The sequence below is a fragment of the Pongo pygmaeus genome, chromosome 17 (assembly GCF_028885625.2).
Source record: "Pongo pygmaeus isolate AG05252 chromosome 17, NHGRI_mPonPyg2-v2.0_pri, whole genome shotgun sequence".
In the NCBI taxonomy this organism is placed as follows: Eukaryota; Metazoa; Chordata; class Mammalia; order Primates; family Hominidae; genus Pongo; species Pongo pygmaeus.
This window is the reverse complement of record NC_072390.2, coordinates 31,826,169-31,897,717: the sequence shown is the minus strand read 5'-3', so window position 1 is coordinate 31,897,717 and position 71,549 is coordinate 31,826,169. Positions and strand designations below refer to the sequence as shown.

The 71,549-nt window shown below is 42.9% G+C and overlaps 2 protein-coding genes, 1 long non-coding RNA gene and 2 pseudogenes across 4 annotated transcripts; 3 read left to right on the top strand and 2 right to left on the bottom strand.

The window, feature by feature from the left end:
* The first annotated feature begins 21,370 nt into the window (after window positions 1-21,370).
* On the top strand, window positions 21,371-21,947 carry LOC134738446 (biorientation of chromosomes in cell division protein 1-like; annotated as a pseudogene).
* A 2,126-nt stretch (window positions 21,948-24,073) lies between these two features.
* LOC129018857 (uncharacterized) lies at window positions 24,074-59,852 on the bottom strand. Of its 2 annotated transcripts, none has more exons than XR_008495442.2 (4): window positions 57,898-59,852; window positions 57,034-57,174; window positions 27,644-27,767; window positions 24,074-24,736 (listed from the first exon to the last, which is right to left on the bottom strand). It is a non-coding gene; the product is annotated as an uncharacterized LOC129018857 (long non-coding RNA). The 2 variants fall into 2 exon arrangements; XR_010124148.1 differs by having other exon boundaries at window positions 24,074-24,732.
* On the bottom strand, window positions 34,906-34,996 carry LOC129019219 (small nucleolar RNA U13; annotated as a pseudogene).
* LOC134738429 (uncharacterized) lies at window positions 57,714-65,619 on the top strand. The gene is made up of 3 exons (XM_063653451.1): window positions 57,714-57,786; window positions 59,846-60,074; window positions 60,186-65,619. Exons 1-3 carry the CDS (start codon window positions 57,729-57,731, stop codon window positions 60,511-60,513), a joined length of 615 nt encoding a protein of 204 aa, XP_063509521.1. The 5' UTR covers window positions 57,714-57,728; the 3' UTR covers window positions 60,514-65,619.
* On the top strand, window positions 61,836-68,389 carry TGIF1 (TGFB induced factor homeobox 1). The gene is given in 4 exon segments (XM_054460869.2): window positions 61,836-62,213; window positions 62,216-62,377; window positions 66,340-66,566; window positions 67,345-68,389. Coding segments are annotated over 4 exon segments (1,200 nt in total). The 5' UTR covers window positions 61,836-61,978; the 3' UTR covers window positions 67,921-68,389.
* The last annotated feature ends 3,160 nt before the right edge of the window (window positions 68,390-71,549 follow it).

Here is a 71,549-nt window from a genome sequence, read left to right as displayed (position 1 = left end):
TGATTAAAACAGACTATGTCTTAAGAGCTTAAAACCTTGCTTTTGTGTTGTATAAATCTTTTACTTCCTCTATGCACTCCATTCTTTATTATAAGTGATGATTTTAGAAAATTTCACAGTATTTCTTTTCTTTTTTAAAAAATACTTTTATGTGTAATATAGCCACCATTTATTGAGGTCCTGTTGTGTTATATACACTTTATATATACTATCTCTAATCTTCTACAGATGAGAACAGAGGTTTTGTTTTTCGTTTGTTTGTTTGTTTTTTGACAGAGTTTCACTCTTATTGCCCAGGCTGGAGTGCAATGGCGCAATCTCGGCTCACTGCAATCTCCACCTCCTGGATTCAAGCCATTCTCCTACCTCAGGCTCCCGAGTAGCTGGGATTATAGGCATGCACCACCACACCCGGCTAATTTTGTATTTTTAGTAGAGATGGGGTTTCTCCATGTTCATCAGGCTGGCCTCTAACTCCAGACCTCAGGTGATCCACCTGCATCCGCCTCCCAAAGTGCTAGGATTACAGGCGTGAGCCACTGCGCCCGGCTGAGAACAGAGGTCCAAGGAGTTATGTTGATTCCTCAAGATCAAGTGGCAGAATTTAAATGAAATGAAAGCAGTTTCGCAGAGATATCTGCACTCCCGTGTTTATTGCAGCATAAGTCACAGTAGCCAAGGTACAGAAACAACCTATACAAATGTGGATGAATAAATGGATGAAGAAATTGTGGTATATATGTGTACTGGAGTTTAAGAAGGAAAGAAATCCCGTCGTTTGTGACAATCTGGAGGATATTATGCTAAGTAGAGTAGGCCAGACACAGAAACGTCCCATGATCTCCCTTATATGAGGAATCTAACAGAGTCAAGCTCATAGGAGCCGGGGAGTAGAACAGTGGTTGCCAGGGGCTGAGGGGTGGGAAAAATGGGAGATATTGGGCAAGAGGTGTGAAGTTTCAGTTAGAAAATGAGTAAGTTCTGAAGATCTAATGTACAGTCTGCTGACTATGGTTGACAATACTGTATTATCTACTTGAAATTTGCAAAGACGGTGGATCTTATATGTTCTCATCACACCACACAAATGGTAGCTATGTGAGGCAAGATCGTATTGTTAATCAGCTTGATTATGGCAATCATTTCATGATGTATTTCATGATGTATATCAAAACATCGCATTATACCTTAAACACATACAACTTTTCTTTGTCAGTTACAGCTCAACAAAGCTGAGGGGCAAAACCAACTGGCAGAGCCAGGTTGGGAGCTGTAATCTCCAGTCTTTCTCCAACTCTGGTTTCTCCCTCAAAGCTTTTCTTTGCATGTTCTCATCTCTGGCTCCCTAGGGTAGCTGCCTCCTACTCTCATGGTTCCTCTTTGTGACCCAGTTTACCTTCTCCCACTGGCCAACACCACAGTATCTGGCCTGTCTTGGGTCAGGTGTCCATCCTTGGTCCAATCAGCTGTGAGTGGTGTGGGAGGGCTTATTAGAGGCAGAAGTCTCCTTAGAAGAGGATGTGAATGCTCATTCTCTCTCCTGCTGCCATGTGAAGAAGGGCATGTTTGTTTCCCCTTCCACCATGATTGTTTCTGTTCCAGCCCAGCTCCTGGACTGGCCCCATGTTCTGGCCCTAAGGGTTTCAATCCAAGCATCATTCACTGTCGCACATGTTTGGCAGCAGGACCCAGCTCACTGTCTCAGGTAAGCCCAAGGCTCCCCGTTTGGTCACTCTGTTCCTGCCTTCCTCTGAGGAGCTCCAAGCTAACAAGGCCACCCTAGTGTGTCTCATGAGAGACTTCTACCTGGGCACCATGACAGTGGTCTGGAAGGCAGACGGCATCATCATCACCCAAGATGTGGAGACCACTAAGCCTTCCAAACAGAGCAAGAAACAGGCCAGCAGCTACCTGAGCCTGATGCCTGAACATTGGAGATCCCGCAGCAGCTACAGCTGCTGGGCCATGCATAAAGGGAGCACCCTGGAGAAGGCAATGGCCCATACAGAATGTTGTTAGGTCCCTGGCCCTCACCCCACCCATGGAGGCCTGGAGCTGCAGGATCCCAGGGGACGGGTTTCTCCTCTCCTCCCATCCCAAGTCATCCAGCCCTTCTCCCTGCACCCAATAAACCCTCAGTAAGTATCCTCATTGTCAAACAGAAAAACAAAAACAAAAACAAAAAAAGAAGAAGATGTGAATATTAGTGAAGACCACTGGCCTTCAACACAGATACACCTGAATGCATGATTTCATTAACTTGTTAATATGACTTTATTGGATTTTGTGTCATAGCTGGCAGAGGACTTGCCAAGAGTCATCTCATGCAGATGACAAAGCTAGCCAATATCTGAATGAGATCAGTATTGAAAAGTGACAGGCCAGGCTTGGCAGCACACACCTGCAGTCCCAGCTACTCAGGAAGCTAGACGGGTGGATTGCTTGAGCCCAGGAGTTGGAGTCCAGCCTGGGCAACATAGTGAGACCTGACTCTATTTTTTTATTTTTACTTTTAATTTTGGGGGTAAATGTAGGTATATATATTTAATGGAGTACATGAAATGTTTTGATACAGGCAGGCAAAGACTTCAACTCTTAAAAAAATGACAATCTAAATGTCAAAACACAGAGTGGTTAAGCAATTATAGTATATGTTGTGATATTAAATAATCTTCAAGAGTTATATTTTCTTTTCTTTTTTTCTTTCTTTCTTTTTTTTTTTTTTTGAGACAGAGTTTTACTCTTGTTGCCCAGGCTGAAGTGCAATGGCGCCATCTCGGTTCACCACAACCTCTGCCTCCCAGGTTCAAGCAATTCTTCTGCCTCAGCCTCCCGAGTAGCTGGGATTACAGGCATGTGCTACCACGCCCAGCTAATTTTGTATTTTTAGTAGAGATAGGGTTTCTCCATGTTAGTCAGGCTGGTCTCGAACTCCCGACCTCAGGTGATCCGCCCGACTCGGCCTCCCAAAGTGCTGGGATTACAGGCGTGAGCCACTACGCCCAGCCAAGAGTTATATTTTCAAAAGATTTTGATTACATGGAGAAATTCCCAAAATATACTGAGTGAAAAAAAAAGAAAAAAAGAAAAGCACAATAAAATTCTAAATGCATCATATGTAAATGAACATAATGTGCCTTTTTAATGATTAGAAGGTAATATGAAGTTAAAAAGCGGATAAAGGTCAGGGCACAGTGGCTCACACATGTAATCCCAGCACTGTGGGAAGCCAAGGCAGGAGGACGGCTTGAGCCCAGAAGTTCAAGACCAGCCTGGGCAACATGGTGAAACCTCATGTCTACCAAGTAATACAAAATTAGCTGGGTGTGTGGCACGTGTCTATAGTCCCAGCTGCTCAGGAGGCTGAGGTAGGAGGATGGCTAGAACCTGGGAGACTGAGGCTGCAGTAAGCCAAAATTGTGCCACTGCACTCCAACCTGGGTAACAGGGCGAGAGCTTATCTAAAAAGAAAAAAAAAAAAAGAAAAAAGGAAAAAAGGGAAATCGAGATAATCAAAAGAATTCTAGAAACAGGAAAGAAAGGCAAGAAAACATAGGCTTCTTGGCATCGGTGTCAAGAACCAGAGGTAAAGAGATTCCAGAGCAGACAGACAAATGATAGATTTTTATATTTTGGTAAAAATATTTGGTAGCAGAGTTAGCTGCCTTTGTTGGGTTTATGATTCTTAAGCTTACTAAGTATGTTGGCATAGGGAGGGTGATGCTTTCCCAAGTATCTCTGACTTTTGGAGAACTTTCCTCTCTCGGCTGGAATACTAGGCTGATCGTCTGGCTTACAAAGTAGCCCCCTGTTTAGATAAAGTGAAATGTTGATCTCAGTTACCTCATTCACCTCCAAGTTCACCATGGAAGCTCTGAAACTTCAGAGCAGAGAAAGCAAACCCTAAACTGTGCTCACCTTGCTCTAGCAAAAAGAAACCAAACAGGTTCAACCTGTAACTGCCTATAGACCTTTCCCATTTCCTCACCCCAGAGAGTTTTGAGATCATTCCACAAAGATACCAGCTTTTCATATTTGGGCCTAAACGAAATGCTCAGGTCCCAGGACCTCCTACGCTTATAAATTGGCTCCAAGACACAACGCCTCTACTGTTTGCTTCTGACTGTCACACCCACATACATTTTGAGGTTGTGGAGGTAGATTTTTGTGGATAAGGAAGGAATACATTCCATAAACACAAACTGGAAAACCATTGATTAGATGGAACAGGGAAGAAAGTCTAGGAAAGAAGGCAGGCCACAAGCTGGATATGAGTCAACAAAGCAACAGAAACGGGCACACACACAGTGTTTGAGGATGTTCAATGAAAGCATTGTCTGTAAGACAATTCTGTTTCTTTCTCTGGCCCTCTCTAGTGAAGACACAAGTCGAGTATTGTTGCAGACAGAACCACAATGATAGCAGAGAGTCGGGAAAACAAACTGTGAGGACAGAGTGAATAAAAACTAAGATGGTTATACAAGTGCAATAGTAATCAATAAATATATGAGTGCTTGCATTTAAAGAAATAGCAAGGTAGTGAGAAGGGAATAATTGTGGGGATTAGTTCCCACCATTTACTGGCAGAAGCATAAGGTCCAATGATCAAATTCAAAGGTTTAAGTCAAGCATTCTGAGCTTAAGGGGAAGGGAAAAGTCTCCCCCAGTCTGGGATAAGCTCTACCTTCAAGCTGTTCGGATGAAATAGTGGTTAACATTTGTTGCATTATGCCATTGTCATGCACCCTCCCAAAGCCTTAGATGTATTAGCTTATTGACTCCTCACAGAAACACTATGAAACAGGTGTGATTGGATGCACATTTGACAAATTATGAGACTGAGATAAATAAAGTTTAAGTAGCTTAACCAAGGTCTTGCTGCTAGTGTCAGGACAAGATTTTTAATTGAGGAACCCAGCTGTTACCCAGGAGGCTGGCGCTCCAGTTTTCTTTCTTTCTTTTCTATATATATATATACTTTTTTTTTTTTTTTTTTTTTTTTTTTTTTGACAGGGTCTTGCTCTGTCACCCAGGCTGGACTGCACTGGTGAGATCTTAGCACACTGCAGCCTCTAGCTCCTGGGTTCAAGCAATTCTCATGCCTCAGCCTCCTGAGTAGCTGGGATTACATGTGTGTGCCACCATGCCCAGCTAGTTTTTCCTATTTTTTAATAGAGACGGATTTCACTGTGTTACCCAGGCTGATCCTGAACTCCTGGCCTCAAGTGATCCACCCACCTCGGCCTCCCAAAGTGCTGGATTGCAGGCATGAGCCACCGAGCCCAGTTGGAGCTCCAGTTTTCATACAATGCACACACTTGAAAGCTTGCTATTTGGCCTCCCCTTTTAGTTTATTATTGTGATAGTTAATTTCACATGTCTTAAAATTACTTAATTGTGCCAGGGGTGCTCAGATTAAATATTGTTCTGGGGGGCTGGGCATGGTGCCTCACACCTGTAATCCTAGCACTTTAGGAGGCCCAGTTGGACAGGTCCCCTGAGGTCAGGAGTTCGAGACCAGCCTGGCCAACATGGTGAAACTCTGTCTCTACAAAATACAAAAATTAGCCAGACATGGTTGTGGGTGCCTGTAATCCCAGCTACTTGGGAGGCTGAGTGAGGCAGGAGAATCGCTTGAACCCAGGAGGCGGAGGTTGTAGTGAGCTGAGATCGCACATTGCACTCCAGCATGGGCGACAAGAACAAAATTCCATCTCAAAAAAAAAAAAACATAAATAAATAAATATTGTTCTGGGTGTGCCTGTGAGGGTGTTTCTGTCTGAGATCAACATCGGGATCAGTGGACTTGGTAAAGTAGATTGCTCTCTCCAATGTGGGTGGGCACCATCCAATTCATTTCCTGCCTGAAAAGAACAAAAGGTGGAGGAAGGAAGAATTTGCCCCCTTTTGCTTCCAGCCTGGCTACTTGAGTTGGGGGAGGTCTTCTCCTGCCCTTGGACTGGGATTTACAACGTGGGCTTCCCTGGATCTCAGGCCTTCAGACTAGGACTGGACTTTCCTGGGTCTCCAGCTTACAGATGGCAAGATCTTGGGACTTCTCAGCCTCCTAATCATGTGAGCCAATTCCCTATAATAAATCTCTGTATCCTATCTATATCTATAGCTGCATCTTTATCTGTATCTACCTCCTATTGGTTCTGTTTCTCTGGAGAATCCTGACTAATACAATTATAGTACCCCAATCTGCTCAGGAGTCTGACATAACGTTGGGGAACTGGGCAGAGATATTATGAGTGACTCTGCCCTCAAAAAGTCCCCCTTTCTTCTTTCCAGCTTCTAACCAGCTTCAAGAAACATCCTGGAATCCATAAAAAATACTTTTCACGATGTCTGCTCATCACAAGAACGTCTTAGAATAAACCAAGATTTAGTACTTATAACAGTGTATATTTGTACACAGTTGTATAAGTCCTTACTTTTTTTTTAACAAATGTTCTCACTTATTTCTTACAAAACCCCAAAAGCACTTTGAGGCCGGTATTATTCTCCTCATTCTATAGATGAGATAACTAAAGTTCTGAGAGCTTAGGTGACTTGTCTAAGGTCACTTAGCCAACACATAACACAGCCAGCACTAGAATCCAAATTCAGTGAGTGGTCTTATGTGATGGAACCTCTGGAGGCCAGAAAAAGTCCCTATTCTTTGGGATCTCTCATGTCACTAATATGGTAATACATAATCCATAAAAGATCTTAAATAGATATTGTTGAAAGATTTCAGTAACAGAGACTGGGCACAGTGGCTCACGCCTGTAATCCCAGCACTTTGGGAGGCTGAGGCAGGTGTATCAACTGACGTCAGAAGTTTGAGATCAGCCTGGCCAACATGGTGAAACCCCATCTCTACTAAAAATAGAAAAATTAGCCAGGCACAATGGCAGGTGCCTGTAATCCCAGCTACTCTGGAGGCTAAGGCAGGAGAATCACTTGAACCTGGGAGGCTGAGGTTGCAGTGAGTTGAGATCACACCATTGCAGTGCAGCCTGGGTGACAAGAGTGAAACTCTGTCTCAAAAAAAGAAAAAATATTTCAGTAGCAGAAAGAATTTTAAAGTGCTAATTAAAAACTGGAGTGGTGCCTGCATTCTGAAGTAGAAGCTTAGAAGATATTTTTATTTTGTTCTAGAAGGGACCTTTTCTGAGCCCTTTCAGTTCATCTTTCTCAAGGATAGCTAGCAGTTGAATAATCTGAATGCACATATTTCAGACTGAGATGGTAGGTGTTGTTTAATAATATAATGCTGTCATTAATATAACTTTCAATAATGTAAAGGTACAGAATGTTGTGATTTGAATGTGCCCCTCAAACTTCACATGTTGGAAATTTAATGCCCCAATTCACATGCTGATTGGAGGTGAGTCCTTTTGGAGGCAATTAGGATTAGAGGAGGTCATCAGGGTGGGGGACCCACAACAGGACTGGTGGCTACACAAGAAGAGGAAGAGAAGCCTCAGGTGACACTCACCCTCTTGCTCTCTCACCATGTGATGCTCTCTTTCATGTTATCATGTAGCAAGAAGGCCCTTAACCAGAGGCTGGTGCAATGCTCTTGGACTCTCCAGCCTCTAGAACTATAAGAAATAAGTTTCTTTTCTTTATAAATTACCAGTCTTAGGTATTCAGTTAAAGCAACAAAAAATGGACTAAGGCGGGGAGTGTCTTTGTCTTGAGCAGAGATTTTCTTTATAATTTCTACAAGATTTTTGCTTCTTGTACCTGAAAGTGGTAGAAGTGAGGGAGATGAAAAGGAGGAACTGAGCCTGAACAACAAAGTGGTAGGCTGAGGATGGAAAACAGATGGCCCAAGGGGATTTCAACTGAAGGAGTGTGGCCAACGGGTGGCACTAGCAGTGATAATAGATATCCAGACTTAAGGTTCCCTTTTCTGCAGAACAGTTCCCTTGTGTTCATCTCTACCAATGTTAAGTCTTAAACATGGCAGCCTTGCCTTCCATCCTTTGAAAAATAAGGCACAGGGCTCTGCACCTAGTGTAGGAGGGGAAGAGGTTACGGAGAAGGGTAGCAGGCTGAAAAATAGTTATGAAACAGCCAGAGGTGAATGGCAGAGAAGCCTCGAGGTGTGGGGAGTATAAGATCTGAGACAAGATAACCAGAATGAAAGTGTGAAAAGGATGGCCAGGCATGGTGACTCATGCCTGTAATCCCAGCATCTTGGGAGGCCAAGGCAGGTGGATCACCTGAGATCAGGAGTTCAAGACCAGCCTGGCCAACATGGCAAAACCTCATCTCTACTAAAAAGACAAAAATTTGCCAGGCGTGGTAGTGGGCGCCTGTAATCCCAGCTACTCTGGAGGCTGAGGCAGGAGAATCACTTGAACCTGGAAGGCGGAGTTTGCACTGAGCTGAGATCATGCCACTGCACTCCAGCCCGGGCAACAGAGTGAGACTCTGTCTCAAAAAGAAAAAAAAAAGAAAATGTGAAAAAGAGAAGCAACCCTCACCCACCTTGAAGGAGACTCAGAAACGGCTGTGGAGGAAATTGGACTTGCTGCAGATAAGTAGGGTGGGAGTTTCAGCTGCTTTGTATAGGCTTTAAATAGACATGTTCCCTTGGCCACATACACACACCTAAGTTCATACATACACCCACAAGCATGTTGAAAGCTGGAGGATCCAGGGAACATTCAGGTTACTTTTGTTAAATACTTGAACTACCATATATCCTGAATCTTAGAAGAGAAATGTATATAACCAGAAAATGATATTACCTTATACTCAGACTGTCTTTGTGAGTGATGGGGGACGGTGATCGATAGTAAGTGAAGGGAAATGAAACCATACAAGTAACAGAACTGCAACTAGAGGGAAAATTATTTATTCAAGCCATATGTAAATATGTGCCTTTTTGAAAGTACAACTTTGTCACTCCTAATGGTTTTAGACATCTGAGAGGGGCCCTGTGCTATAGCCCAGAGAGATCACTGTTTCGACAAGGGGAATTCAGATTCTATTGACATTCATTTTTATAAGGAATACAGTAGATATCTGAGTAACAAAAAACAGCCTGTAATTATTTACATATATGAAATAATCCTCTTTGTATATTTGAAATAATCTGCTATCTATTAACAGAAAGAAAATATTAGTATACACTAGGTACATCCAGTCATAATGGGCAGTTCGACATTTCTGGAAGAGCCACCTGCAATAAAACAATAGTATTGTAAATATTTGCAAGACAATAATTAAACTCAGCATTGAGGTGAACTCCACACTGATTTTAGTTATTGTTTTTCTTCAGATTCTACAAAGAGTGAAGTACTCCAAAGAAATCTTTACATTCTAAAAAGATCTAGTTTTTATCATGATGCATTGTTTAATACTTTAAAACTACTTGTCTGTGAGACTATGCTTTTTAGGAATGAATGTGATTCTGTTACTTCTAATGTGACGACAGTAACTCCTGGGTACATTTCAATCTTTGCAATATTTTAACTCAAAATAAAAATCCTCCACTAGTGTGAAATATTTCAATGACATGATTCCAATACAGATTCAAGATGAAAATGTCAGGTTTCCTTCAAAAGGAATTTTACTCTCCTTTTAGGAAATTGTGTAGGTATTTATATAAGTTAATTTTGAGAATTTTTAGCTAATCATACATTTATTCATCAGTAAGTGATTGAAATCGAGTCCTTTTAGACAAAGAAACCCAATTAAGATGGTGTGGTGGTTGAACTGTGTCCCCTCAAAAAACATATGTTGAAATCCTAATCTCCAGAACCTCAGAATGTGACCTTATTTGGAAATAGGATCATTGACGATCTAATTAGTTAACATGAGCTCATACTGGAACAGGGAGGCCTCCTAATCCACTATGACTGGTACAGGATGACCATGTGAAGACAGACACACACAGGAAGAATGTCATGTGACCACAGAGGTAGTGATTAGAGTTATGCAGCTACAAGCCAAGCACTGCTTGTGACACCAGAAGCTAAGAGAAAGGCACGTACAGATTCTCCCTAGAGCTTTTGAGAGAGCATGGCCCTACCAACGCATTAATTTCAGACTTCCAGCCTCCAGAAGTATGAGATGATAAATTTCTGTGTTCTGAAGCCACCCAGCTGTGATATTTTGCTATCACAACCCTGGGGAATAAAAACAGATGGGAACAGATGTACCCACCTGTCTTTGTGTCTATGAAGTAGTACAAAGGGCATAGGCTTTGGGGTCCAGCAGAAATGGAAATTAACCCCAATCCAGTCAATTCTTTCCTATGTGACTTTACACAGGGTAATTAGGGTAGCTTATTTCCTCAGCAACATGATAGAAATAAGATCTTCATTAGATACAGGCATGGTGGTGCATGCCTGTAATCCCAGCTATTCAGGAGGCTGAGGCAGGAGGATAATTTGAACCCAGGAGTTAGAGACCAAGCTGAGCAACATAGCAAGACTCCATCTCAAAAAAAAAAGATTGTTGAAGGCATCAACTGGTGATTGGTGAATATATGAAAGTTATAGGGCACATAGTTTCTCAAAAAATACTAATTTACAACCTGTATATATGAGCTCATTTAAGTGGTCCGTTAATATTATTTTATGTGGTCATGGAAATTAAAAGCTTTTTTTTCTTTTCAATAATTAAAAAATAGTATCTATAAATCTGAACTTCTAGTGACCTGGATGTTCAGTAACATTTTTGTCAGTAATGATAAAAAAAGAATTATTCATAGTTAATGGGAAATAGACAACCATTTTATTTATGTGCTCTACAGTTCTGTTCAGTCAAAGAAACTCTAGTTCCCTGGTTTAAAGAACACTCTGGAAAGGAAGTATCCCACACAAGAGATGTGGTGGATGAAAACTCCCTATAAAAAGTTTATCCCTTTAATTATATGCTAAAAATATATATTTTTAGAAATAATAAAATGATAGTCTTTCCATGAGTACTGTAATGTGAATTATCCAACCTAATGACTCAGTTTAAAAGTCTGAATTATGTATTAGTCTCACTAGAAAGGGATAAAACTTGTCATTCAATATGGGGGAATGACATACTATTTATGTGATCATCCTTCTGAGAGCCCATTAAAATGATAGTAAAGAAATTAGGCTGGGCATGGTGGCTCATGCCTGTAATCCCAGCACTTTGGGAGGCCGAGGCGGGTGGATCACGAGGTTAGGAGATCGAGACCATCCTGGCTAACACGGTGAAACCCCGTCTCTACTAAAAATACAAAATAAAATTAGCCAGGCGTGGTGGTGGGTGCCTGTAGTCCCAGTTACTCGGGAGGCTGAGGCAGGAGAATGGCGTGAACCCAGGAGGCGGAGCTTGCAATGAGCCAAGATCGCGGCACTGCACTCCAGCCTAGGCAACAGAGCGAGACTCCATCTCAAAAAAAAAAAAAAAAAAGAAAAAAGAAATTAAAAGCGGCAGAATCTAAGGGTAAAGGGCAATTAAAAGAAAAGGAAGATCTAATGATGATCACCGATCATCATCGGTGATCTAAATCTTTCAATAAACTTCTAGAAGACAGAGAAGGAAGTGATAACTAGAGAAACGCAGTGGAGGTAAAGGAACTCAAAATATGCCACTCAGGCTGGGCATAGTGGCTCACACCTGTAATCCCAGCACTCTGGGATGCCGAGGCAGGCAGATCACCTGAGGTTGGGAGTTCAAGACCAGCCTGACCAACATGGACAAAACCCCGTCTCTACTGAAAATACAAAATTAGCCGGGCATGGTGGCACATGCCTGTAATCCCAGTTACTCTGGAGGCTGAGGCAGGAGAATCGCTTGAACCCGGGAGGCAGAGGTTGCAGTGAGCTGAGATCACACCACTGCACTCCAGCCTGGGCGACAGAGTGAGACTCCATCTCAAAAAATAAATAAATAAATAAATAAATAAATATGCCACTCTGGCAAATAGACTATTTTGAGTTAAGGGTCTTGAAAAAAACAGCAAGAACAAGATCACTCTGAGGTTCCTACTGCTTATTAAAAGCAGATGATTAAATTCCTGTGTGACAAATGTCCTCCCTGTACCAGAAGGAAAATATCACTCTTATCATCATCAAGGACAAGAAGTTGAGGCCAAGGAAAATCTGTACCAACAAACCATGTTAGACTAATCCTTATCCTCCTAGCCACTTCTCTGTCCAATGAACCACCCTAGCTCAAGCTCCTTTGCCTTGTCACATTTTCACAATTTACTTTGCGTTGTCTACTTCAGTATCTCTGTGTTTATCTCTAACTGCCTCATTGAATCTCCATTCCTTTTTGAAGGCTCCCATGCCGTGTAAAACTTGCATTAAATAAATATGCATGTTTTTCTTCCATTGCTACAGCTTATGTCAATTTAAGTATCACGCTCAGCCAAAAAACCCTAAAAGGGTAGAGATAAAAATTTTGCTTCCTCTATAAAGGGAATTCCAGCCAGAAGGATGCATGGAGAGATCACATCTGAGAAGGAAGCCAATCTGCCTGCAGGACCCAATGTGCAAGGGCTCAGAAAATTCACTTCCCGCATTATCTTTTCTTTGCAAATTAATTGGCAATGTGCCTCAACAATACAAAAGAGTAAAGCAAGGAAAAGACACCAGGATCCAGGAAACAGTGGTTTCAAATGAGGTAAGTAATTAAGGGAAGTCCCTGGGTGATAGCTGTGCAGCAGATCAAGGCAGCAAGTAACAAAGGCCTTAGGAGGAAGTTATCTTGAGGAAAAAAAAGAGTTGAGTATTTTTCAAAATCTTATACTAACTTTGAGATTTTGTAATAATAGAAAGATACCAACAATACAAAAATAAAAAGAAAGATAGGAGAACAAGTAGAAAGCCACCTTATTAGGACAATTTGACTGCAAGCAGCAGGAAAACCAAACCCAAAACGCTTAAAAATAAGACATTTACTATCTGACATAACAAGAGCTTCATAGGCAGGGAAGCGTCAGTTGACTGGTTAATTCAGTATCTGATTCTTCAAGTGCATAGGTTCTTTACGTTTCTCTTTTGTTTTTTCTTTTTCTTTTTACAGTCCAGAGATCTTTTATTTTTTTAACACCTATGATGCCTTTAATTCATAGGGAACAGGTTCCAGCAGCTCAGGCTGCTTCCCATTGGTTCTCACACAGTGTGCTTCTCTGGGTGGAGCAGGCTGGGGCTTCAGTTGAACCCAGGTACCTTTCTCTTTGGCTTCTTTCTTTTTCTGATCATTTTCTTTCACGCATTTCAGGAAGCTATCTCAGCTCGTAGAGTGCTTAATGTGCGAAATATGCACATTAATTCTCTTGGCAAGAATCTTGCCCTTGTTTGTTAACAATGCCAACAGAATGCTGGGGAACATTGTAGACTCTTCCAGTTTTGCCAAGGTAACACTTGTGGGGCATTCCTTTTTGGACAGTACCCATTCCCTTGACGTCTACAATATCACCTTTCTTATAGATTTGCACATACGTGGCCAAAGGAACAACTCCATGTTTTCTAAAAGGCCCAGAGAACATATATCGGGTGCCTCTCCTCTTTCCTTTTGTGTTTGTCATTTTGGCAAATTACTAGAAGATGGCGGTTCCGGCCAAAAGGCTACATCTTTCTTTCTGCCATCTTCACTCATCCAAAGGCAGGTTCCCCTCATGGTAACAAGATGTACACGCTCTTTCAGGGTTCATATCCAAAATGGCAGAATCCCAAGGAAAATACTCTATCTCCCTTAGAGAAAGGAAAACTTTCCAGAAGCCCCTAGTAGGCATTTTCTCCTGTCTCATTGGCTAAAATTGTATCCTGTACACATCTGAACAACTACTGGAAAAGAAAATGGAACCACTGCAGCAGGGATTGTTAATTGCCCCTCAATATCCATCTCCCCCTCCTTCCTTTCTATGATAGAACTTCTCTGAATTGTATCTCCACACGTAATCACCAAGCTAGAAGCAACTTTTCCCATCCTCCCTTGCACCTAGGTGTGGCCATGTTACGACATTCTGGCCAATAGGATATGAGTGGAAATGATGTGGGCAATTTGTAAATTTTTCTTTAAAAGAAGTTGTGTGCTCTCCACTGGCTCAATTCCTCCATTCTGGCTAGTATGAAGATTTGGTGGTAGTAGGTCAGCTTCAAACATGAAGATGAGGGCAACTCCCAAGGGGATGACAGAGCCATGGGTAGAAGGAGCCTGGGGACCCAGGACATTTTCTTGATGCTCAGCCTCTCTATCCTCTTACACTGTCAGCTAGCTAGGAATTCTATCTGACAGAGAGGTCCACTCTATTTATTTTGGTGACTATTAAAGTAGTGGCAGGGTTCGGGCACGGGCTCATGCCTGTAATCCCAGCACTTTGGGAGGCTGAAGCAGGCAGATCACTTGAGGTCAGGAGTTCGAGACCAGCCTGGTCAACATGGTGAAACCCCATCTCTACCAAAAATACAAAAATTAGGCAGGTGTGGTGACAGGCGCCTGTAATCCCAGCTCTCAAGAGGCTGAGACATGAGAATCGCTTGAACCTGAGAGATGAAGGTTGCAGTGAGCTGAGATTGTGCCATTGCACTCCATCTTAGGTGACACAGTGAGATTCTGTCTCATAAATAAATAAATAAATAAATAAAGTAGTGGCGGGTGCTGTGGCTCATGTCTGTAATCCCATCACTTTGGGAGGCCAAGGCAGGTGGATCACCTGAGGTTGGGAGTTCAAGACCAGCCTGGCCAACATGGTGAAATCCTGTCTCTACTAAAAATACAAAAATTAGCCAGGTGTGGTGGCAGGCGCCTGTAATCCCAGCTACTTGGGAGGCTGAGGCATGAGAATTGCTTGAATCCAGGAGGAGGAGGTTGCAGTGAGCCAAGATTGTGCCACTGCACTCCAACCTAGGCAACAGAGTGAAACTTTGTCTCAAAAAACAAAACGAAACAAAACAAAACAACAAAAAAACCCAGAAACTTCCTAAAGTAGCCAAAGCAATACCCCAATTACTGCAGTGGCCGTGCTTCCCTTAGACCAATTGTTCTCAAAGTATGATTCCCATTCTGAGAGCACCAGCATCACCCAGGAACTTGTTGGAAATGTACATTCTTGGGTCTTGCCCCAGACCTACTGAATTGGAATGTCTGTGAATGGATCCCAGCAACTTGTTTTTTGTTTTGTTTTGTTTTTTGTTTTGTTTGAGACAAAGTGAGACCCTGTCTCAAAATAAATAAATAAAAGAAAAGAAAAAAGAAACTTAAAAAGAGAAGTGATGAAAGAAAATGGGAAGAGATGAAGTCAATAGGCGACATCATGAGAAATGAAGGTGCTAATTTAAAATCATAAATGCAAGGAAAGAGGAATTCAAAATAAGAATATAATTCTATTGTTAGAAGGGGCTGGGTAAAGGTGACTAAATCTTCATTTTGCATAAAAAGAAAGTCAATAGATAGTTCCCGAAAATACTATATTAAGGCCAGACAAGGTGGTGCATGCCTCTACTCCCAAGGCTGTGGGAAGCTTGAGGCAAAAGGATTGTTTGAGGCCTGGAGGCAATATAATGAGATCACTATTTCTACAAAAAAAAAATAATAATAATTAATTAATTAATTGCGATGGAGTTTTACTCTGTCGCCCAGGCTGGAGTGTAGTGGCACAGTATCAGCTCACGGCAACCTCCCCCTCCCGGGTTCAAGCAATTCTACTGCCTCAGCCTCCCAAGTAGCTGGGACTACAGGCATGTGTCACCAGGCCTGACTAATTTTTTTGTATTTTTTTCAGTAGAGATGGGGTTTCACCATGTTGGCCAAGTTGGTCTCGAACTCCTGACCTCAGGTGATCCGCCCACCTCAGCCTCCCAAAGTGCTGGGATTACAGGCGTGAGCCACCATGCCCAGCCAAAAAAATTATTATTATTTTCTAAATTAACCAGGCGTGATGATGGACGCTTGTAACCTCTCATCAGGCTGAGGTGGGAAGATGGATTGAGCTCAAGAATCTCAAAGTCACAGTGAGCTCTGATTGTGCACTCTAGCCTGCGTGACAGAATAAGATCCTGTCTCTAAAAACAAAACAAAACAAACAAAACTATAAAATACTGTATCAAGAAACAACTGCCAGGCACGGTGACTCACGCCTGTAATCCCAGCATTCTGGGAGGCCAAGGCAGGTGGATCACTCGAGCTCAGGAGTTTGAGACCAGCCTGGGCAACATGATGATACCTGATCTCTATAAAAAAAATACAAAAATTAGCCGGCCATGGAGGCACGCAGCTGTAGTCCCAGCTACTCAGGAGGCTGAAGTGGGAAGATTGTTTCAGCCAGAGAGGCCGAGGCTGCAGTGAGCCAAGATGGTGCCACTTCACTCCAGACTGGGTGATAGAGCAAGACCCTGTCTCACAAAAACAAAAACCAAAGTAAAATAATACCTGCGTTAGCATATTACTTAAGGATATGACGCAATCACCATAAGAATAAAAACGGAGACGATTCAACTAGTTAAAAAGAATTTTCCCTTTTGGGATGGGGACTGTGAGAGGAGAGCTGTTGATTTTCATTATAAATCCTTCTGTACTGTTTAATTTTTTTTAACCTAGGGCATGTATGCTTATAATGAACCATTGAAAAATTATGCTTTCAGAGGGGCTATACACAAGGTGGGACAGAGTCCTCCCGCTCTGAGAGTCTCTTTGTGAAGGTCTGCTTTGTCCAGGAGGGGGTCACCAGAATGTTTGCAGAGCCTCCGCCAGCCCTGTCTCATGAGGCAGCTTTACAAATGGTCGGATGGGACAGGGTTTCTGACAAAAGGCCCTCTCCTCATTGGCATAATCCTCTAGACAGCTGTACCGGGTGAATGGGAACAGCTCAGAGCAGTCTGTTGGAAGGCTTGCTGCTGTCACCTCTTGTAGAATTTCCTCTCGACCACCCTGCTCTCTCATTCAGATGTCCAACACACAGCCTTAATGGGTAATGGATGTTTTCACCCGGAGAATCCTCCTCATTAGCCTCTCAGTTCTGACCAGGAGGCTGAATGTTCACATCATGGAAAGTCATAATATTTCAACAATCATTGGCCCCAAAGCACTTGTTCAAACAGTAATAGTAGCTAGTATGTTGTAAGAAGATCAATTAAACCATGTCTATGTCTTTACATTTAGCTGGTATGTTTCCTCCTACCATACTGTCCTGTTTGTGATTTACTCTGTACCCAAAAGCTGATGTCAGACTCTCTGCTTTCAACACCAAGTAATTATGGGTGGAAATGGGGGAGGTTGAAGTGGTCTGGGAGTGGAGTGACATGTAAGGTAATAGTTTTCAGATCATTTCCGGTGGCGCTTTGGTGTGCTACAAAGATACTTTCATGGAAATGTCCAGGGATTGGTCCGGACCCCGGCTCCTACCTCACTTGAATCAGAGCAGCTCACTTTTTTTTTTTTTTTTGAGACAGAGTCTCACTCTGTTGCCCAGGCTGGAGTGCAGTGGTACGATCTCAGCTCCCTGCAACCTCCACCTCCTAGGTTCAAGCAACTCTCGTGTGTCAGCCTCCTGAGTAGCTGGGATTACAGGTGTCCGCCACCATGCCCAGCTAATTTTTTTTTCTGTATTTTTAGTAGAGATGGGGTTTCACCATGTTGGCCAGGCTGGTCTGGAACTCCTGACCTCAAGTGATCTACCCATCTTGGCCTCCCAAAGTGCTGGGATTACAAGTGTGAGCCTCCATGCCTGGCCGGCCCACTTAATCTGAAATGCAGTCTTTCACTTCATACAACACACAGGAGATAGGATGCAGCAAGTTAGAAAAATTACTCATACCACTTCCCAGATGTGCAAAGAATTTAGAGGGCATTTTCCCTATGCTTGCTCATTTAGAAGCACACCTGCTCCTCTTCACCTCCCAGGTAGCAGGGGAAAGGCTAGATTTAATCTCGTTACAATATTTCCATTTCTTCCCATTTATACAGGCTTGTTTCAGTGTAAACATTTGGTCCATTCGAAGTTCAACTTCCCACTAGGGTTAATGAAAATCTTTACCTGGTTGAATAAATGTTTTCAGGTAAAATACTCTCTCTCTCAAATTTAGTCTCCTCTTCCTCTTCCTTGACCTGGTAGAAAGGGCGGGACTTACTATATCCTTGTGATGCCTGTAGGATAAAAGGGTTCCTGAGTGGTATGTTGTCTCAGGCCTCCTCTGGTCTCAGAGGCAATGCCCCATGCCTGCCTGGTTACTGTTTGCTCTGCTGCTGTTGGGGGTGAAATTTGCTGCTGGGATCATTCGTGGCTTGGTCAGTGCCCAGTGGGCTGTCTCCAGTAAAGCCACTCCCTCTGAGCCTATGCCACAACCCCCACCAAAACTCTCCCCTATTGGAGCCACACAAGCTCCTGCTGTCAAGCCCTCTTGCTCTTGCCCTCTGGGGACCCACAAGTCCCCTGGTCCTCAAGTCAGCCGCCTCTGTGTCTTCCTCCATCCAAAAGACCTGCAGGAGCTTCCGAGCCTGGTGACACTTGTTGGGGACCAAGACCATCCTACTCCGCCCCAGCCACGCTGCATGACCTCATCTCCGCCCAAAAACAGACATTGGGAACATCTGACCATCCATCCCGTTCCCCCGCTCTTTTTGGCTACCTGCATTGACCCCAGCAGCAGGGGCGGGAGTTGCCTGTCTTCTTCCAGCCTGGAAGAGCATCTATCCTACGCTCCTCCTTCCGGGAGTGACTCCCGCCCGCATCTCGGGGTGGGAAGGGTTCAGGAAACATAGACCAGCTTATCTTAAGGAAGCATGGTCGGGAATCTTTCAAAAACATATCTGTTACAAGGGGGAAAGAAACCTCCAGGACAGCAGTGATTTGCCTCAGCGGGGCAAAGGCCAGGCCTGACGGAAGAGCCCAGCCTTCGCCGAGCGCCGCAGGGAGCCAGAGACTCGAGCCTGCGGTTCCAGTCCCGCCGCGACCCAGAGGCGTGCGCATGCTCGGTGCTGCGCGGGGCTCCCTCCTTACCGCAGGAGCTCCTCATCGAGAAATCCAGGTAGGCCGCATCCTTCTCGTCGCTGTAATCCTCAAGGACCTGGCACAGGCTATGGTTCCTTATATTGAGTGGCATGACTGCATTCCGGCTTTTGCCGTTGACTCATTCTTTGCCCTTGTCAGGTTTCCTTGCCTGAGTCGGTTTTTCCCTTTCTCGTTAGAGCTGATGATAAAACAGACTTACCTAGCCAGGGCAACATAGGGAGACCCTGTCTCTACAAAAAATACGAAAATAAAATATTAGCTGAGTGTGGCGTCACACGCCTGTAGTCCTATCTACTTGGGAGGCTGAGACAGGAGGATCTCTTGAGCCCAGGAGTTCAAGGCTGCAGTGAGCTGTGATGGCGTCACTGCACTCCAGCCTGGGCAACAAAACGAGGCTCTGTCCCCAAAAACCAAAAACCTCACAAGGCTCTTCCAGGTATGAGATAATATATTGAATGTCCCTTGGTGAATTCAGAAATGCTGGGGATAAAATATATGTAACTCTCAAATACATCCGGATTATTAATAGCGTAATGTCTACAAAGAAATGCTCATTGTCTCGTTAGCATTCTTTTATTTAATAGAGTAAAAAAGAATGAGGATTTTTAAAAAATTAAATTCACGGAACTGTTTTTATGTTAAAGGAGGGGAACATGGCTTATGAATATTTTTATTCTTCTTGGCCCTGCCCTACTACCATTATCTCATTTGCCACTCATTAATCCAGAGAGATTTATTTAGAATCAGTAAAGTTTCTCCCCCCAAAATTAGGTTGAGATTTGATTCGAATTTTATTAAACCTGACATCTTTATAATATTGAAACTTTCAGGAAAATGATAGTTTCCTTTGCTTATTCGAGTTGTTATTTTTCGCTGAGTAGATTTTGGAGTTCTCTTCATAGAGTCTAGTATTCTTTATAAAGATTATTCTTGAGAATTTTACAAGGTTTTTTTTTGGCATGGACGGTGGCTCACGCCTGTAATCCTAGCACTTTGGGAGGCCAAGGCAGGAGAATCACTTGAACTCAGGAGTTCAAGACCAGCGTGGGCAACATAGGAAAAACGTGTCTATAATTTTTTCAGTTAAAAAAAAATTTTTTTTCTGATTACAAATGAGACTTTTCTCTCCTTCATGGTTTTAACTGTTTATAGAAGATACGTAGTGAAGGGAATTATTTTATAGAATTATTCATCCTATAGCTGCCATAATAAAAATAACAAGAGTGATACAAAAAGTACAGTTGTATCTTATAGTATTGAGCAGTTGCCAAATGGCAGGCACTGTCGTGGGTTTTAAATGTATTTTCTCAGCAAATCTTCACAATAATCCTATAAATTAATTATGTTATTATCCTAATGTGTAGATGAAAAAACAAGCCCAGTGAGATGACATAATTTGCCTAAGGTCACAGAGTTCATTACTAAGCACTAATTAATTCTCTTAGGTTTTCTAGATACACAATTGTATCATTTATACAAAATGACAATTTTGTCTCCTCTTCCCAAGGGCTGTGTGTTCAATTTTTGTTCTACACTTTACTGAACTGGTCATAATTATATTACAATGTTAAGTAACTATTCTCACTTAAATACTTCTAAACCCTTTTCCATTCAGTGGATATGAGTATATGATGCTGTAGTCAGCGGAAATAATGATCACAATAATCCCTAACACTTACTGTGAACCCAGGCAGTCTGAGTCTAGAATTGATATTTTCAATTACACAACTAATTCAAGAGCTACTGCACCTTATTATAGCGTGTTCCAGGCCACTCTAGCATGATCCACATGTTTCAAACCTTCTCCACCACCTCCCTTCAGTTTTCTGGCTTTGTAGCCAGAGTTCATCTCTAAGTCTAGCCCCAGTTGGGTTGGTGATCCTGTTTACCATGAATCTAATCTCGTACTTTCTTATGACATACTTCTAGTAATGGTCCCTTGGCTCTACCCAGTGAACTTAAATAAAGAGGTGACCCATTTGTGTCCTCTCTAGACCTCAGAACCCCATCCTATTTAAGTCCAGTTTCCTTTTACCAACAGATGAAGTCTCTCTCAACATTCCTTTCAAATATCTTTGAAAACAGAAAATAAGGAATTTCAAGAATTTTTATTCATCAAAACCCCATAATATCTATGCCAGCATGGTGGTGCACAGCTGTAGTCCAAGCTACTCTGAGGCTGAGATCAGAGGATCACTTGAACCCAGGAGTTCAAAGCCAGCCTGGGAAAAGTAAAGAGACCTCTTCTCCCCATGTCTCTAAAAAATAAAAATATTGAAAGCCCCAATGTCCAATGTCAGAAAGATCAAGGAGAAAGTGATACTCTTCTACACTACACTTCTAAATTCTTTCTAAAGGGCAATTTGACAACGCATGTAAAAAATTTTGCATATTCCTTGACTCAGAAATCTTACTTATTGGCCTCCTTCTCCTCCACCCCTGTCACCATCTCTGTCCTGGAGAAGAAGCCATATTTGGTCTCCCTCAATGGGTGAGACAGAGGCAACGCGGGCACCATGATCCCGGCTCTGCCTTCTGGCGACCCAGAGCTCAATGCTCTCATCCTGGAGCAGCTCAAGGGCCAGGCCCGTTTGGCAGCTTCTGTCGATGCTGCCTGGCCCCTGTGGACACCAAGCCAGCTTACCAAAACCCGAGGCAGAAAGCTGAGCGTTCGGTGTCCACACACCTGGATGAGCAGGACTGGAATCTTATGATGTGCAAAAGCCTATTGCGAAATGGTCAGAGGCAGAGTGAGGTTCAGTCAGGGACTTTGAAAGCTGGAGTAGACAGGGTTATTTCTCAGGCAGAGGATCCAAAATTAAACCACATCCTCAGGCCACCAATGGAACGAGCAAGTCATGAGTTCCTGGGTGCCCAGAAGACAGCAATGGTGCCAGCACCCCCTTTAGAGCCCACAGACCAGGACCCTCCAGCTCCAGCCCAAGGCGGTTCTCAGGAACATGCCCAATCCCTTTTGAAAGCTCTATTTAATTATTGGTGAAGAAGTGACTTTGGTTACATAAGAGTGCAACTTCAGAATGAAGATAGGCCAAGGTCTCACTGATTTCAAGATTTCAGCCTTGGCTGTGGGCAGTGTCCAGTTTGAATGGGGAGCAACTTTGGCAGTGGGGATGTTGACCAATTTGTCCCCTGCATTGTGCTGCCATTTGGCCAGCCTGTCCAAGGATACAACACCCGGTAGACACTACAGAAAGATAAAGAAACACTATAGTAACCTGGGATTGTCCTAAAACAGACTTTTATACTTGAACATGGAGTCTCTCTGTGGACTTTAGTGTTTGTGCTCTGGAATACACCAAAGCTACAGTTTGAGAGAACATAACCAGCCCAAAGATAATTTCAAAGAACAATAACAATATAAGGGATAGCTGGGAGTAGGTATTTGAGGGTGTTTATTTGATATTGTTTCTCAGAGTTGCAAACTGGAAAGTAGAAACCACTAGCATCAGATATCTAGAAAGTTGTTATGACCTTCTTGTACATGAATCTTCTAGCCAGTTTCCTTTTCCTTGTAAGAGGTGACAAAACATGGAACCCTAGAATGTGTGAGGAAGCTTGGACGTTAGGTATAAAGAAAAACATTTGCAGCTGGGCACAGTGGCTCACGCCTGTGATCCCAGCACTTTGGGAGGCCAAGGTGGGTGGATTGCCTGAGGTCAGGAGTTTGAGACCAGCTGGACAACATGATGAAACTCCGTCTCAACTAAAAATACAAAAATCAGCAGGGTGTTATGGCATGTGCCTGTAATCCCAGCTACAGAGGCTGAGGCAGGAGAATCGCTTGAACCCAGGAGGCAGAGGTTGCAGTGAGCCGAGATCATGCCACTGCACTGCAGTCTGGGCGACAGAGCAAGATTCTGTCTCAAAAAAACAAAAGAAAAGCATTTGCAGGCTCTCTGTCCAGGGCCTCTTCCTGTCCTGCAAGGGCTAGTGAGTCTGGGGTGTGTTTAGTTTATTCTCATGTTTGTATTTTTTAAGAAAAGTGAGTGGCCAATAAATGGTTTAAGATTTATAGTAAGTCGGGCTGGGTGGCTCACACCTGTAATCCCAGTACTTTGGGAGGCCAAGGGGGGCAGATAACCTGAGGTCAGGAGTTCAAGACCAGCCTGGCCAACATGGTGAAACCCCGTCTCTACTAAAAATACAAAAATTAGCTGGGCGTGGTGGCGCACCCCTGTAATCCAACTACTCAGGAGGCTGAGGCAGGAGAATCGCTTGAACCTAGGAAGCGGACGCTACAGTGAGCCAAGATCGTCCCATTGCACTCCAGCCTGGGCGACAAAGCAAGACTTTGTATCAAAACAACAACAACAACAACAACAAAAAGATTTATAATAAAATCAAATAAAATTTGATACTCTTTTTAAAAAAAGAAATCTCACTCGGAATTTATCCTAAGTAAATCATTATGGATAAGCACAAATATATTTTTACAAAGATGTTTATCTAAATACTATTTATAGTGGTTAAAATTTTGTAGCACTCTAGATGTCCAGCAAGGTTTTGTTTGTTTTTTGTTGTTGTTGTTGTTTGTTGTTTGTTTGTTTTGAGATGGAGTCTTGCGCTGTGGCCTGGTCTGGAGTGCAGTGGTGCAATCTTAGCTCACTGCAACCTCCACTTCCTGGGTTCAAGCTATTCTCCAGCCTCAGCCTCCTGAGTAGCTGGGACTACAGGCACGAGTCACCGCATCCGGCTAACTTTTGTATTTTTAGTAGAGACGGGGTTTCACCATGTTGGGCAGGCTGATCTCGAACTCCTGACCTCAGGTCATCCGCCTGCCTCAGCCTCCCAAATTGCTGGGATTACAGGCATGAACCACTGCGTCCACCCTGTTTGTTAAATAAATTCTACTACATCCAGAGAAATATTTCATTACATGGAAACGTTCATGATACACTGTTAGATTTAAAAAGTATATCACAACTCAACATGTAAAGTATAATCCCATTTGTGTTTATATAACTATATCTATTTTTGTCTATATAACTGTTATTGTAAATTTAGCTACCTATTCATGTATATCTCTATCATTATTGAGATCACACAAAACAAAAATAGATATTTCCAAATATTCATTTCTCAATAATGGAATTATTAAGAAATATATTTCTTCTTTTTGTTCACTGTTTTCTGAATTTTCTACAATTGACATATATCACTTTTGGAATAGTAAAACGGTTATTCTGCCCGGGTGCAGTGGCTCATGTCTGTAATCCTAGCACTTTGGGAGACGAAGGTAGGAAGATCCCTTGAGCCCAGGAGTTCAAGACCAGCCTGGGCAACAAAGCAAGACCCCATCTCTACAAAAAAAAGTGGGGAGTTATTCTTAACAGCTTTTTGTTAGTTAAGCTAAAGGCAGAGAGACAAAAAATATAGGGCTTACATATGATCGAAGTTGTTTTTTTTTTTCCTCTCCCCAAATTGTCTATCGGTGAAAGGGCCCAGTGTTACAATGAAGCTGTACTCCACAAAGTTACTCAGGGGTCCTGATTTTGTGCTGCTGTTATCTAGGTTGGTGTCTTTTCCACGTGGTAGAAGCTGGCTAACCTCCACTTCCACATTCCAGCCCAAGGGAAAGTCCAAGGTAAGTAGATATTTCTTTAAGGGGATGACTTGGAAGTTGCACACTTCATTTTCACTCACCATTGGCTTGAACCTAGTCATGTGACCACATCAGTCAAGAAGGCAGACTGGGATCTATAGTCTCCAGCTGTCAGCCATGTACAGTTGTCCCTTGGTATCCATGGGGGATTGGTTCCAGGATGCTACCTCAGAAATTAAAATGTGCAAATGCTCAAGTTCATTATATAAAATGGCATAGTATTTGCATACAACCTGTGCATACCCACCTGCATACTTGTAATCATCTTTAGATTACTTATAATATCTAACACAATGTGAATGCTATATAAATAGTTGTTATACTATATTGTTCAGTACAGATGCAACTATAGTAGGCCTAACTACATTTTCTATCCACGGTTGAATCTGCACATACAGAACCCATGGAAACCCAAGGCCAACTCTGTGTGTGTGTGTGTGTGTGTGTGTGTGTGTGTATTCAGCTAAAATTTAGGGGGAAGGGATTATTACTAAAGATGAGTAGGAATAGTGAGAGATGGACTCATTGGACTCTTATTTAGATATTAAAAATCTAGGCTGGCCATGGTGGCTCACGCCTGTAATCCCAGTACTTTGGGACGCCAAGGCGGGCGGATCACCTGAGGTCAGGAGTTTGAGACCAGACTGGCCAACATGGTGAAAACCCATCTCTACTAAAAATGCAACAATTAGATGGGCGTGATGGCAGGTGCCTGTAATCCCATCTACTCAGGAGGCTGAGGCAGGAGAATCTCTTGAACCTGGGAGGCCAAGGTTGCATTGAGCCGAGATCATGCCATTACACTCCAGCTTGGGTTACAAGAGCAAGAGCAAAACTTCATCTCAAAAAAAATTTAAAAATAAATAAAAATGTACAATAGTTAAAATACTGTGATTCTGGCACAGGAATAAATAAAAAGACTAGGACAACCATAAATACACTGAAATTCATATAAGATTAAAGCATATAAATTAAGATGGAGGAAAATAAACTCAATAATGTTGAGAGAATTGGAAAACCATTTGGAAAAAACAAATTTAGATTAAATGACAAAATTCATTCCACATAAAGACTTAACTTTCTGTAGGGAAATATAGATGAAAATGGCAACCAGATTATGACCTCTGCTTTAGTTGGTTCCCCATTCTACAGATTTCTGGACCTCATTGAGAATAGTTATCTGTTCCTTGACCTTCAGCAACCAGAACTGCAAACCACACACCACATATAGAAGACACCATGCTTGTATTAGGTCAGGAGAATGCTTTTTATTTTTGTGTGTTTGTTGGTTAGTTGGTTGGTTAGTTGGTTTTTTCCATCCTTTCTTTTGAAGCAGTCTTTTTTATGTTAATCTTCTTTTTGTTGATGTTCTTTATTGATAGATAAAATGCACAAAACTAATAATCCACATAATGACTTCTAATTTCCATCACTGGACTACCCTAAGTGTGTATCTGATTCTATATGCTCCATATAAAAATTAGTCTCCAACTCAACAAGAAAAAAGCAGGCTGGGCATGGTGGCTCAAGCCTGTAATCCCAGCACTGTGGGAGGCGAAGGCGAGTGGAACACCTGAGGTCAGGTGTTCAAGACCAGCCTGGCCAACATGGCAAAACCCCTCCTCTACTAAAAATACAAAAATTAGCTGGGCGTGGTGGCACCAGCCTGTAATCCCAGCTACTCAGGAGGCTGAGGCAGGAGAATCACTTGAACCCGGGAGGCAGAGGTTGCAGTGAACCGAGATCATTCCATTGCATTCCAGCCTGGGCAACGGAGCAGGACTCCGTCTCAAAAAAAAAAAAAAGAAAAGAAAAAGAAAGAAAGAAAATAACCTGATTTAAACACAGGTAAAGGACTTGACGTTTCTCCAAAGATGAAATACAAATGGCCAAGAAACATAAAAAGATGTTCAATGTCAATAATCATTAGAGAAACACAAATCAAAACCCACAATCAGATTCCACCTCACACCCATTAGAATAACTACTATCAAAATAAATAAATACATAAATAAGGACTGGCACGATGGCTTATGCCTGTAATCCCAGCTTTGGGAGGCTGAGGCAAGAGGATTGCCTGAGGTCAGGAGTTTGAGACCAGCTTGGCCAACATGGTGAAACCCTGTCTCTACTAAAATACTAAAAATGCAAAAAATAGCCAGGTGTGGTGGCGCGCCCCTGTAATCCCAGCATCTCAGGAGGCTGAGGTGAAAGAATTGCTTGAACCTGGGAGGTGGAGGCTGCAGTGAGCCAAGATCACACCACTGCACTCCAGCCTGGACAACAGAGTGAGGCTCTGTCTCAAAAAAAAAAAAAAAAAAAAAAAACATACATACATACATACATAAAATAAGTGCTGATGAGGATGTAAAGAAATTGGAAGCCGTGTGCATTGGTAGTGGGAATGTAAAATGGTGCAGCCACTATAGAAAACAGTATGGTGGTTCCTCAAAAAATTAATAAAAATAGAATTACCATGTAATCTAGCAATTCCACTTCTAGGTATGTATCTAAAAGAATGAAAGCAGGGCCTCAAAGAGATATTTGCACACCCATGCTCATAGCAGCATCATTCACCATAGCCAAGGGGTGGAAGCAACCCAAATGTTCGTCAGTGGATTAATGGATAAACAAAATGTGGTGTAAATATATAGTTGAATCTTATTCAGTGTTAAAAAGAAGGAAATCCTGTCACATGCTATAACATGGATAAATCTTGAGGATATTATGCTAAGTGAAATAAGCCAGTCACAAAAAGACAAGTCCTATATGATTTAACTTATATAATGTATTTAAAATAGTCAAATTTATAGAGACACAAAATAAAATAGTGGTTACCAGGGGCTTGGGAGAGGTAGAAATAAGGAATTGTTGTTTAATGGATATAAAATTTCAATTTTGCAAGATTAAAAATTGCAGAGATCCCTGAATGTAATTAATGCTACAGAACTATACACTTAAAAATAGTTAAGATTGTAAATGTTATATGCATTTTTTACTACAATTTTTTTAAAAGTTTGAGAACAGGCTGGGCAACAAACTGAGACCTCATCTCTACATTTTTTTTTAATTACCTGGGCAAGGTGGCATTCATCTGTAGTCCCAGCTACTTGGGAGGCTGAGGTGGGAGGATCACTTGAGCCTGGGAGTTTGTGGCTACAATGAGCTATGATCACACCACTGCAGGATATCCAAGAACTGTGGGATAATTACAAAAGGTGTAACATATGCATAATTGGACTTCCTGAAGGAGAAACAAAAGAAATTTTTAAAGTAATAATAGCTAAAAATTTTCCAAAATTAACAAAAGACACTAAATCACAGGTCCAAGAAGTTAAGATAATACCATGCAGGATAAACAACAAAAATTCTGCACCTGGGTGTATCATATTCAAACTACATAAAGTCAAAGACAAGAAGAAAGTCTAGAAAGAAGCCAGAGGGTGAGGAAAACCACTTTATGTATAGAGGAATAAGAATAAAAATTGCAGCCAGCACAGTGGCTTACACCTGGAACCTCAGCACTTTGGGAGGCCGAGGTGGGCAAATCACTTGAGGTCAGGAGTTTGAGACCAGCCTGGCCAACATAGTGAAACTCCATCTCTATTAAAAATACAAAAAGTGGCCAGGTGTGGTAGTATGCACCTGTAACCCCAGCTACTCAGGAGGCTGAGGCAGGAGAATTGCTGGAACCGGGGACGCGGAGGTTGCAGTGAGCCAAGATCGCACCATTGCACTTCAGCCTGGGCCACAGGAGCAAAAAACAAAAAAAAAAAAGGATAAGAATTGCATTGGCCTTCTCTTCAGAAATCATGCAAGCAAGAAGAGAATGGAATAAAATGTTTAAAGCATTGAAAGAAAAAAAACAGCAACCTAGAATTCTGTATCCAATAAAATTATCCTTCAAAAGTGAAGGAGAAATAAAAACTTTCTCAGACAAATACAAATTGAGGAAATGTATCTCCCATAGATTTGCCTTGCAAGAAATGCTAAAAGAAGTTCTTCAGAGAGAAGGAAAGTGTTATAGGTCAGAAACTTGCATCTGTGTAAAAAGAAGTGTTTGAGGGCTGGTGCAGTGGCTCACGCCTGTAATCCCAGCACTTTGGGAGGCTGAGGCGGGTGGATCACCTGAAGTCAGGAGTTCAAGACCCGCCTGGCCAACATGATGAAACTCCGTCTCTACTAAAAATACAAAAAATTAGCAGGGCATGGTGGCAGGAGCCTGTAATCCCAGCTACTTAGGAGGCTGAGGGAGGAGAATTGCTGGAACCCGGGAGGTGGAGGTTACAGTGAGCTGAGATCATGCCATTACACTCCAGCCTGAGTGACTGAGCGAGACTCTGTCTCAAAAAAAAGTTTTGAGAAATAAAGCATTGAGAAATGAAGGTAAAATAACATATTTTAGTTTTGTTATTCTTAACTGATCTAACAAAAAACAGTTTGTTCAAAATAATAGCAACAATATATTGGATGACTATAGCTTATGAATTAGTGAAATATATGACAACAACATTTTAAGGGATGGGAGGGAAGAATTGGAAATACTATGTTATAAGGTACCTGTACCACCCATGAATTTGTAAGAATGTTATTTGAAAGTGGACATATATTATTTGTAAATATATATTGCAAAATCTAGGACAAAGACTGAAAACATTTTTTAAGTATAATTGATATACAAAGAAATAAGAAAAAATGGAATCATGTAAATGCTCAATTAAAATCAAACAAGTGGCCAGGCATGGTGGCTCAAGCCTGTAATTCCAGCACTTTGGGAGGACAAGGTGGGTGGATCACTTGAGGTCAGGCAGAGTTTGAGACCATCCTGGCCAACATGGTGAAACCCCATCTCTACTAAAAATACAAAAATTAGTCATGCTTGATGGTGGGTGCCTGTCATCCCAGCTACTCAGAGGAGGCTGAGGCAGGAGAATCACTTGAATCCAGGAGGCAGAGGTTGCAGTGAGCTGAGATCACGCCACTGCACTCCAGCCTGGGCAACAGAGTGAGACTCCCTCTCAAAAAAAAAAAAATATATATATATATATTAATAAAACCAAACGAGAAAGAAAAAGAGTGGAAAACAAAAAGGAAACAAAGAATAAGAGCAATGAAATAAAATAAACTACAATTAAGGTACATGTTAATCCAACTACATCAATGATCACTTTAAATGTGAATGATCTAAATACATTAAAAGACAGAGACTATCAGAGTGGATAAAATAACAACACCCAACTATATGTTGTTTACAAGAAACTCACTTTAAATATGCAGGCACAGGTGAAAAGTAAAAGGATGAATAAAGATATGCCACACTAACACTAATCAAAAGAAAGCTATAGTAGCTATGTTAATTTCAGACAAATTATCCCCTACAATACCTTGGAAGACAGTTCACATGTCAGTCAGGCCCTTAGCCCTTAGTTCTAGGAGGGGTGTTTCAGAAATATCAGTGTTTATGTATTTTGACTGCTTTTTGCTGCTTTTAGCCAAGTTCTGTGAGACTGATGAACCAAGGCAAGAATTAGCCAGTTGGAAAGCAGACTAGAATTGAATACATTTCCTCACAGGAGGGTTTGTAAAGGCTTCTCGAGTGTTCTTTACCAAACCAGACAACGAGAGCCAGCCAGAATAATAAAGTTGCCTTCCAGCCCAAGGATATTGCTTTATACAGCCTCAGAGTATCCATCATAATATTGCAAGCGTGGAGTTTATGCCACATGCCAGCTAGTGAGTAAAAGAGGAAAGTCTTCAGCCTTAAGAACTCTTTCCAAGGCTGGGTGTGGTGGTTCATGCCTGTAATCTCAGCACTTTGTGAGGCTGAGGTGGGTGGATCACAAGGTCAGGGGTTTGAGAGCAGCCTCACCAACATGGTGAAATCCCATCTCTACTAAAAATACAAAAATTAGCTGGGCGTGTTGGTGCATGCCTGTAATCCCAGCTACTCAGGAGGCTGAGGCAGGAGAATCGCTTGAATCTGGGAGGCGGAGGTTGTAGTGAGCAGAGATTGCGCCACTGCACTCCAGCCTGGGCAACAGAGCAAGACCCCGTCTCAAAAAAAAAAAAAAAAAAGAACTCTTTCCAGAAAAGATCTATGGCTGTGTTTTCTTTACTTGCCCAAAGAACTGAATGGAAGAAAATACATCAGAAATAGATTGAGAATGCACAAGACTGGCCTTTAATAATCTGTAGCTCTCCAAGTTCTAAAGCATCCCCTGGAGCCACCCAAACAGAACCTACACAAGAGCATACTCTTCAATGTCACTTTAGATGTGACTATGGAGGATAACTAATGGAAGAACCTTTCCGAGGCAAAGCCAAGAGCCAGAAAGGACAATGAGCAAGGAGATTCCGTGACAGAATCAGGATCAAATGTACTTGGCAATAGTATGTTGGAAAATCTGCAATTTAATCTCAGTAGGAATTTTATCATTGCAGTAATCCAGTGATTGTTCTTTCCCTCCGTTTCTTTTCTTTCCTGAAAGAGGGCTTTTATTAAGCCATTCCTAATTCACCACTAACTTTTTGGTGGGTGGAGATGGGAAGACAGATAACTTGTCTTTTAGAAGATGCTCGCCTGAGTCACCGGTGGTCCTGATGAAGAGGACTTAATATCACTGAGGTCCTAGATTTTGAACTGAAGGCAGTAGCTGGATGGAACACGCATTATTTTACTTGAACGGGAGAGAAGTATGTTTTACATGTAGAAAAAAGAAGGGGGAGCATGAATATTTGGGTAACCAGGAGTGGACTGTAACAGAGACTACTTGTTGTCTCACATGTGCTCTCTCTTTCTCTAGCACATGGCTATTCAACCAAAGGCTATATTTCTTTTTTTATTATTATTATTTTTGAGATGGAGTCTCACTCTTGTCACCCAGACTGGAGTGCAATGGCGCAATCTTGGCTCACTGCAACCTCCACCTCCCACGTTCAAGAAATTCTCTTGCCTCAGCCTCTCAAGTAGCTGGGATTACAGGTGCCCGCCACCACGCTCTTCTAATTTTTGTATTTTTAGTAGAGACGGGGTTTCACCATATTGGCCAGGCTAGTCTCAAACTCCTGACCTCAAATTATCTGCCTGCCTCAGCCTCCCAAAGTGCTGGGATTACAGGAATGAGCCACCGCACCCAGCCCAAAGGCTATATTTCTTACACTCCTTAGCAGGTGAGTTTGACTGTGTGACTTGGTTCTAGTCAATGGGATGTGAGGAGAAATTATATACAGTCATGTACCTCATAACATTTTGGTCAAAGACAGACTATGTATATGATGGTGGTCCCATAAGATTATAAGGGAGCTGAAAAATTCCTGTTGCCTTGTGACGTCAAAGCTGTCCTAACTTTGTGGTGCAACACATTATTCACATGTTTGTGGTGATGCTGATGCTGGTGTAAACAAATCTACTGTATTTGATGGTACTAGCACTTGATAATAAATGACTAAGTTACCTGTTTCTGAGTTTACTATACTATGTATGTACATATATACATATATATGTATGTATATATGTATATATATATACTTTTTGTTTTGAGACGGAGTTTGCATCTTGTTGCCCCAGGCTGGAGTGCAATGGCGTGATCTTGGCTTACCGCAACCTCCACCTCCCAGGTTCAGGTGATTCTCCTGCCTCAGCCTCCCGAGTAGCTGGGATTACAGGCATGCGCTACTAAACCCAGCTAATTTTGTATTTTTAGTAGAGACAGGGTTTCTCCATATTGGCCAGGCTGGTCTCGAACTCCCGACCTCGGGTGATCCGCCCGTCTCGGCCTCTAAAGTGTTGGGATTACAGGCGTGAGCCACTGCGCCCGTCTATACTATATTTTTAATTGTTATTTTAGAGTGTACTCTTTCTGTTTATTAAAAAAAAATTAACTGTAAAGCAACCTCTGGCAGGTCCTTCAAGAGGTATTGCAAAAGACAGCATTGTCACCATAGAAGTTGAACACTCCGTAAGTGTTACTGCCCCAAAGACCTCTCAGTGGGAAAGATATAAAGGTGAAAGACAGTGATATTGGCAGGGCACAGTGGCTCACGCCTGTAATCCCAGCACTTTTCGACACCGAGGTGAGCAGATCACTTGTAGTCAGGAGTTCGAGATTAGCCTGGCCAACATGGTGAAACCCCGTCTCTACTAAAAATACAAAAATTAATTGGGCATGGAGGTGGTCACCTGTAATCCTAGCTACTCAGGAGACTGAGGGAGGAGAATCGCTTGAACCTGGGAGGCGGAGATTGCAGTGAGCAGAGATAGTGCCACTGCACTCCAGCCTGGGCGACAGAGCGAGGTACCGTCAAAAAAAAAAAAACAAAAAGAAAGACAGTGATGTTGATGATCCTGACCCCGTGTAGGCCTAGGCTAATGTGTGTGTTTGTGTTTCAGTTTTTAACAAAAAGTTTAAAAGTAAAAAAAAAAAAATTTTGATAGAAAAAGATTATAGAATATGGACATGAAGAAAATACATTTCCATGGAGCTGTACAGTGTACTTGTTTTTAGGCTTAGTGTTGTGACAAAAGTCAAAAAGTTTTTAAAAATTTAAAACTTTATAAAGTAAAAAAAGTTATGGTAAGGTAAAGTTAATTTATTATTGAAGAAAGAAATTTTAAAAAATAAAGTGTAGCCAAAGTGTGTATCATTTATAAAGTCTATAATAGTGTACAGTAATATTTTGTAGGCCTTCCCATTCACTCACCACTCATTCACCGACTCAGAGAAAGCAACATTCAGTCCTGCAGGCTCCATTCATGTTAAGTACCCTATATAAGTGTGCCTTTTTTAGTCTTTTTTTTTTTTTTTTCGAGACAGAGTCTGGCTCTGTCTCCCAGGCCGGAAAGCAGTGGAGCAATCTCGGCTCACTGCAAGCTCCGCCTCCCAAGTTCACACCATTCTCCTGCCTCAACCTCCCGAGTAGCTGGGACTACAGGCGCCCGCCACCACACCTGGCTAATTTTTTGTATTTTAGTAGAGACGGAGTTTCACCATGTTATCCAGGATGGTCTCTGTCTCCTGACCTCATGATCCGCCTGCCTCAGCCTCCCAAAGTGCTGGGATTATAGGCGTGAGCCACCGCGCCCAGCCTTTTTTTGTCTTTTATGCCATATTTTTACTATACATTTTCTAGGTTTAGATAGATCAATACTTACCATTGTGTTGCAATAACCTACAGTACTCATATGGTTACATCACTCCTAGTAGCATAGGAGCAATAGGCCATACTATATGCCTAATGCATGTAGTCAGCTCTAAGTTTGTCTAAGTACATGCCTGAAGACACATTTCTCAGAATGTCTCCGTCGTTGATGCATAACTGTATATCACATATTGTACTATTGAAAAAACAGGCATGGCTGGGCGTGGTGGCTCAGGCCTCTAATCCCAGCACTTTTGGGAAGCCGTGGCAGGAGGGTACCTTGAGCCCAGAGTTCTCAACCAGCCTGGGCAACATAGTGAGACCCTGTCTCTAGAAAAAAAAGTTTTAAGGCTGAGCGCAGTGGCTCATGCTTGTAATCCCAGCACTTTGGGAGGCCGGGGCGGGCAGATCACGAGGTCAGGACATCGAGACCATCCTGGCTAACACGGTGAAACCCTGTCTCTACTAAAAAAAATACAAAAAATTAGCCGGGCTTGGTGGCAGGCACCTGTGGTCCCAGCTACTCAGGAGCTACTGAGGCAGAAGAATGGGGTGAACCCAGGAGGCGGAGCTTGCAGTGAGCCGAGATCGCGCCACTGCACTCCAGCCTGCACGACAGAGCGAGACTCCCATCTCAAAAAAAAAGAGTTTTAAAAATTAGCCGGGTGTGGTGGTGCACACTTGCAATCCCAGCTACTCGGGAGACTGAGGCAGGAGGATCAATAGAGCCCAGGAGGTCAAGTCTGTAGTGAGCTATGATCACACCACTGCACTCCAGCCTGGGTGACAGAGCAGTGCTCTGTCTCAAAAACAACAAAACAAAAAAAGGCACACCTGCCCTAGTTTCTTCCTCTCTTTCCAGTGGCCTAAAGGTTGAGAGGTAGAGAGAACTAAAGCAGCTATCTTAAACTAAAGAGGGCAGCCACAATGGAGTGACAATACAGAAGGGGTCTGCGTCACCAACATTGTGGAGCGTCCGCAGCCCTGGAGTGCTTACGTTCACACTGTGACACAGAGACAAGTCAAATTCTTTCACGCTTATTTGGGTCTATGTGAGAGCAACTCAAGCTGCGACCTAATTAATGTAGGTTTATGATGAAGTACATATCTCATTGTATTGTAGCTATTTCTCTAATTATGATTATTTTGTTATAAGTAATCATCAGTAATAATATCAGCAAAGTAATTTTTTTTTTAATGTCAGATGGGTAATGTGCCAAGATTTGAGGGAGGCATATCTCACATGAGAGTGTGAAAACACAATCATCATGTTATTAACTACAAAGGATCACATGCAGTTAAGTTTTTACTGTAATCCAAGGGTGGGAAGTTCAGCCACACCTTGCAGGATCTGAAACAGGAAATAGAGAAGCCATCAGTAACTGAGGTCATTCTCACATCAGCTTCTGCAAACCAGATTTCTCTCCTGTGATATTGTGAAATACAACTTGGTCTTCTACCCTTTTCCTGGCAAGCAACTTCTAAAATCCTTGGAATCTCCTTGTGTGCTAATGAGTTGACCTTTGGGTGGGTGGGTGGGGGCTACTGGATAGCCCCAGGATAGTGGTTGCCACATGATTAGAGGGTAGGAACTTTCAGCCCCACCCCCAGCCTCAGGGAGGAGAGAGTAGCTGAAGTTTGAGTTGTTCACCAATGGCCAATGATGTAATCAATCATGCCTACTTAACGACCCCTCCATAAAACCCCCAAAGGATAGAGGTTGGAGAGCTTCTGAGTTGCTTAACACTTGGAGGTGTTGGGAGGGTGATTTGCCTGGAGCGGGCACGGAAGCTCTGCACCCCTTCCCCATACCTTGCCCTATGCATCTCTTCCATCTGGCTGTTCATCTGTATCCTTTCTAATAAACAGGTAAACACAAGTGTTTCCCAAAGGTCTGTGAGCTGCTCTAGCAAATTAATCAAACCTGTGGAAGGGGCATGGGAACCCTGATGTGTAGCCAGTTGGTCAGAAGTATTGGTGACAACCTACGACTTGTGATGTCTGAAGTGGGGCAGTCTTGTGGGACTAAACTCTCAACCCGTGAGGTTTGATGCTACTTTCAGGTAGATGGTGTCAGAATTGAACTGAATTCTAGAGGATGAAACTGCCTTTGCAAAATTATGACAGCAAGAGATATGTGACATGGCTAACTCCATCTTGCTTCTATCCTCACAGACTGGCTGTTCTTGCTCATACCTGGGCATAGGCCAAGCTAACCACGGGAGAAATTTCATTTATAGTTTATGTGATGATGGCCCTTTCCAAAAACTAAACTACCCTTGTAAAACTGATGAACAGCATGAAGTTAGGAGGATGAGCGGGGCCTAAATTCTACTAAGATGTGGGTGTAGTTAAATAATTACCAGCCATTATTCCGAAAGTCACAAGATTTGCAACTTCTCCAATTAATCCTATAAATAACATCACTATTGTAGAACCTAAGATTTGGCCTTTTGGGATGTCTTTTCAGGCTTTTGCATTTCTAAGTACTGGATGGCCCCACCCAGACCAGTGACTCCTCTGGTGGGCCCCACCCAGAAGCCAACTCAGCGTACAAGGACTGTTTTCCACACCCCTATTATTGCATCCCCAGCCAATCCGCATGGCCCCTTCGCTAGCCTCCTGCCTACCAAACTATCTTTGAAAAACCCCTAACCTCCAGGCATTCTGGGATATTGATTTGGGTGATAACTGTCTCCTGCATAGTGCCAGCATCATGTCAACTGAACTCTTTCTTGACTGCAATGCCGTGGGCTCAGTGGATTGGGTCTGTGCAGGAAGAACCCATCAGGCAGTTACAAGGACATCCAACTGGTGTGTGCTGGAGCATCTGTTGCAGAGTTGATTGCTTGCTTGGTGTGTGAGGAAACCCACACCCTCCCCCTGCCCTGCCCTGCCCTGCCCTGCCCCCGCCCCATATTTGGTCACAGCAGCATCCTATGTTGTGAGAGTATAGTAGGAGAAAGTGTTTTTACATATATCCTTTTCTCTATTTTGTTTGGTATATGGCCATGTATAAGTGAGCAGTCCGCAGCTTTGAATTTCCTAAGACACACTAAGACCTTAACCCTAATCTTAGGCCCAATTCTGGCTAGGGTCCTTTTTTTTTTTTTTTTTTTTTTTTTTGAAACAGGGTCTTGCTCTGTTGCCCAGGCTGGAATGCAGTGACACAATCTTGGCTCACTGCAACGTCCTCCTCCTGGGCTCAAGCAATTCCCACACCTCAGCCTCACAAGTTGCTGGGACTACAGATGCACACCACCACACCTGGCTGATTTTTGTGTTTTGTATAGAGACAGGGTTTCACTGTGTTGTCTAGGCTGGTCTCAAACTCCTGACCTCCAGCGATCCGCCTGCCTCTACCTCCCAAAGTGCTGGGATTTTACAGGCATGAGCCACTGCCCCTGGCCCAGCTAGGGTCCGTTTATTCAGTCAACCTATAGACTGATAATGGAGAATGTTCTCAGAAAAGACTGGTGTTAGCTGTGCAGATAACTTATGGGCCTAATATATGTCTGTCTTCCATATTGTATTTTGTTTGCTAAGACTATGGAAAAAGAAGCAGAATTCCCATTCATTGCTAGTGGAAATGCAAATTGGTACAACCTTTGTGAAGTAGAATTTGGCAATATCTAACAAAGCCACACATGTTTATTTTTGACATAAGAATCACACTTTTAGGAAGTTGTTCTGAGGATACAGCTTCGATAATATGAAAATACATGTGAACAAGATTGTTCTTTGCGGCGCTATTTAGAATTGCAGTCCAAATGCCAAACGTGACAAAGTAATTAAACCATGGTACATCCAAGCAGTGGGGTACTATGCAACAGTAAAAAAATTAATAAGGGTGATCTCTATAAACTGATATGGAGTGATTTCCAGAGTATATTCTCCCTTTTTTTTTTTTCTTTTTTCTTGAGATGGAGCCTCACTTTGTTGCCCAGGCTGGAGTGCAGAGGCACAATTTCGGGACACTGCAACCTCCACCCCACCAGATTCAAGCGATTCTCCTGCCTCAGCCTCCCGAGTAGCTGGGACTACAGGTGTGCGCCACCACACCTGGCTAATTTTTGTATTTTTAGTAGAGATGGGATTTCCCAGGTTGGCTAGGCTGGTCTCCAACTCTTGACCTCAAGTGATCCGCCTGCCTCAGCCTCCCAGAGTGCTAGGATTACAGGCGTGAGCCACTGTGCCTGAGCCAGAATATATTCTTTTTTTTTTTTTTGAGACGGAGTTTCCCTCTGTCACCCAGGCTGGAGTGCAGTGACGGGCTCTCAGCTTACTGCAACCTCCACCTCCGGGGTTCAAGCAATTCTCCTGCCTCAGTCACCCGAGTAACTGGGATTACAGGCAACTGCCACCACACCTGGCTAAGTTTTATATTTTTAGTGGAGACAGGGTTTCGACATGTTGGCCAGGATGGTCTCGAACTCTTGACTGCAGGTGATCTGCCTGCCTGGGCCTCCCAAAGTGATGGGATTATAGGCGTGAACCACCACACCCGGCCTCAGAATATATTTTTAAGTGAGAAAAAGGAAAATGCCAAAAACAGTCTATGGCTGGCATTCTCAAAACGTGGTGCCCACACCCCTGGGGGTACCTGAGGCACTTTCAGGTGGCCCATGAGGTTAAAACTATTTTCCAAATAATGCATAGTTTGCCTTTTTCACTGTGCTGACATTTGCATTGTTGATGTGGAACAGATGCACATAAAACTGCCAGCCCTTCACAAATCAAGGCCATGGCAAACTCTCTCCACTGCCACACACTCTGGGGGCTGCAGGGAGGGAGAGACAGTTTTACTTGAGAATTTCCTTGATGAAGCAGTAAAAATTGGTAATTTTTTCAAAACTTGACCCTGAGTTCACATCTTTTTACTATTCTGTGTGACCAAATGGGAGGTTCACAAGAGCACTTCCGATGTGGATGGCGTATGATGGTGATCTTGTGGAACAGTGTTTCTGCAGTTGTTTGAGTTGCAAGATGAGGTAGCCATTTTTTCATGGACATTATTTTTAATTTTTTAATTAAAAAATTTTTTTTTATTTTTAAAAATTATTTTGGCCGGGTATGGTGGCGGCTCATGCCTGTAATCCCAGCATTTTAGGAGGCCGCGGCAGGCAGATCATGAGGTCAGGAGATCGAGACCATCCTGGCCAACATAGCAAAACCCGGTCTCCACTAAAATACAAAAAGATTATACAGGCATGGTGGCACGCACCTGTAGTCCCAGCTATTCAGGAGGCTGAGGCAGGAGAATCACTTGAATTCGGGAGGTGGAGGTTGCAGTGAGCCAAAATCGTACCACTGCACTCCACTTTGGGCGACAGAGCAAGACTTCATCTCAAAAAAAAAAAAATGTTATTTTATAGGTCGGACGCGGTGACTCATGCCTGAGATCCTAGCACTTTGGAAGGCCGAGGTGGGTGGATTGCCTGAGTTCAGGAGTTCGAGACCAGCCTGGGTAACACAGTGAAATCCTGTCTCTACTAAAATACAAAAAAAAAAAAAAAATTAGCCAGGCATGGCGGCGTGCCCCTGTAGTCCCAGCTACTCAGGAGGCTGAAGCAGGAGAATTGCTTGAACCCAGGAGGCAGAAGTTAGAGTGAGCCAAGATCGCGCCACTGCACTCCAGCCTGGGTGACAGAGCAAGACTCCGTCTCCAAAAAAAAAAAAAAAAAAATTATTTTATAGAGACGGGCCTTGCTCTGTTGCCCAGTGTAGAGTGTAGTGGTAGGATCATAGCTCACTGCAGCCTCAAACTTCTGGGCTCAATCAATTCTCGTGCCTCAGCCTCCTGAGTATTTGAGACTACAGGCATGTGCCACCAGGCCCAGCTAATTTTGTAATTTTTTTTTTTTGTAGAGACTGGAGTCTCGCTTTGTTTGCCCAGGCTGGTCTTGAACTTCTTGCTCAAACAATCCTCCCAAAGCACTGGAATTACAGGCATGAGCCACCATGCCCAGCCTGTGGAACACCATTTCAAGGTGAAACCGGAAAGGCAAACTACTGCTAGTTGGACATGGGATTTCACAGTTTTCTTCTCAACTATGAGTGAAGTAAGCCTAACATTTCAAGCAAAAAAAAATGGATAGTAAATGTTGCTAATGTAAAAATTCAAAAATTAAATTTAAATTTAATTTGGAAAATCTCTCATCTACTACCATGGGCTTTACAGAATCAACAGAGTCAGAGAAGATAGTAAATGAAGTAACTTCTTTTATGTACAATGAAATGTGTCAACATTTGGAAGATGTGTATACTTCAGTGAACCATTATTTTCCAAGTGACGAAAACATGATGTTACAAAATCACGCATGGTTAAAAAACACAATCAAAGTACAAGATAGGGCAATGCATTTTAATGTTAACAGCACAAAAAAGTTTGTGAATGTGATTTCAGAATCCACATTGCAACTAACTTCTGAGAAACAATCACTATTGTGTTTTAGTGTTGTCAAAGAGGAACAAACGCAGTTACGTGAAAAGGCTGAGGCTGGGCACAGTGGCTCGTGCCTGTAATCCCAACACTTTGGGAGGCCAAGGTGGGTGGATCACCTGAGGTCAGGAGTTGGAGACCAGCCTAGCCAACATGGCAAAACCCCTTCTCTACTAAAAATACAAAAAATTAGCCAGGCATGGTGGTGGGCACCTGTAATCCCAGATACTTGGGAAGCTGAGGCAGGAGAATTGCTTGAAATTGGGAGGCAGAGGTTGCACTGACCTGAGATCGCGCCATTGCACTCCAGCTGGGTGACAGAGTAAGACTCTGTCTCAACAAAAGAGAAAAGACTGTGAAAATACTCGTCCTTTTTCCAACTACATATCTGTTTGATGCCAAGTTTTCTTTAGATGCTTTTACCAAAACAACGTATTTCAAGAGATTACTGGAGGAATCAGCTATGAGAATCCAACTGTCTTCTATTAAACCAGGCATTAAAGAGATTTGCAGAAATATAAAACAATGCTATCCTTTCTATATTTTTGTTTGATAAAATGGAGTTTTTATTCATAAAAATATGAAATGTTACTTATATTTACATGTCATGAATTTATATTATTATTTTACATGTATTTAATAAATATATATCTTTGCAATTTCTCAATTTTGGCTTAGTTTTGTTTTGTTTTTTCTTTTTTTGAGACGAAGTCTTACTCTGTCACCCAGTCTGGAGTGCAGTGGTGCCATCTTAGTGCACTGCAGCCTCCACCTGACACAGGCTCAAGCAATCCTCCCACCTCAGCCCCCCGAGTAGCTGGGACTACAGGCCCATGCCACCACCCCCGGCTAATTTTTTTTTTTTTTGGTAGAAATAGGGTCTCGCTATGTTGCCCAGGCTGTTATCAAACTTCTGAGCTCAACTTATCCTCCTGCCTCAGCCTCCCAAAATGCTGGGATTATAGGCACGAGCCACTGCACCTGGCTAGTTTTAGTGTCTAATGCGGTAAATATAATAGATATAGTCCACATAAACAAAAGCTTTTTGGCTCTTCAGTAGCTTTTAATAGGGTGAAGAGGTCCTGAGCCTAAAACAATCTGAGACTTACTACTTATTTTATAATAACAAATATACACATGTCTGTATGATCTGAAATGACTGATTCCAGGGCCGGGGCAGGGAGAATACGATATGAACCTGGAACATTTTGTTATGCCAGAAAATAAAAAACCCTGAAGGAGTGATGGAGGCAAGTCAAAAGGATAAGGCACCCAATTTGAGGAGCTCCCACTGGCCAAATCCAAGATAATCTGAGCACTGAAATAATAGGAGGCCGGGCGTGGTAGCTCGCACCTTTAATCTCAGCACTTTGGGAGGCTGAGGCAAGCGGATAACCTGAGGTCAGGAGTTCAAGACCAGCCTGGCCAACATAGTGAAACTCCGTCTCTAGTAAAAATATAAGAATTAGTCGGGTGTAGTGGTGGGTGCCGGTAATCCCAACTATTCATGAGGCTAAGGCTTGAACCCGGAGGTGGAGGTTGTAGTGAGCCGAGATTGTGCCATTGCACTCCAGCCTGGGCAACAGGAGCGAGACTCTGTCTCAAAAAAAATAAAAACTAAAACTAAAACTAAAATAAAATAATTAAATGATAAATAAATAAATAATAGTAATGGATTTTTAACCTAGTGAATAAAATAGGGCTCCACAAATCCATACTGATACAAATAAGCAAACAAACAAATGGAGAAGGAAAAGCTTTTCCATAGAGTAGAAAACCAACAAATAAATGTAGAAGAAACGATGGATGGTAAAACTAAAGGGTAAAAGTTTGAGGAATAGGACATCTATCTTGTTTCAAAATAAGGAGAAATAATAACTTTATTATTATTTCAGATGGAGAGGCCCGGCCGACACCACCTTAACCAAGTCATCAAAGTTAATCAACAAAGTTAACATTACCAGTAAGGGGACAAGCCCACATTAAAATCACGTGCCACCTAATAAATGTACTAAGGGCCGGGTGCTGTGGCTCACGCCTGTAATCCCAGCTCTTTGGGAGGCCAAGGCAGGCAGATCATGAGGTCAAGAGATCGAGACTATCCTGGCCAACCTGGTGAAACCCCATCTCTACTAAATCCCGAGTAGTCCCAGCTACTCGGGAGGCTGAGGCAGGAGAATGGCTTGAACCCAGGAGGCAGAGATTACAGTGAACCGAGATTGTGTCATTGCACTCCAACCTGGGCAACAGAACAAAACTCTGTCAAAAAAAAAAAAAAGCACTAAGAAGGCTAAGGAAGGCATAATATCAATTTTGTGATATATCTGTCAAAAATGCACAGCCTCAATCTAATCATGAGGAAACATGGGACTCCCAAAGTGAGGGATGTGCTATAAAATAACAGGACTTTACTTTCAAAAATGACAAGGTCGTGAATGACAAATACAGACCATTCTACATTAAAGGAGACTAAAGAGATATGCTTACTCAATACAATACGTGATCCTAGATTGGATCTTAGTCTGAAAATTTTTGCTTTCTTATGAAGGACATTATTTGACAACAAAAGGTATGAATATGGTCAGTATACTAGGTAATAGCATTATATCAATGTTCATTTCCTAATTTTGATAATTGTATTGTAATACATTCTCTTATGTATAAGAGAATGTCCTTGTTCTCAGGAAGTACACACTGAAGTATTTAGGGCACAAAGGGCAACATATCTGCAATTTACTCTCAAATGATTCAGGAATAAAAGACATATATGGGAAATGATTATATGTAGTGTGTGCACCTGTGTTTGTCTATGTGGAAAATAATGGATCAAATCTGGGGAATCTGGATGGTGAAGTGGTGAAGAGTATATGAGATTTCTTTATACCATTCTTAAGACGTTTCTTTTTTTGTTTGTTTGTTTGTTTTCTTTGAGATGGAGTTTCCCACTTGTTTCCCAGGCTGGAGTGCAATGGTGCGATCTCGGCTCACCACAACCTCCGTCTCCTGGGTTCAAGCAATTCTCCTGCCTCAGCCTCCCGAGTAGCTGGGATTACAGGCATGTACCACCAAGCCTGGCTAATTTTGTATTTTTAGTAGAGACGGGGTTTCTCCATGTTGGTCAGGCTGGTCTCGAACTCCCGACCTCAGGTCATCCGCCAGGCTTGGCCTCCCAAAGTGCTGGGATTACTGGCGTGAGCCACTGCGCCCAGCCTTCTTTTTTTTTTTTTCTTTTGAGACTGATTCTGATTCTCACTGTGTCACCCAGGCTTGAGTGCAGTGGGGCAATCTCAGCTCACTGCAGCCTCCACCTCCTGGGCTCAAGCACTCCTTTCGCTTCAGCCTCCCAAGTAGCTAGGATTACAGGCACATGCCACCACCCTGGGCTGATTTTTGTATTTTTGGTAGAGACGGGATTTCCCCATGTTGGCCAGGCTGGTCTCCAACTCCTGGCCCTACGTGATCTGCCTGCCTTGGCCTCCCAAAGTGCTAGGATTACAGGCATCAGCCATCACGCCCGGCCCTTATAAATTTTCTATAAGGCTAAAATCACTTTAAGATTAAAAATTACAAGACAAAAGTAAATGCGAAAGTAATACAATTCTGATATATTCTATAACATGGCCGCAGGTTGAAGACACTATGCTAAGTGAAATAAGCCAGATACAGAAGGACAAATATTGAGATTCTACTTTTATGAAGAACCTAGAATAGTCAAATTCATGGAAGTTAAGACGGAAAGCCTCCATTTTAGAATGAACTAGAATACAGAAGAGAAGTTACTAGGGACTGTGGGGAGGAGAGAACGATGACTTAGTGTTTAATGGGTAAAGAGGTTATTTTTTATTTTAGAGACAGGGTCTCGCTCCATCACCCAGTCTGGAGTGCTTTGGTGTAATAATAGCTCAATTTAACCTTGAAGAGTTTCAGTTTTGTCAGATGAAAAGAGTTCTGAAAATGGATAGTCATGATGGTTGCACAGCCAAGTGAATATACTTAATGCCACTGAACTGTACACTTAAAAATGGTCAAAATGGTATATTTTATGTTATGTATATTATACCACATATACAAAAAAAGTAAATGAAGGTTGACAGTCCCAGGTTTATACTTTACCTACAATATCAGCACGTCTTCCCCAGAACTGATTACAAAATGCAGTTTCATTCTATAAAAACATTTAAGGAACAGCCTCCTTCCCTACCAGAGATCTTGTACCATCTTGCCAATCGAAGTGAGAAACAGCTCATTTAAATAATAGTTATGGGCCAGGTGCGCTGGCTCACGCCTATAATCCTAGCACTTTGGGAAGCTGAGGCAGGTGGAGCACTTGAAGTCAGAAGTTTGAGACCATCCTGGCCAACATGGTGAAACCACATCTCTACTAAAAATACAAAAATTAGCTGGGCCTTGGGCCGGGCGTGATGGCTTACGCCTGTAATCTCAGCTCATTGGGAGGCCAAGATGGGTGGATCACCTGAGGTCAGGAGTTCGAGACCAGCCTGACCAACATGTAGAAACCCCGTCTCGGCCAGGCACGGTGGCTCACGCCTGTAATCCCAGCACTTTGGGAAGCCAAGGCGGGCGGATCACAAGGTCAGGAGATCAAGACCATCCTGGTGAACATGGTGAAACCCCATCTCTACTAAAAATTTAAGAAAAAAATTAGCCAGGTGTGGTGGCGGGCGCCTGTAGTCCCAGCTACTCGGGAGGCTGAGGCAGGAGAATGGTGTGAACCTGGGAGACAGAGCTTGCAGTGAGCCGAGATCGTGCCACTGTACTCCAGCCTGGGAGACAGAACGAGACTCCGCCTCAAAAAAAAAAAAAAGAAACCCCGTCTCTACTAAAAATACAAAATTGCACCACTGCACTCCAGTCTGGGCGACAGAGTGAGACTGTCTCAAAAAACAAAAATAAATAAATAAATATAGTTATGAGCAGGCTCAGGAGGTAAACACTACAGTAATTAGACAACAGCAAAGACTTCATGATAATACTTCCCAAGCATGCTTGGTGACCCGTGACCCTCAGGAACCAAGCATTTTGCAAGTTCTGCCCTTTCACACCCTTTGACCTCTGCAGTGTGAACAGGAAAAATAAAGCAAAGTAAAACAGCTGACTTATACAGTCTTAATTCTGGCATGGACCTGGCCTGAAGTGGGTTCACTTATCATTAAGGTTACTCATTGCTTTTTTACAGTGTAAGCAATGGTAAAGTGTCTTTTATGCTTTAAGTGTCTGTAGTAATTTGCCTGTAAGCATCAAATACCAAGGCACAGTCAATCTTGTCTTATTTTTAAAAACTTAAAGTACCAAGTGAAAAACTCATTTCCATTTTCAAAGGCACAGTGAAATTTCAGGCCTTTAATCTTTTAAAACCCTATTTTTTTTTTTTGAGACGGAGTCTTGCTCTGTTGCCCAGGCTGGAGTGCAGTGGTGTGATCTCGGCTCACTGCAGCCTCTGCCTCCCGGGTTCAAGCGATTCTCCTTCCTGCCTCAGCCTCCCGAGTAGCTGGGACTACAGGTGCATGCTGCCACGCCTGGCTAATTTTTTGTATTTTAGTAGAGACAGGGTTTCACCGTTGTTGCCCAGGCTGGTCTTGAACTCCTGAGCTCAGGCAATCCGTCCGCCTCAGCCTCCCAAAGTGCTAGGATTACAGGCATGAGCCACCGTGTCCGGCCTTAAAACCGTATTAACCAGACTCTGTCTCTAATTGATTCCGGAGAAAATTGCAAACTTCATCTTCCTCAACTGTTGCCACATAGTCATCATTTCTTATAGAATAAGGCACTGATCCCATCTCAATCTAGTAACTTGATCTCAGTGTATCTTTTGAGGTTTCCCTTTTGCTATTCCTTCTGCAGCTGTCAAGTTAGACTCCCAAACTTTAGAATAAATCCCCAATAATTGCTGGGCCACAAAGTGTACGCATTTTCAAAACTTTGCATATGCATTGATGAGTTGCTGTCTCACTAGCTGTGAATAAAAGGCCTCCTTTTCCCCAAACTAGTTGGTAAGGGTTTGGGATAAAGGAGGACTAAATATATATGTATATATATTTAGGGACAAGATCTCACTTTGTCACCCAGCCTGGAGTGCAGTGGCATGATCATAGTTCATAGCAGCCTCGAACTCCTGGGCTCAAGCGACCTTCCCGTCTCTGCCTCCTGAGTTTCTGGGATTACAGGCGTGAGCCAGTGCACCTGGCCTTCCTTCAATTTTTGAAGTTCCCAAGCTACTCATTTTTTCTCTTCCTCTGAACGCCTGAGCACATTCCTCTATTATTATTTGTTTACTTATTTTCACACCAGCCAGGTTAATACTTCACACATAGTGAGCCCTCAGGAATATTTGTTAATATTTGTCAAGTGAGAATATCACTATTTCAGCAACTTTTTTTTATTAACTTAAAAAATAATGCCTATTGCTTTTTATGATGATAAAAGTAAGACAGTACCAGCTAATTGCGGAAAACTTGCAAAAGACTGAAAACAGTGAAGAACCATAACCCCACAACTTGGGCATAAGATTTATTTACATTTTGGCGACAAACAGTCAAACTTTATCCAACAGATGAAGGTGAATCCCAGAAGACAGGCATGAAATTTTAATTTGTGTTTTGCTTTGTTTCTGTGAACATTCAAATAATGTCTGGAGTGGATGGACATAGGTTAGAGTGTAAATCTAGAGGCCCCCAGATTAAATAAAAGAAGCCCTGAATGTAGCCGGGCATGGTGGCTCATGCCTGTAATTCCAGCACTTTGGGAGGCCAAGGTAGATGGATCACCTGAGGTCAGGAGTTCGAGACCAGCCTGGCCAACATGGTGAAAGCCCATCACTACTAAAAATACAAAAATTAGCTGGGCGTGGTGTCGCACTCCTGTAGTCCCAGCTACCCAGGAGGCTGAGGCAGGAGAGTCTCTTGAACCCGGGAAGTGGAGGTTCCAGGGAGCCAAGATCGTGCCACTGCACTCCAGCCTGGGAGGTAGAGGGAGACTCAAAAAAAGAGGGCTGGGTTTGGTGGCTCACACCTGTAATTCCAGCACTCTGGGAGGCCGAGGTGGGTGGATCATTCCAGGTCAGGAATTCAAGACCAGCCTGGCCAACATGGTGAAAATCCATCTCTACTAAAAATACAAAAATTAGCCAGGCTTGGTGGCTCATGCCTGTAATCCCAGCTACTCGGGAGGCTGAGGCACGAGAATGGCTTGACCCCGGGAGGCAGAAGTTGCAGTGAGCCGAGATTGCACCACTGCACTCCAGCCTGGGTAACAGCGAAAGACTCCATCTCAAAAATAATAATAATAATTAAAAAAAAAACCCTCAATTTTATTTACCCAGAAAAAAAGAGTGCCAACTCTTTTTGCACATCCTCCAAACCTTCTCAACTGTATTTTTCAAGAACAATTGATAGTTGACATGACTTCTCTGTGTGTGGAGGTGTATGAGCATGGGGGATCTGCATTCTTATCCTGCAGATAATCAATAAGGAAGGAGTGTAAAAGTTCCATTCCAGTATACGTTTTCTTGTTTCTAGCTTAGGCCACCTGTTACCAGATAAGGATTTCCTAGCAGTAAATTAATTAAACCTTTACCTATCTTAAAGTCCAACAATACATAATTTATGTTATTTTTTTCCTGGACTAAAATTTATTTTGCATTTTCAATGATCACCATTTGCAAAATAATAAGTGATGTATTTTGGGAGTGGGTGAGGGAGAAATGGGAACAGAAAGTGTATATTGAAGTTATATTAGAGAGAAAGCTTTTTTCTAAACAGCAATTTTAGTATGAAAAACAGAGGTTATTTGTTAATTGTATTTCAAAGCTACATGGAAGGGCTTATATTTCTGGCTGGGGGTGATTCAAAGAAATGCTTCTTGGAAACTCAGCAAAATGATGACAGAAGACAAAGCACATATGGTTATAGAATCACTAATCCCCTTGGAAAATGCACTTTGTGATCAGACAAGAAGTGACAAGTGGCCAGGCACGGTGGCTCATGCCTGTAATCCCAGCACTTTGGGAGGCCGAGGCAGGCGGATCACCTGAGGTCGGGAGTTCGAGACCAGCCTGGCCAACATGGTGAAATCCCATCTCTACTAAAAATACAAAAATTAGCCAGGTGTGGTGGTGTATGCTTGTAATCCCAGCCACTTGGGAGACTGAGGCAGGAGAATCGCTTGAACCCGGGAGGCAGAGGTTGCAGTGAGCCGAGATCACGCCATTGCACTCCAACCTGGGTGACAAGAGCGAAAGTCCGTCTCAAAAAAAAAAAGTGACAAGTGACTAATCAAATAGAAGTTAGTGTAGGTTGTTGTTGTATTTTTTTTCCATAAAGAAGCTGATAGAATCAAAATATCATTTTATTAGTTGAAAGCAAAGTGAACCTAAATCAAGCAATCTAGACCCTGCTTTTGAAAAAGTTGGTTTAGTTTTTAAAACCAAATGGGATTCTCGTGAAGCAAAAAATATTTAGTCACAAATTACAGATGTGCGACTTGCAGTGAAGGGTCATGTGTACAAGAGTTATGAGAGATGGGAGAAGAGAGAGGAGGTGAGGGAGGGAGGACAAGCATTCAGATAAGTTACCTGAAATTCTCCTACTTTTTCCAAAACTAAAGGTCAGAATGTTATGTTTTAAAACTTTGTAATATGGCTGTTTGTGTTTCTATGTCACCATCTGGCTGTGCTGGCTAAAAACAGCTCCATGTTGGATGTATCAAGTCCTTTTAGACTTCACTCCCCCATCTTCCATTCCCATCATTTCATACACACACACACACACACACACACACACACACACACGAGAAGGAAATCATTAGCCATTACTTTTTCTAAAAATTAATTTTGTCTAGTCAATAAAGTAAAACAATGTTCCTGGAGATCTCAAAGTGAGATTCTGATTTGGTGAACATGTTTCCTGAACCAAAAAAATCAAGGCGCGTAGTCTGACCGGTGCAAACAGAAGTGGAAATAAATATTTGAGAGTAGGACTATCCAAAAGAGAAGTTTTCCCTCTGTGATTGGTCTAAAATAAGCTAGTAGAACTAAAAGCATTAAAGTTCCATCTAAAAATAAAATGGAATTGTTCTCTCTGACAAGAAGAAATTGTATAAACATAGGAATATAAATAGCTAGAAAGAAAAAGACAATAGAGCATAATTCTGGGACTACTTGGCCCCATTAGTAAACAAATCATTTAGACCGAGGAATAAGGAGTTACTGATCAGGCAAGCCGGATCATTCACTATGAGAGCTTATCCAGAAGACGTATGATGTCTGGAATTTGCTCTAAAGTAATATAGGTGAAGAGGAAGTGTGTAAGGGAGAAGGCGACACTAGATGGGTCATGAATTGATCATTGTTGAAGCTGGGTGATGGTTCTTTGGGGATTTATTACACTAGGATCTTCTCACTATTGGATATATTTAAAATTTTCCATAATCAAAAGTAAAAAAAGCAAAACAAACAAAAACACTCTGGACACAACAGAGTCCTTGTTTCTGAAGTCACCTCACTATTTTAATTTTTTTTTTTTTTTTTTTTTGGAGACGGAGTCTTGCTCTATTGCCCAGGCTGGAGTGCAGTGGCAGATCTCGGCTCACTGCAACCTCCTCCTGGGTTCAAGCGATTCTCCTGCCTCAGCCACCCGATTAGCTGGGATTACTGGCATGCGCCACCATGCTTGGCTAATTTTGTATTTTTAGTAGAGACGGGGTTTCTCCATTTTGGTCCAGCTGGACTTGAACTCCCAACCTCAGGTGATTCGCCTGCCTCAGCCTCCCAAATCGCTAGGATTACAGGCATGAGCCATCGTGCCCAGCTCTAAAGAATTTTTTTAAATAAAATTTATTCAGGACTAGTAGACGTGTGTGAATTGTTGCCTCTCTCAGGGAAAGGAGAAAAGAAAAATATGGATGGGGCCAGGTGTGGCACCTCATGCCTGTAATCCCAGCACTTGGGGAAGCTGAGGTGGGCGGATCAATTGAGCCCAGGAGTTCAAGACCAGACTGGGCAAAGTAGTGAAATCCGGTCTCTAAAAAAAAATACAAAAATCAGCCAGGTGTTGTGGTGGGCGTCTTTGGTCCCAGCTATTAGGGAGGCTGAGGTGAGAGAATCACCTGAGCCCGGGAGGCGGAGGTTGCAGTGAGCCAAGACCGAACCACTGCACTCCAGCTTGGGCAACAGAGGAAGACACTGTCTCAAAAAAAAAAAAAAAAAGTACTGATTTAGACATTTATTTCACCCTTGAAGAGGAGCTCTACTAATCTACTCTGTAACCCCGCACTTTGGGAGGCTGAGGAGAGCAGATCACTTGAGGTCAGACGTTCGAGACCAGGCTGGCCAACATGGCAAAACCCGGTCTCTACTAAAAATACAAAAATTAGCCAAGCATGGTGGTGCATGCCTGTATTCCTCATTACTTGGGAGGCTGAGGCAGAAGAATCGCTTGAACCTGGGAGGCAGAGGTTGCAAGTGAGCCGATATCGTGCCACTGCACTCCAACCTGGGTGACAGAGCAAGACTCTTTCTCCAAAAAAAAAAAAAAATTACCTGCATTAGGATTAACATTTCCAATTTTGCAGATTTGGTCATCCAAATCCAAAGCCATTTGGGTTGGTAAATGGTTTGACAGTATTTGTTCTTATTTCTTGTAAAAGGCAATGAATAATTGGCTCCCAGAGTGTCATTAGGGGTTATTCACATTTGCTGATGATTAACCACCAATGGCTCATGGACTCCAGATACAGACTTCAACTTACCACTTTCTACCCCGATTAGAAAGGCCTTCCCCAATCTAAACCCAACTGTGTCCCATTTCAGATCCCTGCTCAGGTTTTTATACAAGATTTGTGAAAAATCTCCTTTAACACAAATGAGAACCAAACGTAAATGTCCAATAATTGGGCATTGGTACATAAATTATATCCATAGTTACAATGGACTATTATTTAGTTGTTAAAAATGGACGTAGGCTCCCCAAGTCAGTCTAAGATTGGGCTGGTGTCTTCCTCTCCACACTTATATCACTCTAAAGGTAGTAACTGTTAATCTTTCTACACTTATCATTCCAGAAAAATACAGGCATACAAAAATTCTATGCAAAAGGGATAATATTGTAGAGTTCTATACCTTTCTTTTAAATAAAACAACATCTATTAATAATCTTTCCATATCAATTCAATCTGATTTACTTTATTGTTGTAATGACAGAAAAACAAAGTTTTCATGTCCCCCCCTCCATGTTTTTTGGTTATCTGGATTCCTTTTTAGGTAAAACACGAATCTACAGGCTGTCCAACTTTTTAAACACAGAGTTTTTCTTTCCTATGGTTTGTATAAGCTCTTCATGAATTAAGTCAATTGGGCTTATGCCTGAATGTGCTACGACTATTTTTCCAAGTTTCTTAGCTTTTGAAAATTTTATACAATTTTTCCTTAAACATAAATTCTTTCTAAGAAACAAAGTACTTATAAACATTTATATCTCTTATCATTTCTTGATTTTGTGCTCTGATTAGAAAGGCCTTCCCCACTCCAAGATCATATATTTACTCATGCCTTCTTCTAGAAGTGTGTGTTTCACCCTTGGCACTACTGACATTTTGAACAGGAGAATTCTTGTTGTGGGGGCTGTGGTGTGTGTGGTAGAATGTTGAGCAGCATCCCTGGTCTCTATCCACTAGATGCCAGTAGCAACACCTCCTCTCCAGCTGCAGTCACCAAACATGTCTCCCGACATTGTCAAATGTTCCCTGGAAGGAAAAATTGCCACACACACACACACCCTGCTTTGAGAACCACTATTCTAGAATATACATAGGTGCATTTTAAATTACTTTTACATTTCATTCAGATGAATTGTACTTAGGTTAAGGAAGTGAAATGGAGATTTAGCTTTATTTTTTTAACCAAAGGTAGTCAATTATCCCAATTCAATTTATCTCTGATTTGAAAAGCCACCTTTGCCAAAATCTAAATCCCCATTATATTCTAATCTGCCTCCTTATTGTTTCCTCTTTATTATTTCTCCAGCATAAAACTTTTACATTTAAATTATAGACTTCAAAATATGCTTTAATATTTGGAAGGTTTTCCCAGTGTTCCCCTATACCAGCTCTTCTCTTTCAGAATTTCCCCAGCTGCTGTGAGGTTTTAATTTCAATGAACTGTGACATTGTTTCATCAATTAAAAAGAAAAAGAAAGCCCTGTTGGTATTTTAATGAAAATCACTTTGAATTTAAAGACTGATTTGGGGAGAATAAACATCTTTATGTAACTTTCACTATTGGATCTTGCTAGAAAGAATAAGTTGTCTTTTATTTTACTTGTCTTCCTTTATGTCTCTCAGTAGGGTTTCAAAGTTTTCTTTATAAAACTTGCACAAATTTCTGTCAGTTTTATTCCTAGATATTTCGTCATTTTATTGCTATTATAAATGGCTACTCTAGAGCTTTGGGAAGAAGTAACTGTGATAAATGGAAACGTGGATGAATTAACCCTTTAATGGAAAGAAAAGGAATAAGTTAAAAACTGGTACAGTATTCTGAAGGTCTTTTATAGTATAAATATAGTACTTAGTCCAATTATTTTTTTAAAACAAATGGGGACACATTGCCTTCTTGCATTTATAATATTAGTTCACTGCTTTTTGCTCTGTCAGATGAGCTTTTAAGCTAATACAAAAACAGGCTGTCTCTTACTTATCATTTTAAAAAGAAAAGAAAAAATATTTAAAAATCAATGCAATAGAAAATTTGGCAAAAGTTATGAACAGGATTGTGCAGTGGCTCAACTTGTAATCCAAGCACTTTGGGAGACTGAGACGGGGAGGATCCCTTGAAACCAAGGAGTTCAAGACCAGCCTGGGCAACATAGTGAGACTGCATCTCTACTTTTATTAAATAAATAAAAAATCTTTTAAAAATAGTGTTACGAATAAGCAAGAAGAAGAAATAAAAATGACTAATACATACATAAAAATGGGCTCACCCTCTCAAAGAAATGTGAACAATAAAAACATTTCGTTCCATTTACTTAGCTGGGAGATAGACAAATAGGAAATTGATTGATAATATTCAGCATTAGTGAGGGCACAAAGAAAGAGATCTCACATAACTTTGGTGAGATTTTAAATAGGTAAGATCATTTGGAGGCAATTTGGCAATATCTATTAAAATTCTGAATGAAACACATTTTGATGCAGCTATTCCACCTCCCAGAAACTCCTACAGATATGCTCACAGAAGCCCCAAAAGATCTGCATAGAAACTAACATTCTGTTGGGCCCAGCTGGTTCATTATCAGTATGCCCCAGTACACAATCAGAAGGGGCTCTTCTAATTGGTTGATGCGCGTATTCTATCAGTTGTTAAATATTTCAAATGTAATTGCACTATCTTTTTGTGCTGAGTTACACATTGGAAACAATTAAATGCTCATTACTAAGAAAATACATGAAAAAACAAATTGCAGAATATTAATATTGTTTAGATTATTGGCCCATGGGTTATACTGGCAGGATAAATTAATTAACTCCCACAGACTTCAACTTCTTCATCTGTAAGATGGGGATAATAATACTTTTTTTTTTTTTCCAGATGGGGTTTCGCTCTGTCTCCCAGACTGGAGAACAGTGGTGCAATATAGCTCACTGCAGCCTTGAACTTCCAGGCTCTGTAGGCTCTAACTCTATGCACTACAGGTGTATACCACCAAGCCCAGCCAATATAATATGAAAATAATAATAATGAGTACTTTTTTTTTGAGATGTAATTTCATTCTGTTACCTAGGCTAGAGTGCAATGGCGCAATCTTGGCTCACTCCACCTCCCAGGTTCAAGTGAATTCTCGTGCCTCAGCCTCCCGAGTAGCTGGGATTACAGGCTCCCACCACCATGCCTGGCTAATTTTTGTATTTTTAGTAGAGATGGGGTTTCACCATGTTGGCCAGGCTGGTCTCGAACTCTTGACCTCAGATGGTCGCCCGCCTTGGCCTCCCAAAGTGCTGGGATTACAGGCATGAGCCACTGCACCTGGCCATGAGTACTTCTTAGGGTTGTTTTAAGGAATAAATAAAATAAAAGAAGGAAAGTATTTGCACACTGCCTGGCATGCTGTATACAATAAATGATTGTATTCTTTCTTTCTTTTTTTTTTTTTTTTTGAGATGGAGTCTAGCTCTTTCACCCAGGCTGGAGTGCAGTGGCACAATCTCGGCTCACTGCAACCTCCACCTCCCGGGTTCAAACGATTCTCCTGCCTCAGCCTACCGAGCAGCTGCGACTACAGGCGCGTGCCACCACTGTGCCACCATGCCCAGCTAATTTTTGTATTTTTAGTAGAGACGGGTTTCACCATATGGGCCAGGCTGGTCTCAAGGTCCTGACCTCATGATCCACCTGCCTCGGCCTCCCAAAATGCTGGGATTACAGGCGCGAACCATTGCACCCGGTCTGTATTCTTATTTTTAATTATTCTTATAGTCTCATTTTCTTTTCTTTTTTTTTTAGTGTCTTTTTAAAAATTTTCAAACTTTAATTTACATTTGGTGGTACATGTGAAGGTTTCTTAAATAAGAAAACATGTTACAGGGTTTGTTGTACATATTATTTCATCATCCAGATATTAAGCCCAGTACCCAAAATTTCTGCTCCTCTCCCTCCTCCCACCCTTCTCACTCCAGTAAACCCCAGTGTCTGATGTTTCCTTCTTTGTGTTCGTAAGTTCTTATCATTTAGCTCCCATATAGTCTCACTTTCATGCATTATTCATTAGATAAATATTGGGTACCTATGATGTGTTAGGCACTGTGTTAAGTGCATAAAGGTTTTGTTTGTTTTTGTTTTTTGTTGTTGTTTTTGAGACGGAGTCTCGCTCTGTCACCCAGGCTTGAGTACAGTGGTGCGATCTCGGTTCACTTAAGTGCATAAATATTTAATAATGAAAATTTTTTAAAAATAAAATAAAAAACAAATTTAAAAAAAGATTTAATAATGAACATACATTTGAGTGGGAGGTCAGAGGGAAAAAACCAAGCCAACAGTCAAATAAGCAAAATATTTGAAAACTGTGATGTTATGGAAGAAATAAAGGATTGAGCTAGATTTGTGGTTCTGAACCAGGGGTGATCCCCCTCCCCCATTTCTATCCCCATGGAACATCTGCCAACATGTGGAGACATCTGTGTTTGTCACAACTTGGGGGAAGGATGCTACTGGCACACACTGGTTAGTGTCCAGGTACGTTGCTAAATATCCTACAATGCACAGGACAGCCCCACAAGAATGATCCAGCCCCAAATGTCAACAGGGCTATGGTTGAGAACCCCTGAGCTACACGATGTCAGTGGGGCTAATTTAGGTCAGGTGATCAGCGAAGACTCCTCTAAGAAGTAAATTTAGGCCTAGCCTTGACTGGTGAGAAACTGTCAGAGGAGCAACAAGCAGTGAAGGAACATCCCCGGTAGAGGGGACTTGGGAACAAATAACAATGGAAAACCCATTACATTTGTGCATAATATACAAATACCTAAATGAAGAATGGAAGGGGGCAGTTACCAGGTCGGCCATGTCTCACTTAGTATATTCTTTCTTGCTTGAATTTTTTAGAACTTTTTTTGTAGTTAAAAAATGAGAAGAAAAGCAAAAAAAAAAAAAAAAAAAAAGCTCAGACAGATTGAAAGAGAGCTTCTTGGAAAACTGGAGGTAGATTTCAGAGCACAACCCCCCACAGTGTTCAGGAGGCCCTGGCGTCCCTGGCATAATCTGAGGTCAGTTTCTGCCCTCCACATCCATCTGACCTTCTGAAATGACAAGATTTCCCAGAGACCACTTGATTTATAATCAGATAATTTATGTTGGGTACCCAGTTTTATGCCTTTTAACTTTGTTATATTTGGATGTGTTAAGTGATCTTGACTTTTTAAAAAAATAACTAACATCACTAGTTTGGGCACTAAGTGAGATTAAATAAGTGTTTCATAAATTGTAAAGAATAATATAGACACAGATGTTGAGAATAAGGAGAGTGAAGCCTGTGCTCAAGGAATTATCTTTCCGTTTTTTTTGTTTTTGTTTCTGAGACAGAGTCTTGCTCTGTCACCCAGGCTGGAGTGCAATGGCACGACTTCAGCTTACTGCAACCTCAGTCTCCCAGGTTCAAGCAACCCTCCTGTCTCAGCCTCCCAAGTAGCTGGGACTACAGTCACATGCCACCACGCCCGGCTAATTTTTGTATTTTTAGTAGAGATGGGGTTTCACCATATTGGTCAGGCTGGTCTCAAACTCCTGACCTCAGGCGTGAGCCACAGCGCCTGGCCTATCTTTCCGTTTTATCCCCTGGATTCCAAAACTCATTTGGGTAAAGAGAAGTGATGACTTAGCTACAGAGAAGAAAGGAGGGCTGGGAAGGGAAGTGCAGGCTAGGAAAAGTGACTAAAAACAAAAGTAGTAGCACCAGTTACATTATTCATGCAAAGGAAGCTGAGGAGAATTATCCTGATGGGGCTGATAAAATCACCTTAAGATGGCTCTAGGCGAGCCCCAGGCTCTTAAGACAATGGTCAGCTCTTTCTTAAGCAGTCCAAGACCCTCTGACCTGAGATGTGACTAGATGATTACAGACCTCTTGTCCAGTGTTTAGAGCCTAGCTGTCTGCATATTTTATAAAGATATCTGCCTTCCAGAGACTGGAAGTAAAAGAGATCCAATGACTGGGTGAGTCACCCTTTCTCCACCTAGAACACAGTCCTTGATGGGAATCATGCTTCATCAATTGTTGAGTAGAAGAAACAAATACATCCTCCAATCTTCACTTGGTGGACCTGGCATCAAAAAATAATCATATTAAGTGCATTTATTAGTACACTTTTCTGGCTTACCTGCCTTTCCAAGTTTCTATTTGAGTTCTTGCCTTTGAAGGGTTTGCAGGCCGTGAAAAGTAACTTAACTTTTTAACAACTTTCTTTGCTTGGCCTTGAGGCAGCTTCAGAAGATAAGACACCAAAAGGAACTATGTGTGCCTGGAGAGAAAAAGAATAATGGTGAAAAACGTTTATCAGCAGCCTCTGCCAGCACCAAGCAACGCCTCAATTTTACTCAAGCAATTTCCCAATTCAATTAACATTCATATGAATCAGCAAATAATATGCAGCAAATTTGAATCTATATACTTAAAAAAAAAAAAAAAAAGCACTGGAAAGAATCTTAAAAGTCATTGAATACGTTTTATAGCAAGGCCCTGAGACTGGAAGGGACTGACAGAGCTAGAACTGAAACTTGTTTTTCCACCTCGAGAAAAACGAATCAACAAAAAATACCCTAAGCAATTGCTGGTATCTGAAGCCCACTTTTTTGAGGCTGTTCCCTTTGTTACGTTGCGCTGACCCTAGACACTTTCTTCCCAGAATGCACCAAGATTCCAAAACTCCAAACAAGTTTGGGATCAGCGTTGGTTGAGGGGAGGCAGTGGGGGTGCATCTACGGGGGCGGTTGGGCTATAAGCTTTCGCTGCATCACAGAATTGTGCCAGTGTTTCTCTCTGGAGTGCCTCGCCAGCTTTAATAACTGTTTGGATATGACTTGCTCGGGCAAAAGGTGTGCATTGGCCCGATCAAGCCTGACTTCTAGCCAAGGTGAGTTCACATCTCCATTTTTTCCTCCCCCTAATTTGAAAGAGGCTTTTAATTGTCTCCGCCCCTCCCCCCTCCCCCTGGAAAGTTTGTTTTCAAGCTATAAACCCTTACCAATTCTCGGTTTCCATCTCGGTTGCCTAAGAATCGCAGTCATTAGCCAAGTGCACTTGGACGAAAGCAAAGCTACCTTTGTGTACATAATGAGAGCCACCGCGTGGCCAAGGAGAACCACAGGGAAGAGGGAAACATTTTTGTCTCGAGCTGGCTAAAGCGGGCGGGGGGAGGCAGGGTTAAACCGACCGAAGGCGTGTTTTGTGGAGTGGCTTTGAAAGCGGCCGAGGCAGCCGAAGCCGCTCTCGAAGTTAGCAAACAAAGCGTCTCCCCAGTAACCGCCCGGTTCCAGACGAGGCTCCTGCCACTCAGGCCGCGGAGTCGCAGCGTCGCCCAGCCCCCGGCTCCTCCTCCCTGCGTCTCTCCTCCCTCAGCTCCCGGCTCCCCAGCGGATATGAGCCACCAATCCCAGCCACAAACAACCCTTCAAATGAAATAGCGAGGCGGCCCTCTAACGGGCGGCGGGGGCGCTGGCCCCCTCCCTCCGCCACATCTGTCCCGCACCGGGCGCAGCAGCTGATTCATCTGCAGCCAGGTCCGGGAAGGAACTGTGCTCCCGGCAGTTGCAGGGCAGCGTCCGGGCGGGTGGCTTCTCCCCAGGACCACGTTCCCCCCGAGCCGTTTTAGATGTGTGTTCTCTTCTGTGCCGAGCAGTCAGCAAACCACAGAAGAAAAAAATCGTAAGGTTGCTGCCTTCTTAGAGAGACGCTTTTTTCCCCTGTTGATTCATTTTAGTCCTGTAATTGGAAAAACCACCCAGGCTTTTTAAACTCTGGCCTCCACGCATTCTAGGGGCGGGGGTATCTTATTTTTTTTTTTTTTTTGAGGGAGGGTGGCAGGCTGGCTCTAATTTTCGGCGTAATCCTGAAACAGACGCTCCAAAGTCGAGTTAGTTATCCCTTGGCCGTCTTAGTACTCCTCGGGTTTAATCTTATTTCCACAGTTTCTTCTGCCGGGATCTCCACCGAGGTTACCGAACAAAAACAGCACAGAGCCCAGACTGGAGGCAGACCCGGGCGCTGTCTCTGCTAGGCTTATTTACGTTTGGGGCTTTTCTTTCCTTTTTTTAAAGTGATGAGGGAAGTCTCATTGTGTGGCATGTGACAGTTCGTTTGCTTCAAAACAACAGGACGTAACCACGCGAAAACTAGAACCAGAGGAGGGGACATGCGTTTCTTTAAGTCAGCCAAACGGCATCTGGTCTCTGAAAGCGCAATTTCATCAAGAAACTTCTGTTGGATCCCTCCTAACTGTGGACCAAAATAAGTCAACAGGAACGGGTGTTTACTTAATGGCTAGTTTCTGTTTGAAATACCGGAGGGGAGGAGGGATCCCCTAGCAGGGTTCCAATCCTAAGAGTAGACACTGTTGACCGAAACAGATGAGCAGCCACGGCGTGGTCACCCTTTAGCCATAAAAGTGACCGCTGCCGGGGTCTGGCGACTAGGGGTGTCAGGCGGAGTCTTGGCGAGGCGTGCGCGCGCCCGGCCGTCCCCGGGCAGAGAAGTTTAAAGAGCATGTGAGCATGACAAGTGTCTGTCCGCAACGTGTCAGATTTCGAAACTGCCTTGCAATCCAGTCCGGAACTCGCAGCTTTAGCCCGGGGGAACAGACGTTCGCTTAGGCTGTGTCTCTTCATTCCCCCCCCCGCCGCCCCACCCCCGCCGACCTCCCACTGTTGCTGCTGGAGGAAGAGCCCCGGGAGGAGAAGGGTGCGCCGCGCCGCGCCCGCGTGTCAATGGCAGCCGCGCATTCTGGAAGAAGTTGGTTCTTGTCTCGAATACTTTTCCTCCCGTGTCCCGCCCCTTGAATCAGAGGCGGCTGTCTTGTGCGGCTAGAGCAGGGACAGCAGAGTTCGGGGCAGCTGTCAAAAACAAGACGGGGAGGCTTTTCTTCCCTGGGGTGGAGGAGGGAAGGAGGGAGGTGTCCTTTTTTCCATCTGTTGCAGTTTCCGAACCAAACGCACCCTCGCCAGCCCCGGGAAGAAAGGCCCAAGGGAGAAACCTGGGGCGCTCGGCTGGTGCCCCCACCGCCGGGCGAGGGATGCGGGCGGTCCGTGCACGGCAGGCGGAAAGGATCGTGTTTCTGGACCCGGCCACCCCCCGCGTCCGCAACGCCGCCCCCGAGGGACGAGTGACAGCGGCCGCCGCGCTCGGTCCAGTCTTCCCGGCTGGAAGGTGAGGGGGAGGGGCGGAGGAGCGGCGGGGCGGGAGGGGGACGGGACGGGCGGCTGGGGGCGGAGGCAGGACCTCCTGTACCTTCCCTCCTCTCCTCTCTCACTCTGACAGCGCCGAGGTGCGCCGAGCAGGAGCAGGGAACAAAGGAGCGGAGAGGGGAGGGGAGAGAGTTGGGCGAGGGAGAGCCCCCGGCCGGCTGCCAGAAGATCCCGGCGGGAGGAAGCCCAAGTGTCACTTGAATTCCACCCAAGGAGCGGGCGCCTGGGATCAGAGCGCCCTGTTAGCAATAACGGCTGGAGCACGTCCTACAAGTTACGGGAGAGTCGGCTGTGAAGGAGACCGTTCGCTTGTCCCCTGTGTCCCCGCTCCTGGCCCCTCCAGACCCCAGCCTTGCCTCGCGCTGGGAGGGGAGATCCAGAATGAAAGGCAAGAAAGGTAAGGCGGCCGCGGGCTGCGCGCACCAGGAGGCGCGAGTCCGGGGAAACGTGCTGGCCGGGCCGCGCCGCGCGGAGTCACTTGGTGGACTTTTCCGCCCAGGGGCTCTCATGCTGGAGTGGCGGCCGTGCTCTTTGTTGAGGCTGCGTCTGAAACGGCAGCGGCTGTTTTCCTGCTAGACACAACACGAGGGGCTGTTGTGGGGCGAGCCTCTCCACGCTGCTGGCACGTTGTCAAGAAACACGCTCAGCGCCTTGTTTGTGCGCCTGCAAGTTTCATTGTCTCCGCCGACACCCCACGCTTGGCCCAGCCGCCGCGTGGCTTCTCGCTCTTTCTCGCGTGCTGGGGATATGGGGTCCGAGTAGGGAGGACCCAGCACCTGGTTTTTCCCGATCCGGACCCGAGGCGGCCGGGGCCGCGGGACCGCCGCGCCTTTGTCTGAAAGTTCCATTCCTAGGCTCCCCCTGCCCCCGCCGCCCCCCTACTCCCAGCCGGGCCCTAGCACTGTTCTTTAGGGATGTGGTGTTTTTACGATCGAAGGAATGCGATTCTGGACCCCCTCATCGCCCTCGGGTGTAAACAGCTTTGGAAAGCCAGACTTTTACAAATCCCCAGTCTCTGAAAGTTTTCCCACGATGAATTTTGGGGCAGGAGGAAGAGTTAGGACCCAGGGCCAGCAGCTTCAAGCAGCATGAAGTCAAAATGCGTCCAAATGTGACAAGCAGGCTTGGTTGTAAGTGCAAAGAGCAAGGCTGTCATTGTTTCCACGAAGCGTTCTGGAAGCTTTACAACTAAAACTTGCCGTCAGTTTGGTTTAAAAACAAACTACACCGGAGGGGGACGGGGGGTGGAGAAACCACACACAACACCCCGAAAGGTCAAAGAATGTGAAGTCCCTTTTGAAGTTAACTTTTGAGTCCCTGGCTGGGAGGTCCCCCGAGTGTTCCGCCGTGGGCTGGAGGTGGCGTTTCTGTTGTGATTTATGTGGAGTGGTTCAAAACAGAAGTTAATCACTCGGGAAGCGGACGGGAGGGGCGGCGCTACTGCGCATGCCCGGGAGCCGCCTGGAGTTTGGAACTCCACATTCTTCCAGACCCGGCCCGCTGGGGGGCGTTCCTGAGGGGGTAGCCGCAAGGCCAGCGGGGTTCCTTCGGCTGCGTTTCTGTGGGAGGCCCTGAAACGCGCGGAGCTTCCCTCTGCCGCCAGGCTTTCCCAGCGAGAGTGAAATTAAACTTGAAACTCGGATCAACTGGTAGTCGTTGTTGGTAGAACGCCCTAAGGACCCCTCCCCGAGGGACGGAGGGAGGACTCGGGACAGGGAATTGGCCCTGGGAGAAAACGCGCGGGGAGCGTCCGAGACGCCCCGTGAAAGCCGTGCCGACCCTTGGGAGGGTTGACAGGTCTAGAGAGACGCGCTGTCTGTTGTGGTGGGCCTCCCCGGAATAAGTGAGGGGCTCTGTGTTTCGAGGATGGTTCTAGCGCAGAGCCGGGCGTCCGCCGGCGTGGGCTCCCCGCATTGTTCGGGCTCTGGCGGGGGCGGCTCTGATTACTTTCCATGGCCCGCCCCCCACCCCGGGAATCCCCAGTGCTCCTTTTCCACGGCTTTTCTGGCGTCCCCCCGACTCTCCCGCGGCACTTTGGCCTACCTTCCCCCAGCGCCCTGGTCCTCCCTGGAGACCACCTCTGCACTCCCAGGGTCCTCCTGCCCCCACCCCCACCGGCGCGTCGCCCACAGCCGCGTGCCCTCTCCCCGGAGCTGGGGACCAAGGCTGGGCCCCGCCGGCCGCATCGGTGGGAACTTCCGCGGTCCCCATCCCAGGGCGCACAGGGTCCAGCTCCTCGGCGCCGACTCATGGAAACAATGAAAGGTGACGGGCTGAAGGGGAAACTTTGCGACTGGTTCAGGGCTTGTCGGGGGAGCCGAGGCTGCCGAGGTTACCCGGGTTTCTTTCCCCTTTTAGGTTTCCCTGGCGAGTCGTCTGGGGTGGGCAGGCCCCTGAAAAAGTGGGATTCACGGCCTCATTTCTAGTTTCTTGGGTCCTGGAGTTCCTTTGCTTGTGCTAACTCGTGCAGTGTGCGGGCCGGCCTGTTTCACTTGAGGCCGAGGAACTCTCAAGAACAAAAGCTACTTGCTTTTCCTCCTTGGGCCCCTCCCTCTCCTCGTGCTCCTCCGCGGTCCTCCCCTAAAACTACCTGGGGCGGGGGGGGAGCCTTCCCCGTCGGCTCTGGAAAGACTCCTGAGGAAGTCGAGCCCTCATTACTGTCTTGTCTTATAAAAGTCTGCAAATCTTTTCAAGTTTTCTTAAAACAAGTGCACTTTCAGCTCCATTCCTGAGCCCGGGGTTTGGTAAGCCTGGTTTGTGATAATAGTGTGTCTTCCCAGAAAGCTGAGAGTGACGCCAAAAGATCTCCCAAAATGACTTTAAAACAATGAGAAGGATCGATAAGGAAAATCCACTAAGTCTTTTTGCTCCCAGTTTTTAACTGTTGAATTCCTGCTTTGGGATTGCTCTTTGGCTGGGGTAGCCAACCACACCTTGGATTTGGTGGCTTGAGTGTTCAATTCCTGTTGCTTCTCCCAAGGAGATACTGATTTTTTTTTTTTTCTTTTGTTCCTGGAGACCGGGTCCGGCTATGTTGCCCAGGCTGGTCTCGAACTCCTGGGCTCAAGAAATCCTCTCGCCTTGGCCTCCCAAAGTTCTGGGATTACAGGCAAGAGACATTGCTCCCAGCTCAAAGGAGAACTTCTGGTCGGGAAACTTGTTGAGTTAAATTTGCTTTTTCCTAATTGTGCATCTCGACTTTTCCCATCAATCTTATTTCTAGAGTTTCTTCACAACCAGTGTCTCCCTGCCTCCCTGTCTCATGATGTTACCGAGCTATTCAGAAAAGAAAGTGCAGGGCTGGGCGCGGTGGTTCACGCCTGTAATCCCAGCACTTTGGGAGGCCTAGGCGAGCAGATCATCTGAGGTCGGTAGTTCGAGACCAGCCTGACCAACATGGAGAAACCCCGTCTCTACTAAAAACACAAAATTAGCCGGGCGTGGTGGCTCTTGCCTGTAATCCCAGCTATTCGGGAGGCTGAGGCAAGAGAATCGCTTGAACCCGGGAGGCGGAGGTTGCGGTGAACCGAGGTTGCCGCATTGCGCTCCAGCCTGGGTGACAAGAGCGAAACTCTGTCTCAAAAAAAAAAAAAGTGCAGGAACAAGGTCGCTGCTTAGAGCGGTGGGATCCTCAGGCCATGTTGTGGCTTTCTACACAACATTTCCTTGTATGTGGATAGCGTGAAAGAAGCTTGTGATCCTGCCCCCACCCTCCCCACCGCCACATTTTTTAAAGTGTAAGCAAAGCAAGACGTTTGGAAACAAGTCTTAACCGGGAAACTTTTCAAAAGCGCTGTTACAATAGGAAATGAGTAAGGAGGAAAAAAGTCTTTGTTTTTCCAAGCTGAGCCACAACCAGGAGGGAGAGTTTTAATGAAAACAGTCCTGACAGCAGCAAACGTGGTTTTACTGCAGTGAAATATCAGCTGGCGTAGCCAAGGCACTGAAGTCTTAACTTCCTGTTACTTCAGCTTTTGTGCGCATATTGGAAATATTTGTTAAGAGTTCCAGAGGCCTGGCATTCATTTATTTAAATGAACTGAGACCAGAGTAAAGTCGCGCTGCAGTTTGGTGTTGCTTAACTGAAACCTGCTTTTGTGTGTCACTAACCTATTCTGAAAGATCAGGCTTCTTGTCAAACTAGGCAAGCAGATCAAAGGGCAGCCTTCAGGGGCTTTTTTTGTTTCAAACTCTTTGTGATTACCAACTTACAGTCGGGAATTCACTGTTCAATGAGCAAATTTTCACACTTTTTCTAGATTAAAAAAAGGAAGGAGATAATAGCCTTCAGAAGAATGTCTGGCTTTTCAGACGTTGGAGAGTTTAAACAAATTGCTTTATTCAAATTTGCTTTAGTCATTTAATTAACTTGACACTTTTTTTAAAAGTTCGATTTCTTTAATTATTAAAGCCAATGTGAGACAGGAACTCAGCTATAATTTCTTTAAGCTATTTTATTAATAGTTCTTCACCCAAATTTCAATATGGGTTTTGAAAGTCTCATCTTGCCAATAGTGAAAGTAGTTTCAGTTTTAAATGGGCACTTTTAAAAAACTTTTTAAAAACTTAAATCATCAGGGGAGGGGAATTTCAAATACATGGCAGTTAAAACTTAGGATTCTTGTGCGGTTTATTTGTAGCTGTTTATTAAGCTGTGAGCTAAAGTGAATTTGCAAGATCATCCACCTCTTTGTTAGAACTTGCTTTACTTTGTCTTTGGAGAGTTCTGCCTTTTGTAGGAATACCCTGCAGCACCTTCTGCCCCCTGCAGTCCAAAACTAAAAATGTGTCACCAAGTCAGAGTCAATCAAAAGGGTGGGAAAAATTCCTTTAAAAAACATGGTGTTTAGCTTAAGAGGAATATTCCGTTTTTATTTCCTGTCAAGGGGAACTGGCTCCATTAAGGTCAAGTCATATTTTCAACCAAAATTACATACTACAGAGGAAAGAGCATACAAAGCTAAAAATGCTTACCTTTACATTTTTGTTGTTTTAATTACTTCCCCTAATATAGAAGTACTGATTTTTTTCAAGCATGCCATTGTTTGTAATTCATTTCTGTTTTTAAGAGTCTAGATTGTCTACAAGCAAAAGAATGTATTTCTTTAGTCATTCGGAGTTAGCCTGCTGTAGTTTTTGAAAGGTGGAATTAATAGCGTTTGTTATTTAATTTTTTTTAAGTTCAGAATGATGTTTAAATATCTGTAAAGGCCAGTTCTGAAGCTTTATTGAACCCAGTCCATCTGTGATTTAAATATTCTCTATGGCTTGTGAATTCTTAAAATTTCTGGCAGGATTAAAGTACTTACAGCCAAAAGAGCTTCCTCTGGGGCTTGCATATTCAGTTTCCTTTGTCATGTAATCATTTAAGACTAAACTCTGCTTATTGATATGTAGTATTCTATTCTAGGTTGAGATCAAACTGGTAGCTGAAATTTAGGAGACATTTTTAATTCATTTAGTATTAGGCATCTTTTGACCTTACTAAAGTACCAGTAATAGAAAAATATTTTTATGTGATGAAACTGAAAACATCAGTGGTCGTATTTAATAAAAGGTGACTAGTACTGCCCATTTAAAGTAGATGTCTAACTTTGAATAAATGTAGATAGCAATGAATAAGAAATGACCATGCATGGTGTTAGCAGAAAATTTTAACATGTGTTTTACCTTTAGAATGTTAACTGGGTTCAGTGTAGTATGTAATTTTCCTTCCTTATATCCGTGAAAAAGAAATGTACAAGTGCTCCCTTTTATTTCAAACCTTCAGTAGAGGAAGGAGGAAGAGTAACATTTGAAATGTACATTAGGATACTGGTTAGGTTGTTTTTCCTAGTTAGCACTGATCTTAGAAAGAAGGTTGGTAGGCACATTGCAACTTCCTGTTTCAAATGTGGCAGGTTATTCATTTTGGGTGCAGTTTGTCTCCTCCAATGATTAGACGAAAGAGTTTTCGAAGCATCATTCAAAAGGAATGTGAGAAGTTAATGAATGCTAGAGGAAAGCGGCTGAGAAAAGGCATCTGGCGTTTGGTTGAGAACCTCCCATGTGGTGCTAGTCAAATTACTTTTACTTGGACCCTGAATTCAGGACAGAAAACACTGCTCCTTCTCCTCGCTCTCAGTTGTTGGGAAGGCATGGTTACATTGAATGGTCAGCGTAAGTGAGCTTTGCAATAGTTGCTGTGCTTATAAAGCAATTGACAACTGGCCCTTGTCCTTTCCTAGGTATTGTTGCAGCATCTGGCAGTGAGACTGAGGATGAGGACAGCATGGACATTCCCTTGGACCTTTCTTCATCCGCTGGCTCAGGCAAGAGAAGGAGAAGGGGCAACCTACCCAAGGAGTCTGTGCAGATTCTTCGGGATTGGCTGTATGAGCACCGTTACAATGCCTATCCTTCGGAGCAAGAAAAAGCATTGCTGTCCCAGCAAACACACCTGTCTACATTACAGGTAAAGAAAGAGAGCATGAGGTTTACGGATGCATTTTTATTTTCAAAGTCATTTTATGGCATTCCTGTGTGTCAAGTCATTAAGCTCCTTGCCACTTACAGAAGGAATATCTTTTTATTGTAAACTTGATAGTGTTAAAAGCTAATAACTAGCTATTTAGAGAACACAAACACTTGACAGTCATCTATCAGATAGCATTTCCTTTAATGCCTAAAAGAACCTTCCTTTATGCAACAGACATTAAAAGGAGGTTAAACCTTACTCTATTGTCCAGGAAACTGGTTTGATATTTAAACAAGGATGACTTCAGTGAGGTAATTCATGTTATGTCTGTTGACATAGTCATTTGAACTGGGAAAAATCAGTTACTGGGAGGAGTGGCCCTTTTCATAAGGAGAGGTTTTTCCTGTAGTTGATTAACTTAAATGTTGGGGCAGTAGGTGATAGGTTAAAATGGGGAGAGTTAAAAGGTAATCCTCTCTCTCAAATCATTTTTAAGCATTTGAGATTTTATATCTTTTTCTTTGTCCTGAAAAGGTTTAAGGATGAAGAGACAAAAAAGGAAATTTGTATTAGAAACCAGAAGGTTTATGACAGGTGGTAGCTTGCTTTCTTGGCGGAGCTCAAATACCTTGAAATAACATTGTAAGTTCGGATAAGCCTTTTCATCCTTTTTTAATACAGAGAGCAAAATCAATTAGGTACCCCATAGAACATTCTCAGAACCCGTTGGCTGAGTGAATGAGGAAAGTGTTAAAGCGTACCGATATGATTTCAGGTCTGTAACTGGTTCATCAACGCCCGCCGCAGGCTCCTCCCTGACATGCTGAGAAAGGATGGCAAAGATCCAAATCAGTTCACAATTTCCCGCCGTGGGGCCAAGATTTCTGAAACAAGCTCTGTGGAGTCCGTGATGGGCATCAAAAACTTCATGCCAGCTCTAGAGGAGACCCCGTTTCATTCCTGTACAGCTGGGCCAAACCCAACCCTAGGGAGGCCACTGTCTCCTAAGCCGTCATCCCCGGGATCAGTTTTGGCTCGTCCATCAGTGATCTGCCATACCACTGTGACTGCATTGAAAGATGTCCCTTTCTCTCTCTGCCAGTCGGTTGGTATGGGACAAAACACAGATATACAGCAGATAGCGGCCAACAACTTTACAGACACCTCTCTTATGTACCCAGAGGACACATGTAAATCTGGACCAAGTACAAATACACAAAGTGGTCTTTTCAACACTCCTCCCCCTACTCCACCGGACCTCAACCAGGACTTTAGTGGATTTCAGCTTCTAGTGGATGTTGCACTCAAACGGGCTGCAGAGATGGAGCTTCAGGCAAAACTTACAGCTTAACCCATTTTCAAGCAAAACAGTTCTCAGAAATGTCATGATTGCCGGGGTGAAGGCAAGAGATGAATTGCATTATTTTATATATTTTTTATTAATATTTGCACATGGGATTGCTAAAACAGCTTCCTGTTACTGAGATGTCTTCAATGGAATACAGTCATTCCAAGAACTATAAACTCAAAGCTACTGTAGAAACAAAGGGTTTTCTTTTTTAAATGTTTCTTGGTAGATTATTCATAATGTGAGATGGTTCCCAATATCATGTGATTTTTTTTTTCCTCCCCTTCCCTTTTTTTGTTATTTTTTCCGACTGTGCAATACTTAGAGAACCTATAGCATCTTCTCATTCCCATGTGGAACAGGATGCCCACATACTGTCTAATTAATAAATTTTCAATTTTTTTCAAACAAGTGTGAATCTAGTTGATTGATGCCTTTTTTTCATGACATAATAAAGTATTTTCTTTAAAAATTGTTGTAATTCAGAGTATTTCTGTTGAGGGAGGCGCTTCTTAAAAATGAGTAGGAATATAGCACCCCAGTGAGCAGGAAGCTGGGGGGGTAGGGTGCAGTGTTAGGGGGTGTCACCAGCTCTTTGAAAACCTGTGGACAACAAGCCAGTTTGCATAAACAGGATGTGTGATATTTACTCTTGATAGGAGGCATAGCAGCCCCTTACAGCTTTACTTAAACTGCATGGCAAATTGAAATGAATCATTTCAGTGTTTAGCTAGCCACTAAATCCCTTGCTGATCTGTCCTGCATAGTTTAAAACATGGCCATGTTATAAAGAAAAGTCTTGAAGCATCCGGTTATTGCTGAGTTTTCAGAAGAAAACAACGCAAGCAATCTCTTGCCTTTTTTCCACGTTACCCTTTAAAATAACTTTTGTTCAGTGGTACATTTAGTTAAGGCGTTTGTATTCAAATGTAGCATAGTATTTGCAGAGAAATTACCTTTTAAAACATCTCAAAATATTTTCTAAAATGATGAAATAAACAGTGGGGTTCTGTCTATGGTGGGATTGTTAGTTTATTAGGTGAGTATTTTCCAAGGTCACAGTTTGTGAAAAAATGGTGCTATGTACAAGTGGAGTTTGTTGGGATAGACAATCACTTACAAAGCTCAGATGGCCAGAAGGGAATTGGTGTTGCTCCTTTCACTTGTATGGTTGAGCAGATTTGTCACATGCCACAAAACCATTCTTTGTAGTCATGCTTAGTATGAGCTTTCTTTGTTGTTACAGTCATGTTCTTTCCAGCCCTGCCCCAGCTATGAATTGTGTAAGTGTGAGGGAGAATCAGAGCTTCAGTATTGTTTAAAGAATGTAGAAAAATACTCACAAATTTGTCTAATTTTGAAACTATTTTAGAAAGTCCCTACTGTAGAAAGAGCTAAACTCAAAGACTTTTCTTGTAAGTGAAAGAAAAAAAACTGCTGACGACTACCAAGAGGTGTAAGAAAATTAGGTGAGGGAATGTTGTGCTCTAGCCTGTAGGGTGCAGCTTCGTAGGGCACATCAGCTTAGAATGGTCTGGCCCCACCACAGAGAGTCACAGAAATAGACAAAAACCCAAAAAGTACTAGTAAAGTAAATACAAGGAACAAAATAAACATTAATAAAAATGAATGATGCAAAGGTGATCCAGAATCATTACTTGCTCCAACAGCTAGATCAAAGGCTGAACATTTTGCTTTAGTATAGATGAGGGAAATGAGCAAGTCCTAAAAGGCTTGCCCTGTTACGGTGTTTCATCACTCATACTGAAGGAGAAGGAAAGGAGCCATATGACTCATTTAAAAGAAAAACTGTAAGTCACCTTAAATTCCCTATGTTTTACTTCATTTTTTCCCTATTGAGGTTGTTACAGGTCATGGTTGATAATAGTTGACGTTGAATGAATGTAATCCATTATTTAAAAACAGGTACATTTAATTGAAAAGATAAATGTAAAAAGCTGTTCATATCAAAGCCAAATAGAAATGATTTTTATGCTTATAATTTACATGGTGCAATATACCTTTTTAATTTGTTTACTTTTCACCTATTTGTGTTTTTGAAGTTCATCCCATAGCATATAGTTTGGGTCTTGCTTTTTTATTTAGTCTAATGATCTCTGCCTTTTACTTAGCATTTGTCAATTTACATTTACTGTAATTATTGATATGTTTAGATTGAGTTTACCATTTGGCTTTTTTCTTTGCTCCTCTTTTCCTGCCTTCTTTCAGGTTGAATATTTTTATTATATATCATTATATCATTATTATTATATATTATATGTATCATATATTAAGGTATTATATATATGAGAATGTCAGCATTCTCATATATATAATGTCTTTTTCTCTGATTTTGTTTTAATTTTTCTCTTTAAAAAAGTATTCTTTTTTTTTTTTTTGAGACAAGGTCTCACTCTGTCACCCAGGCTGGAGTGCAGTGGCGTGATCTTGGCTCAGTGCAACCTCCACCTCCTGGGTTCAAGGGATTCTTGTGACTCAGCCTCCCAAGTAGCTGAGATTACAGGCATGCACCACCATGCCAGGCTAATTTTTTTGTATTTTTAGTAGAGATGGGATTTCGCCATGTTACCCAGGTTGGTCTTGAACTCCTGGCCTCAAGTGAATTGCCCTCCTCAGACTCCCAAAGTGCTGGGGTTACAGATGTGAGCCACCAAGCCTGGCCTATTTTTATAGATTTAAGGGGTACAAGTACAGTTTTGTGTTTTAATTTTTCTATTGGTTTATAAACTATACACCATATTTTTAAAATGGTTCTTCTAGGTATTACAACATACATCTTTGACCTACTACAATCCACTTAGGGTTAATATGATACAGCTTCATAAAATACAGAACCTTGCAACAGTATAGTTCCATTCACCCTCTCCTCTCTTCCTTGGTTTTTCAGATATATTACAGCTACATACATAATAAATGCAACAGTACGATGCTATCATTTTCACTTAAACAAGCGTCATTTAAATGATTAAGAGAAAAAAGAATATATCTTTTATATTTGCCAAACATTGACCATTTCTGATGTTCTTCATTGTCTCCTATAGATTTGAGTGACATCTGAGGTCTTTCCTTTTCAGCTTGAATGATTTCTTAGAGAATTGTAGTCCAGTGACAAGTTTAGGCTCATTGAAACACTTTGAAAATGAGCTCATGGAAGATGACTTTATTTCACTTTGATCTTTGAAGGATCATTTCACTGATGGGGAATTCTGGGTTGATAGCTTTTTTTCTTAGAGCACTTGGCAGGCATTTATTGTCTTTTGGCCTCCATTGTTTCTGATGAGACATCAGCTGTCATTTGTATCATTATTCTCATAAATATAATGTCTTTTTCTCTAGCTGTCTTATTTTTGAATTTCAGCAGTGTCACTAAAATGTGCCTAGGTATGGTTTCTTTGTACTTATTTAGCTGGGGGTTCATTGAGCTTTTAGATCTGTAAATCTATGTTTTTATTTTTATTTATTTTAAAATCAAACTTGGGGAAATTTTGGCCATTTTTTCAATTTATTTCTTGCTTTCCTGTCTCCTAGAACTCCAGCAAATTTACATTAGATCACTTGAGGTTGTCCTGCATGTCTCTGAAGCTCTTTTTCCTACAGTCTTGTTTCTGTTT

What these genes read in the sequence shown, in the direction of transcription:
- LOC134738429 (XM_063653451.1), top strand. Translation starts at nt 57,729, where the DNA reads ATGACTTGCTCGGGCAAAAGGTGTGCATTGGCCCGATCAAGCCTGACT. An exon ending in AAGCCTGACTTCTAGCCAAG is followed by an intron (nt 57,787 to 59,845) that starts GTGAGTTCACAT and finishes CATCTGTTGCAG; the next exon opens with TTTCCGAACCAAACGCACCC. An exon ending in CCAGTCTTCCCGGCTGGAAG is followed by an intron (nt 60,075 to 60,185) that starts GTGAGGGGGAGG and finishes TCACTCTGACAG; the next exon opens with CGCCGAGGTGCGCCGAGCAG.